Source organism: Neovison vison, chromosome 7 (genome assembly GCF_020171115.1).
Source record: "Neovison vison isolate M4711 chromosome 7, ASM_NN_V1, whole genome shotgun sequence".
NCBI classification, from domain to species: Eukaryota; Metazoa; Chordata; class Mammalia; order Carnivora; family Mustelidae; genus Neogale; species Neogale vison.
The window spans coordinates 59,892,351-59,947,305 of NC_058097.1; the positions used below are offsets into that span (position 1 = coordinate 59,892,351).

Sequence of the window (54,955 nt, forward strand, 5' to 3'; positions counted from 1 at the left end):
GTACACCAAGTGCCCTTTCTTCAGGTGGCCAGTGGACATGACCGACATCACTCCCATGAGATATGGTGAAGGTGAAGGGATCTGGGGAGGTGCAGTCAAGGCTCCCTGTCATTTGATGTTAATCAAAAGGAAATATAACAGTTAATTTTTTTTCCAATTTATTTATTTTCAGAAAAACAGTATTCATTTTTTTTTTCACCACACCCAGTGCTCCATGCAAGCCGTGCCCTCCATAATACCCACCACCTGGTACCCCAACCTCCCACCCCCCCGACACTTCAAACCCCTCAGATTGTTTTTCAGAGTCCATAGTCTCTCATGGTTCATCTCCCCTTCCAATTTACCCAAAAGCACATATCCTCCCCAATGTCCATAACCCTACCCCCCTTCTCCCAACCCCCCTCCCCCCAGCAACCCACAGTTTGTTTCGTGAGATTAAGAGTCACTTATGGTTTGTCTCCCTCCCTATCCCATCTTGTTTCATGGATTCTTCTCCTACCCACTTAAGCCCCCATGTTGCATCACCACTTCCTCATATCAGGGAGATCATATGATATTTGTCTTTCTCCGCTTGACTTATTTCGCTAAGCATGATACGCTCTAGTTCCATCCATGTTGTCGCAAATGGCAAGATTTCGTTTCTTTTGATGGCTGCATAGTATTCCATTGTGTATATATACCACATCTTCTTTATCCATTCATCTTATAACAGTTAATTTTATGTGTCCACCTGACTGAGCCACAGGAAGCCCAGGTATCTGGTTAAACTTGATTTCTGTGCGTTTCTGTGAAGGTGTTTCTGGAAGAGAGAAGCATTTGCATCAGTAGAATGAGTAAAGCCAATGGCCCTCCCCACCGTGGGTGGCCATCATCCAATCCCTGGGCTGGCTAGAACAAAAAGGTGCAGGAAGGCTCGATTCTCTCTCTACCTGACTGAGCAGGAAAGCTGATCTTTGCCTGCCGTCAGTGCTCCTGTTCTCAGGCCTTCAGACCCAACCCGGAATTCACACCATCGGCTCTCTGGTTCTTGGGCCTTGGAAATACACACTGGTTTTCCTGGCCTCCAGCATGCAGATAGCAGATCATGGGACCTCCCCCATAATTGCATGAGCCAACACCATATAGTAGATCTCTTTAAAATAAGTGTAAGATACATAATATCTCTGTCTGTCTCTTGATATAGAGGTAGAATAGACACCGATATAGATCCTATTGGTTCTGTTTCCCTGAAGAATGCTAATATAGAAAGGTTGTCCTGGGTGGGCCTGATATTATCAGGCGAGGTCTTTGAAACTGGGGCTAAAGGTGAGAGATGTGAAATGTCAGTTGATTCTGCCCTTGAAGCCACCTGCTTCCATGGGTTCTACAGATGAAAGGAAATGAGTTCTTCCACGTGAGCCTGGAAGAGGATCCCAACCTTGGACGAGACTGCAGCCCCAGCCTACACCTTGAACACAGCCTCATGAAGCCCTGACCAGAGGACCTAATAAGCTGTGACGCCTGGACTCCCTGACCAATGGGAACTGTGAGAAAATCCGAGTACATGATTTTAAGCCATGGTAATTGTGGTTCTTTGTGACACAACATAGATAACTAATATACTTCTTGTGTTCATTTGCTGGGGCTGCCCTTACGAGGTCCCACAGGCTGGGTGGCTCAACCAACAGAAATTTATTTTCTTATATTTGAGACTAGAAATCCAAGAGCAAGGTGTTGGAGGATTGGTTTCTTCTGAGGCCTGCCTCCACAGCTTGTCTTCTCCCTGTGTCTTCACATGGTCTTCCCTGTACCTGTCCATTTTCCAAATTTCCTCTTCTTATGAGGACACCAGGCATATTGGATTGGGCATAGACATATGATTGAGTTTAGCTTAACTAAATGGAGCCCTGCATTTCTGTGTCCACCTGACTGAGCCACGGGAAGGACTCTCTGCTCATCGGAGAGCCTGCTTCCCCCTCTCGCTCTCTGCCTGCTTCTCTGCCTACTTGTGATCTCTGTCAAATAAATAAAATATTTATTTTTTAAAAGATTTTATTTATTTGACACACAGATCACAAGTAGAGAGAGAGGCAGGCAGAGAGAGAGGGGGAAGCAGGCTCCCCACTGAGCAGAGAGCCCGATGCAGGGCTCCATCCCAGGACCCTGAGATCATGACCTGATCCGAAGGCAGAGGCTTTAACCCACTGAGCCACCCAGGCGCCCCCAAATAAAATATTTTTAAAAATAATAAAGACCTTATTTCTGAATAGATACATTTTGATGTATTTGGGTTAGGACGTCAGTGGGTGAGTCTGGGGAGACACAACTTAGCCACACCATGGTGTGAAACAAATATGACAGGGTTGGTTGGCCACTGAGTTCTTGGTTGGGAACACCAGGAAACTGCCACCTATAAATTTTCACAATAAATTTTAAGGCAAACAAAAGTCCCTCTGGGACTAGGTAGAGAGCTTGCCAATGAGCAGCATGGAGGCAGGGAGAGACAAGGGTTTTTTGTTTTTGTTTTTGTTTTTTTTTTAAGATTTTATTTATTTATTTGACAGGTCACAAGGAGGCAGAGAGGCAGGCAGAGAGAGAGGAGGAAGCAGGCTCCCCATTGAGCAGAGAGCCAGATGTGGGACTGATCCCAGGACCCCGAGACCATGACCTGAGCCGAAGGCAGAGGCTTAATCCACTGAGCCACCCAGGCGCCCCTGGGAGACAAGTTTTGTCTGGGCTCCTGGCCTGATCCTGACACCTCAGTACCCCCCGCCTCCAAATATTAGAGGGGGATTCAGGAGTGGGGTCCCCGCATTCCAGCTGCAGCGAGGCCTGGAAAGGAGGTTTGGGGCAGGGCCCTGAGGTCTAGGCAGAAGTCAGCTTCAAACCCTGCATAGCTCCTCCTCATTCTTGCCTTCATAAGCCAACTCCTACCTGGCCTACAGAACCCTGGGGCTTCTATCCACTTCTCTGACTTCACCTCTTCCTCTTGCTCCCTTTGCCTGTGAAGCTCCTGGCTGCCCTCTCTTCCACTCAGGCTGCAGGACAGTTGTCACCTTCTCAGACCTTCTCCCTCCCTCCCTCCCTCCCTCTTCCCCCCTTCCCCATCCAAGCTCCATCACCCCAGACTGGTCTTTTCTTGTTTGTTGTGTGGCGTCTCCCTCCCAGACTCCTCCAGGGACAGACTGTGCTTGTTCTGCTCACTGCAGGTTTTCAATCCATGTTGATTAAACAACTAAACGACCCCCTCCCCGGCTTACCCAGGACGACGCAGGAGGAGAGGGACCCGAAGGTGGGCCGCTCCCGCCCGGCATCGCAGCACTGCCCTGGGTGTGGGCGCCCCCTGGTAGAGCATCCCTAGGCCACAGCCGGAAGGGCGGACGGCCCTAGCTGTGGTCCGACTCCACCGGCGGAGGGACAGAGCTGGCCAGCAGATGCTGTCCTTGGGTCCTGGTGGCGTGGAGGCAGGCCAGGAAAGGTCACGCGGCTGTCCTTGAGCCTGAGCGCGGACCTCCAGAGGGTCTTCTCCCCCACGGCCCCTTAGCCAAGGGACCCTGTGCAGTCCCCTCTGGGCCTGAAAGTCACAGGACAGGAAAACTTCCAGGCTGTCCCACAACATCACATGCACGCCCAGGATGTGCACACACACGTGAACACACACACACGCGCGCGACTTGCCCAGGCCAAGGGACGGGGGCGCAGACTCTGAGAGACCCTGTAGAGACAGAGACAGTCAGAGAAGCTGAGAAGCACAGCCAAGCTGGGTGCTGCGGTCAGAGACAGTGAGGAGGAGAGGACAGGAGACACCCAAGGAGGGGGCTGGAGACCCTCAGAGTCACCCAAGGAGGACGCTCGGTGCCCGCTGCTGTCCCATCCCCAGCTGGGGCCGGCCTCTGTTACCGTCTCCCCCCAACTGGCCCTGCCCACAAGGGTGTCCTGTCAGGGCCTCTGGTGCCTTGAGTTCAAATCCCAGCTAGGCCACTTACTTGCAGCGTGAGCTTGGAGACGTCTGGGCGGCTCTGGAGGCGGGAAAATATGCGGGGGACGGCTTCTCGCCTGGAGCCTCCAGAAGGAACGGGGCACTTCAGCTCAGAAGACCCATCTTGGACCTCTGACCCCCAGAACTGCAGGAGAATAAATGTAGGTGGTTTTAAGGCACCAGGTTTGTAGTAAATCGTATCCCAAGGACACTCCCACCCACTTCCCCCAGCACAAACCTGCAACACAACCCCCCAGAGCAAACATGGAGATGCTGCTCTCCCGCCACAGCCCAGACCAGGGTCCCCCACTCTGGCCAACGCCCTCCCAGAAAACAAGAGAACCCCACTCCTGACGCCCCAGGAGCCAGCCTCTCCGCCTGCCATGTCCCAGCATATTCTCTGCTTCCCCCAAATACCAAGGGCCCCCTAGTCCCTCAGTAAAATGCCTTCAGGGAAACCACACCCATGTTTTCACTTCCCCTCCCATGGCAGCAGCCAGGCTGTGCCAGGAACAATCCCTCCTGTCACCCACCTAAGCAACCAGTTCAGCCAGCATGTGTGCCCCGCCCCATCCCTTGCTCACTCCTGCTCCAGCCAAAATGCAGGGTTTGGGGCTCAACCCCCAGACAGAAGCCAACCCTTCCTGCTGGCTGGAGGCCTGGGGCACAGGCGAGCCCCCTCTCAGAGCCAGTTTCTCCAGGATGCCTGGCCAGAGCCCGGGAAAGCACGGGATGGTGGTGGGGGGGGTTGTACAGCTGCAGGTGGGTGGGCAGATGTCCGTGGTCTGGTGCAGCTGGAGGCTCCCAACACCCTCCCAGGGAGCCGTGCCCCCTCCCTCCCAGCCTGCACCCAAGCCTCCTGCCGCCCCCTCCCCTCAATTCCCATTAAGAGTCCTCAACACTAATCGATGCGGTTGACTCAGCCCCTGGCCTCGCCTCCTAATGAGGCCTTTGTGCCTGTAATTGGCTATCTCCAGGTGCTTTTCTCTGCCCCCCCCACCATGCTGCCCTGTCCCATATCCCAGGTCCAACTATGTGCTAATTGGGTCTCTGGCGAGAGGCACGCATAAAGCCCCCCCCCCTTCCCTTCCTGTATCAGCCCCCACCCACGAGTTCCTCGAAGCTCAGCATCCAGCCTCCAGGAGGTAGGGATGGGGCTTAGGAAGGAGGACGGGTCCTAATTCCCTGGGCCTGAGCCTCCTCCAACCAGAGCCCTGCCTCCCCTCCAGAGTTGGCCTGCCCCTCCCAAAGGGCCACTCTCCTCCCCTGTCTGCTTCGCTCCCCAGCCCTGCGCTCCCAGCCCTGGCTGCTTCTCTCTCCTCTGAGTTAGGAGCTGCTTTCTGAGCAGCCGGAATATTGTGGAGAAGCAACGCTGTCGCCCAGCCATGCACCCCGGGGTGCCTGCAGTCCCTGCAGTCTCTGAACCCAGCCCCCGGGAACTGTGTGCCTTCGTGAGCGGGGCCACTACCCACATGCTGCGCACCCTGCACCCCCGGCGGACCCGGCCCCCCAAAAGGAGGCCCAACCACAGGAGGTTTCTGCACAACCAGATCTGCAGGTGAGGGGGGGTGGAAGAGAGGAGGTGGGCAGAGGGGGGGGCAGACCTCTCAGAGTGGGGGAGATGGGGCCCATACAGAACAGAGAGAAGGGGACCCCGGGAGGCAATCAACACTCAAGATGCATCTATTGAGCACTAACTGTATCCCGGGCCCACGAGATCCATCGTGCAAGGCAGACAGAAGCCCCTGCCTTCATAGAGCTTGGGCTCCAGCACGAAGGCAGCTGGTCAGGGACAGTGGATAAAGTAAGTGATACATGGATGGACCTCGAGAACATGATGCTGAGTGAAAGAAGCCCAACACGGAAGGCCATGTATCGCCTGATGCCATTCACGTGAAACGTCCAGAACAGGCAGGGCCGGAAAGTCAGGGAGTGGTGCTGGGGGAGGGCCTCGGGGCTGCTTTCTAGGGTGACAAAAGGTTCTGGAACAAATTAGAGGTGGTAGTTGCACATTGTGAAGATACGAAATGCCACTGAATTGCACACTTTAAAGTGGCCCGTTTTAAGTTCTGTGAATTTTACCTCCATTTTTAAAAATCATATGGCATGCTATGAAGTGGTAAGGGCTATGGATGGCATGCTGGGGGAGGACTGGCCTTTTAGGTAAAGTGGGTAAGGCTCTATGAAGAAGGTGACAACTGAGCCAAGACCTGAGTGAAGCCAGGGAACAAGATTGATGCCTGAGGGAAGAGCATTCCAAGCAAGAGACAGCCCTGTGCAAAGGCCCTGAAGCAGGAACATCCCTGGAATGTCTGAGAACAAGTGTGGCTGGAGCAGAGTGCAAGGGGGAGGGAAACAGAAAGAAGGAGTTCCCCATTTAGCACTATACCATTCAGTCTCTGGGCCTTTGCACATCTGTACCCTTTGTAGGGCAATATCCTTCCCTGTCTCTGGGAACGTAGAAGGGGACCTGAACTCCTTCAGGTCTGTGCTCATGCTTGTCCCTCTCACACTCCACCCAGCCCCATCCCACCTTGCCCTGTGCTCTCCCCTCCTGCTGTGACAGTAACCTGCTTAAGAGCACCTGCTGTGGGCCAGGTCTATGATACTAAGGGTTTGACATACAATACGTTACTTAACACTCCCAGTGAATCTGCTCAGTAGGTTGACTTTGTCCCTACATTACAGACAGGAGGCTCAGAGAGATTCTACAACTTATCCAAACTACATAGTTGAAGAATGGATTCAACCCAGCCACTCTGAGTCCAGAGCCCATGCTCTGTACCACTTTGCTGTCCTGCCTGGACTTGGGACTTGGGATGATGATGATGATGATCACATGACAATGACGATCATCACATGACAATAACAATGATGTGATTATGGTGATGACGATGATGATGGTGGTGATGGTGATGGTGATGATGGCGATGATGATGGCGGTGGTGATGGTGATGGTGGTAGTGACGGTGATAATGGTGATGGTGATGATGGAGGTGATGTTGGTGATGGTGATGATGGTGACAATGGTGGTGGTGATGGTGATGGTGGTGATGACGTTGGTGATGATGGTGGTAATGGTGGTGATGGTGACGGTGATGATGGTAATGGTGATAATGGTGGTGATGGTAATGATGGTGACGATGGTGACGGTGATGATGGTGATTATGGTGATGGTAATGATGGTGACGATGGTGATGGTGACAATGGTGATGGTGATGATGGTGATAATGGTGGTGCTTGTTCTAAGCACTTTAGTATAAACTTATCACACTCACTCACAATGAACATTAATCCCCCATAATAACCCTAGGAGGTAGATGCTATTATAATCCTCATTTTTCAGATGAGGAAACTGCACAGAGAGGTAAAGTGACTTGCCCAAGGACCTGCTTTTTTCAAAGCAGGCTTTTCTCCCCACCAGCCTAGGACCTTGCTCCGAGAGGCATTGGAATCCAATCTGAGTAAATAGGAGCCTGGTCCCACCTAACTCCCGCCTCCGCACTACAAGCCGCCTTCCTCCAGGATGCCCATCCCTGGCCACGCCCAGAATGGTCCCAGCCACCACCCTACACACCCATTATTGAAGAGGAAAACACGCATCTCTTCAAAGAGGGTCCAGCACTAGGTCCCAGGGGCTTCTCACTGCTCTTCAGCCCCTCATCAACCACTCCAGGACCTTCCCCATCTCCAACCCCATCTGGGTTCCCCGCCCACCTCCAGTCCGGACCCTGGATTGATGCCAGCCTCTCACCTCCCAGGTTGTCCATCTACTCTTCCCCATCAGCCTCCCTGCTCCCCCAGGACCAACTTATCCCCTGTAGCATCCCAGACATTCCCAGCCCCATGTCTGGCTCTGACACACACTCCCTGGAGACCCAGGCCACCCACGAGTTGTCTCATGGGCAGCCCAGGGAAGCTCTGCAGCATATCCCCCTGGGCACCCAGCCTCGACCGGAGAAAATCCAGGTCAGAGGCAAACCATCCTCGGCACCTTCCCACCCAGGTCCTCCTCCTCCCTCCAGATCCCCTCAGGCCCTGCTCCCTCAAGGGCCCCCTCCCACCCATGCATGTGGATCTTTGACTTTTTATTGTGAAGAACTTCCAACCTACAGAAAAGTCAAGACAGCGGTCTAACACAGCAGTTCTCAAAAAGTGGTCCCCAGACCTGCAGCGTCAGTCCCTCAGCACGGTGTGGGCGTGTGCCAGAGACACAGATCCGTGGACGCCACCCCAGGCCTGCAGAACCCAAACCTCGGGGGCCCAAGGGCCTGTGTTGCCAAAGCCCTCCAGAGGTTCCATTGTGCACTCAAGTTTGAGAACCGCTGATCTAAAGATCACTCACGTACCATCAATCAGACTTCACTGCCCATAACATCCTAGCCTATTCCCTTCCTCTATCTTCTTAAAATAGCTCAAACAAATCACAAATGTCATGACTCTTCAGCCCTAAATGTCATTTATACCAAGTCTGTTCAAGTCAACTCCTCCTCTCTCTCTTCCCACCCCCATCCTGTGCCATTTAACCTGACCTCCCATTTCTGAATATTTTCCCTGGGGACTCAGAGAAAAGCTTCTCCCTGGCATCAAAGAGAGTTCTGGAGTGGTAGCTCACACTTTTTTCTTGGCGTAAAATAGACGTAACATAAAATTCACCATTTTGAATGTCTTAGAGTGTACAGTTCATTAGTGTTTTGTATATTCATAATGTTTTGCAAGCAATTACCTCTATTGGGTTCCAGAACATTTTCATCCCCCGCAAGGAGATCCCATACCCATTGCTAGTCGTTCCCATGCCCCCTCCCCCAGGACCGACAACCACCAGTCCACTTCCTGTCTCCAGGGACTGGTCTGTTCTGGACATTTCAAGTCAACAGAAGCATACAAGGTTAGCTACCTGTTTAAATAAAACCTCTGCTGGAAGTTTAGCAACTACAAGAAATGCACACAGCACCAGCACAGAGCTTGACGAATTTCCCCAAAGGGAACCCACTAGTGTAAACAACACTTGGATCCAGGAACAGGGCCCTTCGTGCCGCCAGAGGTGCTCATGGGGTCTCCTTCCCATAAGCTGCCCTCGTGATTTCTCATGTTCTAAGGTACTGAGGGTTCAACCTCCAGCCTATGAATTTCAGGGAGACATAACTGAGCCCATCACGGTTTGTGAGTTCCGTCCACACAGTTCTTGACGGGAAGGAACGCTAAGGGGAGGCCAGTGCAGTGGCTCTTGTGGTCATCCAGATGGGAAAGTTCACCAAGTTCACCAGGGATTGGTGGAGATGCGGAGGTGGGCAGATTCAAGAGCTCTGTAGGGAGCAGAATCCACAGGGCGTGACTGTTACACATGCCCCCCAGCCCACGGCATGCCTTGTGTGGAAGACACTTTTTTTTTTTTTAAGATTTTTTTTAATTTATTTGACAGAGAGAAATCACAAGTAGGCAGAGAGGCAGGCAGAGAGAGAGAGGGGAGGAAGCAGGCTCCCCGTGGAGCAGAGAGCCCGATGCGGGGCTCGATCCCAGGACCCTGGGATCGTGACCTGAGCCGAAGGCAGAGGCTTTAACCCACTGAGCCACCCAGGTGCCCCTGGAAGACACTTTTTAAGGCACCCTTTCCTTCAGATGTTTTTTACTTTTATATGTTGGGATGTGGCCATAATAAGTCTAAATGTCAAAAATGTGCATTGTCCTGAACCAGAGGTGCCACCTTGTGCAGTACACAACCCCCACAGCTGTTCAGAGCTTCCCTGTGAACAGGGTTAGAAAAACTGAATCGTCAGACTCAAGAAAGTGAAACCAGGTAGCCTAGAGTAGAAAAATGGAGAGGAGGAGAAGGGAAAAACTGGTCCTGGGATGGCATATGGGGGCGGGGGGGATGCTTCATGGCTAGTAATGCTTTCTCCCTGCAGGCAGTTTGCCAAGATTGAAGCTGCCACCCAGGAGCTGGCCCTGTCTATCCTGTCCCAGGAGGCACCTCCACAGAGACCTCCGCCCCGAAGACCACCCCCACCGCCTCCGTCCCCCTTCCTGGGGGTGGCCTGTGCTGTGGCTCCCACCGAGGCACCCTATGCCAGCCCCAGCCTGAGCCTCGCGGCCCTGGACGCCTCCACCCTCGACCTCTTTGATGATATTGAACTCACCCCAGAGTGTCCCTCAGTGCCATCTGAGTTGTCCTGCTGCACTTGGGGCCAACCAGACCTGAGGCAGCCTTCACATTTCTATAATCCCCCACCCCCTCCCTCAAATGCCCTGGAGGGTGTGGACGGGCCCTGGGCTTCAGAGGGGGATTGGGTGGGCAGGTGGGAGGTGCCCTGTGCCTGCCATTCTCAGGGAATCCCTGAGGGCTGGGGGACCTGCTCCCCATAATATTCAACCACGACCCAACCCAGGCCCATCGCCCCCAGACAAATCAGAGGCCACCCTTACGATAGCTCAACAGCTGCCCCCAGGAGCCCCCTGCCCTGTCCACTCCCCTCCTGGCAACTCCTAGGAGCATGAGCCACCCCCAGACTCCTCCCACCTCAGACCACATCTTCTGCTCACCCAGGTCCCCCAACTCTGCCTCTGCCAGGGTGCCCCCTTACACTCTCCCTCCCCCACCTTCTCCCTTCTTTCTTTCCAGCCCCATCTCCGCAGTGTCTGCTGCTCCAGCCTCCTCACCTTGGCTCATTTCTGCCTAATGTCTGGTCTTGTCTCATTTATTCCCAAATATATACCGAGCACCCACCATGTGTCAGGCCCCATCTAGGTGCTGAGGATTCAGCAGTGAGTAAACAGACAAGATGTCTGCATCTAAGGGGGTGGGGCACGGGTACGGGTAGGGGGGAACTGACAACGAGGACATTTGTACATTTTTTTAATGCAAGATAAATTTCCGATTTCAAATTGGAATTAGTGCTGTGAAGAAAATAAAAGAGAAACTTGACTGAGTGGCTGATTGACATCAGGTGGTCAGGGAAAGCCTTGAATGACAAGAAGGGGTTTAAGCAAAGGTCTGGGGCTGCAGGCTGAGGAAACAGCATGTGCAAAGGCCCTGAGGTGGCTGGAGCAGTGTGAGCAGGGCAAGTGGTAAGAGATGAGGTCAGAGACGTTCACAAAGGCAAACAAGAATTGGGAGTAGTTTGGATTTTATTCCAAAGCTGATGGGAAAATTCTCTCCCCAACTCTTCCTCAGCCCTATTTCCAAGCACAGAGTCTAAATATTACAGACACCACGCAAAACAAACAAATAGCCAAACACCACCCTAGGAGGCAGGTGCCGTAGGGATGGAGAAACAGACTGAGCAGGGTTGGGAGGGCTTAAGTCCACTTTCCTGGAAAGTGCTCTGGTCTCTTGGTAAATTCCTGTCTCTAGCCACCCACAAGAGCCAGCGTTCGAACCCCAGGCCTGCCTCTGCCCAGGGTACGCTCCTCCCTCCCTGTTCCTCGGCCTCCCAGGTCTTGTAGGGACAATGCGGGTGGCCGCTACCCACCTGTCCAGCTGGAGTTCGCTCTCTCTGCACCGAACGGCGCTGTTCCGCCCCGGGCCCGCCACTCACGGCCTTTGCGGCTCCCCAATGGTCGGAGGCGCTGCCTTCCCGCCCCCTCCCTCAGGCGGGCCAGTCACGCTCTCAACGTTGCCAGCGTGCCCGGCACCGCCCCTCCACGGAGGGCGAAACAGCCTCGCCAGTAGATTGGCCGGCGCAGGGGCGGAACCGAGCTTGTCGAGAACCGACTGGGTGGCTCGACCTGGATGGGCGGGCGCGGGGGCGGGCCACGTGTGGCGACCTACGAAACGGTAACACAGCCTTGGAACCGGTCGAGAGGGGCTGAGCGGCGTTAGTCCGGTCTCGGAGAGGTGAGTCTCCCTCGGGCCTCTCCAGCGGAGGGCCGGGCCACCCTGGGGCCCGGCACCTTCCGGGTAAGGCCCCTGGCCCCGAGCGCTGCAGGGGGACCGATCTTCCCGCTTTGCAGGTGGGGAAACTGAGGCTTTGCCAGGCCTCCCCTTGGGAGGGGAGGACGCCTGCCCAGGCCCTGCCGAACTGGCTAGCCAGGGACTCGAGCCCTCCACGGGTCGTGCCCGCCCTGTCTGCATCCCTGGCCGAGGTTTGCATCATCGCCGTGGGTTGGGTGGCTTTGACCCCTGTTTGCAGGCTCAGACTGAGCGGGAAACTTGAGAAGGGTCACACAGCCAGGAAGTCCCTGCTGCAGGGCTGCCCAACCCCCCAGGCCACGTGGGGATCTAAGCGGCACCCCTTCTCTGCTGCTGCCCCTCCTCCTCCAGCCTTGGACTCCCTCCACCCAGAGCTTAGTTCTGTACCTTCTCACCACTCCCCCAGGGCACCCCCAGATCCGTCTCCAGCCCAGACCTCCCCATATGCCCACGCACACACACAGATTCCCCGCTCTCAATTTTCCATCTTCTTCCCCAAACCGGTTCCCCTCTCCAGGTCCCCAGTTAGTACCGGGACCTGCCACCCATGAGCCAGAAACCCGAAGATCTTCCTCCTTCCCCCTTACCCCACAGCCATTTGCACCTGACCCTGAATCCCTCTGTTCTCTCCTTGACCTAGACCCCAGGCCTCACCCTTGCCCACCTGGACTGCAGCCCTGGTTTTTCCTTCCTGGCCTCCTGCTCCAGTCCAGCCCCACAGAGGCCAGTGAGGCCTCCCTCGTTTTATCTGATATTTTGAAAACTTTTTTATGGAGGTATACTGCATATGCAGGAAAACCACACAAATTACAAATACCTAGCAAATACACTGGTGTAAACAGCATTTGAACCCAGCCAGAAGTAGAACATCCCCCACATCCCAGAAGCCCCCCCCTTGAACTCCCTTCTTCACTGCCACCCAAGGATAACCATTCATTCATAACTTTACCACCACAGACTGGTTTTGCTGGGTTCTCACCTTACCTGAAGATTATATTGTATTTTAGTTGTTACAGACCAGACAACCAATCACGTATTGTCCAAAATCCAAAAGGAACAGAACAGTGCAAATAAAATCTTCACACCCAGTGGACACCTGCTCCCCGGCCTGAAGTATGTGGTCAGTGTAGAGAGGAGGGCTCCATGGCTTTTCTGCCTGGATTGGGGCACAGATGTCCCGTGCTGCTTCATTGCACTGCTAACCTCTCTTGGACACTTCCACGCTGTTACTTAAAGAGCTTCCTTGGCGTTCTTCCCGGCTGTGGAGGATTCCGTAGTGTGCATGGGCCGTGACTTAGGCGGGCAGGACCCCAGCTGCAGATGTTTACATTGATTTCTTTTTTTTTTTTTTTTTTAAAGATTTTATTTATTTATTTGACAGAGAGAGATCACAGTACGCAGAGAGGTAGGCAGAGAGAGGGGAAGGGAAGCAGGCCCCCTGCCGAGCAGAGAGCCCGATGTGGGACTCGATCCCAGGACCCTGAGATCATGACCCGAGCCGAAGGCAGCGGTTTAACCCACTGAGCCACCCAGGCGCCCTTTTTTTTTTTTTTTTAAAGATTTTATTTATTTATTTGACAGAGAGAGATCACAGTAGGCAGAGAGGTAGGCAGAGAGAGGGGAAGGGTACATTGATTTCTCTTCCTTCGCTGAGGGGAAGAGTCCCATGATGTGTAACCTAGGTCTGGTGGTGAATAACCTGGTGTCATCTCCCATGTGTGTCTGTGGGACCAACACTCAGGAGCAAGTTTTCTGGGTCGCAGGGTTCAGATAACTCCAGTTTTGAGAAATGTGGCCCCACGTGCTTCCCTCAGGGTTGTCGCAGTCCACACCCCTCCATGCATGCTGGGGAGATCCTTCTTGCTCCAGAGAACCCTGATCTGACCTTGACCCTCCTGCCTCCTGAAGACTCAAGGGGGTGGAAGTGAGACTGAGCGCCGCAGTGGGAGGGAACCACGGGGAAAAGTCCTGGTGGGGCAACGCGACCTGGCCGAGGCTGGAGGGGTTCTTAGCGCCTTGCAGGACCAGGGTGTCACCTTTTAGTCCTGAGGACAGAAGCAGCCACGCTGGAGGGTGCGGGCTGAGACCGGGGAGCGGCAGAATGCACTTTGTGTTTTCCGAGTGTTTTCTCTCCCTGTCTCTGGCCGCTTCCTTGGAGAGAATTCTGCACTCCGCCAAGATAGATCAGGTTCCCTAGAAATCCCAGCACTGATCACGGGTGTAATTAGGTGATTAGCTCATTCAGTGTGATACTGTTTTTGTGGGAGATGCCGTGTTGTTTTGTTCTTAGAGAAAATTCACATAGCATAAAACTCTCTGTTGTAAGCATCCATGGGTTTTTATGTTTTAGATAGTTGCCCGTAGAAAACATTTTCTGTGGTAGATGTGTTTGAGAGAACCCCCATATACGCCTGTGTGTGCTCACCACCCTGCCTTCACACCTCCCCGGTGTTAACCCTTTGTACTTCCACTGGGCCAGTGGGGTCTCCTGTGTCCCAGATAAATTAAGGAGAGCAAACAAGTGAGAACGCAGAGGGGATGAGAGCTGTGCGCAGAAGCCTGGCCAGGGCCCCCTAGTTTTGCAGCAACTTGGGGACCCAAGGACTCAAGCCTCCTGGGGACATGACTGGCACATGCTGAGGCAGGGCCCCAGGTGCTAGAGAGGAGCCACTCTGACTGGGAGACTTGCTGTCCTCTACTCGTGCAAAACCTCAGACAAATCAGGGACCCCTCTGGGTCTCCGTGGACCACCCCCCCTAGAAGGGCTGCTGGGCAGACGGCTCCACCAGCCCTGCCCCTTCCTTCTCTCTCTCTCTCTCTCTCTGAAGTTCATGTAATGAAATTTACCATTTCCACCATTTTTAAGCGCAGCAGGAAGTGGCCGTTACAAACACTGATGACGCTGAGTAACTGTGGCCAGCACCTAGTTCCAGAATGTGTTCATCACTCCAGATGGAAACTGAACACCTTAGGGGGTCAGTCCTGGTCGCTCCCTGCCCCCAGCCCCTGGCAGCCACCAGTCTGCTTCCTGCCTCTGGGCTTGATCCCTGGGGACAGTTCATATACACGGGCTCGCACAGTGTGGGGCCTTCAGCGACTGGCCCCTCTCCCCAAGCACAGCGATTCCGAGGTTCATGCATGATGTCCCACAGAGCACCACTCCATTCCTTTCTATGGGGGGATAACATTCCTCTGAGAGGGGACCCCCGCCTTCCTGTCTAGGACCTATAGGGGTTGTGCAGCCTGGGCATTGGACATTGGGGTAAACTGAGTTTCAGAGGCTGAGTGGGAGGAGTCCAACCTGAAGGAACTCGGGAACCAGGCTCTTTTGTCCTCAGGAATCAAATCAGCTCGGTGTTAGCTGCTGTGGGCCCTTGGATGGGTCCTTCAGGCTTCAGTTTCTCCCCTGAGTGCTGGGCGAGGATTGCAGTTGGAGCCTGCAATGTGGCAGGAGAAGGGGTGACCTTGAGGAAGGAGAAGGCTTCCCAGGGCCCTGGGATAGTGAGGCTGGAAGCACCAGGGTGGTCAAGGTCAGAGAAGGTTTTTCGGAATGTGATCTCCCGGCTGAGTAGGACACACTAAGAAAGAAATGGATTCTGGGCACCGGGAACCGCAGCTACAGTGGCCTGCAGGTGGGAGGACAATGGTTTCCAAAGCCCTGTGTGGGACCCTCAAGGGTCTATGTACATGGACGCTGGGTGTGCAGAGAAGCCCCTGGCCCATCTGACCCTGCCGCCTCAGCTCCTCTGCCCATCCCCAGGACATGGCAGCTGTGGGGCCCAACCTGGGCCGAGTCCTCCCCGGATCATCCATCCTATTCCTGTGCGACATGCAGGAGAAGTTCCGCCATGTTGCATACTTCCCCCAGATTGTCTCTGTGGCTGCCCGCATGCTCAAGGTACAGCCCCTTCTCCCTCAGACCAGGAGTCCAGGCCCCCAGGGCCTCCTCCCTCAGGCTAGGAGTCCAGGCCCCCTGCCTCTCCTCTCTCAGATCGAGGAGTCCAGGCACACAGCCTCCTCCTCCCTTAGACCCAGGAGTCCAGACCCCCAATCCCCTCCTCCCTCAGACCCCAGAGTCTGACCCCACAGACCCCTCCCTCAGGCTCAGGCCTTTGTCCCTTTTTCTGGCACAGGTGGCCAGGCTCCTGGAGGTGCCTGCTGTACTGACAGAGCAGTATCCAACAGGCCTGGGCCCCACGGTGCCTGAGCTGGGGGCTGGAGGCCTGCGGCCAGTGGCCAAAACTTGCTTCAGCATGGTCCCCGCAGTGCAGCAGGAGCTGGACAACCGGCCCCAGCTGCGTTCTGTGCTCCTCTGTGGCATCGAGGCACACGCCTGCATCCTGGTGAGACCCCTCTTCCCACTAACTGCATCTTCCCTGGCCCAGAACCCTCCATCCTGGCAGGACCCCATCCCTACAAGACCTGGGACCTTCATCCGTACTCAGGACCCCTCTCTGCCTGATGCGCCCATCCTGCCCTGATCGGACCTTCCCTAATCCCTGTTCTTGCCTGTGCCCCCAGAACACAGCCTTGGACCTCCTGGACCGCGGGCTGCAGGTCCACGTGGTGGTGGACGCTTGCTCCTCTCGCAAGTGAGCGGATCCTGCTGGGGGTGGCACACATGGGGTACAGATGGGGTGCCCAGGAAGAGCCGGGGAGTGGGGTCCCTCCTTAGTGTGCCAGGGATCCAGGTGGCCCAGCCGAGGTACCAACAGCCCTTCTGCCCCTCCCAGCCAGGTGGACAGGCTGGTGGCACTGGCCCGGATGCGGCAGAGTGGGGCCTTCCTCTCCACCAGCGAAGGGCTGATTCTGCAGCTCGTGGGTGACGCTGCCCACCCCCGGTTTAAGGAGGTACTGGCCCCGCACCCCGACCTCCCGCACCTCCCTTTCCAGCACCCACCACCTATCAGTTGACAGAATACATCTGGGAACACGGCAGGCGGCCGCCTCCAGGCGAGCAAAGTTCTACGTTCCTTGAGGGAAGCTGTCCGGGGGGCCAGGAGGACAGGAGAGCAAGAAAGCAAGCGAGGGGACTGGGAGGGCTAGGGTGCAAAAGAAAGGGGCTGCACGGGGTGGAGTGGGAGGCCTCCCAGGAAGAGAGGTACAGGAGGCAGACAGGCACGAAGAGTCTGGCAGAGGTGCTGCCGATGGGAGCCCTGTGACCCTCTTCTCTGTCCATTCCTCCAGCCCCTGCAGCCGCCACGGCTGGCCCTGAGGGTGGCAGGAGGTGCCCAGCCCCCCAAGGTCTGCCCTTTCCCTCCTCCTAGTTCAGTTCTGTTGAGCATTTGTCAAGCACCTACTATGGGCCAGCCTCTGTGGCAGGTCCTGGGGCGACAGCCAAAGCCTGTCTGTCGTCAGTTACACATTGTGGCCGGAAGCTAGAAGGGCATGTTCAGAATGTGTGAGGAATAAGATGGGGGCTGGCCGCAGGGAGGTCCTTCCCTGGGGTGGCCTTGAAGCAGAGACCTGAAGTCGGACAAGCAGCCAGTCATCCAAAGTGTGTTCCTGGCAGAAGGAACAGCTAGGGCAGAGGCCTGGAGGTGGAGCTGAACTTGGCCTTATTCAGGGAACCAAGCAGGACATGGTGAGCATGGGAGGAGGGGAGGCAGAGAAGAGCCCAAGCCCTCTCTTCTCACAGATTTGAGGGTTTTGCCCAAGGGAGCCGGCCATGGTCAGATCTGCAGTTTGGTTCTGGGTGGCCCATGGATGTGGGAGGGTGGCAGGAAGGAGGGAGACCAGAGTGGGGGTAGTGGGGGTGCATTTGAGCTGACTTTTCTGGAGGCAAGCACCATGGGGCCTGCTGGTGGGTGCAGTGTGGGGCTTTGGGGGAAGGCAGCCCTAGAGAGGGGGCTGAGCATCTGTGCCCCTGTGGTCAACAGATTGGGGGAAGACCATTGCCAGTTTGAGAGGTCAGGTGGGCACCCACCTCTAAGAGGCAGTTGGATCAATGAGTCCGGAGTTGAGGGGCAAGGCATGGTCTGGATTTGGAGGTTGAGAGGGATGGGAGAGGTGAGATTACTTAAGCAGGATCTGGTATAGACAAGAAGCTCCAGGACAGGGCCTTGGTGCAAGCCAGCAAAGCAGACCAAGATGGCGGATGATCAGGCACTCACCCAGGCAGCCATGGTGGAGGGGCGCCCAAGGAGAAGTTTCGAGAAGAGGGAGTGGTTGGCTTGGCCAGTTGCTGCCAAGGGGGCAAGGCATATGAAATGGAGATGTGCCATTCCACATCGGTCACAGAGATGGGAACTCTTGACGCCTCCTGAACCCTCCTCTTCCCCCTACAGATCCAGAAGATCATCAAGGAACCTGCCCAGGACAGTGGGCTGCTAGGCGTCTTCCAAGGCCCCAACCCCCTCTTCCGCTGAACTCCTCACCCCAAGACCACCCTTCTGTCAACGGGACCTCAGTGGAATCGCTTCGCCCCCATCCTTGGCTCCCAAGAGTGGTGCATTCCACCGGGAGTACCAGCCCCTCGGGAGGGGAGGTGGAGCGCTACCTTGCCATTGGTCCAAAGCGCCCGGAAATGCAAATAAGACTCCTGGAAGCTGGGTTGCGGTTGGCTGAGCTGAGCTGGGGGCGGGGCTAGGCCCCGGGCCACTTCACGGGGTGGGGAGGGGCGGGGGAGGGAGTGTCACAGGCTGTGGAACCCGGACTTGCAGAATAAACACTGATGTGGCTGTGGACCGAACCATTCGTGGACTTGGGGGGTGTCCCGGGGGCGAGTAGGGGCCGCGGGTAGGGGGAAGAGGGGTCCCAGCAGGTGGGGAGGGGGAGGTGCCTCTTCGCTCCCAGCCGGTGCCAGGCGAAGGCAGGCTGGCCACGGCTGCATCTGCACGGGAGCCGGCGCGCATCTGCACCGACGGGAGCTGCCGGCCGGGTCGCACACCCCACACGCCGCCGGCCGCCCCCCACCAGCGCGCGCACACGCCCAGCCGCTTGGCTCGCAGACACGCGCTCGCTCTGCCTCCCCGGCCGGCCCCCATCGCCGTCGCCACCCCCGACGCCCCAAGGGTCCCGAATCCGGAAAGTGAGGTGAGAGCAACCGCACCCCGGTGCGGAGGGGGAAACTGAGGCACTAGGGACAAGGGGACGGGAGGAAGAAGAGACCGGCATGTGCATGGATGGATGGATGGATGGCCGGGAAGGACAGACGGCTTCACCTGAGTGCTTCCTGCTCCCCTAAGACGCAAGAGCCTGGGATCCACATGGGGGCTCTCAGAATTCTGCAGCCGCACGGAGACCAGGGGCCCCGGGCTCTACGGAGCCCCCAGGCAAGGCCCCTCGGCCCCTTGAGGTTTGCAGTCCTTGCTCCCCACCCCTCCAACCTTGGAGACCTGAAAAGGCAACCTCTGAATCCCCCATAGACCCAGGCGTCAGAACTCCCAACTAGCCCGCCCCCCACTGGGGTATCTGAGTCCCCCCACCCACCCCCGCCAATTCTGGGATCCCAGACCCCTCCCAGAAGTCCGGGTCCCCGGAGCCCGGCGTCAGAGCACCCAGCAACCCCTCTCCCCAGGAACCTAGGAGTCCCATCCTCCCCCCTCCTCCAGGAGCCCCCGGGACAAGCATTGGCGCCCCCGGCCCCCGCCTTCCGGATCCAGGTGTCCCCCCTCCTCACCCCCCAGCCTGATGCTTCGCGTCTCGGAGGCCGCGCTCGCGTCGCCATGGCAACGGGAGTCTATTTTGCGCTGGGAACACACAGCTCCCGCTGCAGCGCCCCCCCACCCCGCCCCTCCAACCCCGGCCTGAGTGAGAGTAGGGGGACCAGGGAGGAAGACTGGGGTCCGGGGTGGGGGGCACAGAGATACTCAGAGGGTCAGAGATCTGTAGATAGCAAACCTGGGAAAGAGACATACAGAGACAGAGACAGAGAGGCAAAGAGATACGGCTGTGGGGGTTGGGCGTGGGGGGAGACACAGAGACAGGATGTAAAGAGACAGAGACAGACGGGGCAAAGGGAAGAAGGGACACAGAAAACTGAGACTCAGAGAACGGGACAGCGCGTGGGGTCTGGGGAGGTGGACAGAGACTCAGGGACGCAGAGAAGCGATGAGATATGTAGAGACACAGGCTCGGAAGACTGTGACCCAGGGCAGATCCCGTTAGAGATGCGAGGGGCCTGCAGGCGGGTGGGAGGCGGGGTCCAGGAGGAGGGGTGGGCAGGGAGATGCAGAGACACCCAGAGTCAGAGAGGCACAGAACACAGGAAGACCTGGGGATGGGGCGGGGGCGCAGGAACCAAGGCTGGGTGAGCCTCTGGATGCATCTGGTGGAGGGTCCTCATCCCTGAGTCCCTGCTGCCTGGGTGCCCAGTACTGGGATCCCTGCTGTCCATCTGGACCCCTCCCCTTCTCCCTCTGTTCTGCTGCAGCGGCTGGTGAACCCAAATCCTCTCCTCCTCTGGCCTGCTTTCCACATCCCTACCTCAAACTGACCCCTCGACCCCAGATATGCCTCGGATCCCCTCCCTTTGCACGCCACTCAGACCCTGCATGTGTCCAGACCCTCTCTCTATCTCTCAATGCCCACCGCGTACTCAGCCCCCCTCTACCGCCACTTGCAAACCCCTCCAGCCCCCAGTTTCCCGAGGCCAGGTCTCTCTCTGGGTCTTACTCTTCTGTGGGTTTTTGTCCTCCCCCATTCTCTCTCTCCTCTCTCTTTCTCATTCTCTCTTGGCTTCTCAATCTCTGCCACTTCCCAAGTGTCTGTGCCCCTCCTGTGAGTATCTGTCTCCCCCCAGCCTGCTTGCCTTCTGGGTCTCTGCCCCCTGTCTCTGTCCCCCTCTCCCTGGGTCTCTCTCCTCCTTTATCTGCCTCTCCCCCCACCAACCTCCCAAGACTCTCTCCCTGTCCCTGTCCCTATCCCCCATCCTCTCCATCTCTCATTCTCTGCAGCCACACATCTCAAGAGGGAGGCTAGTCACCTGGCCCCACCCAGCCCCGGCCCCCATCCCCAGCTGGCAGGATGTGGAGTGTGGGGCACAGGACTATGCAGGCACTGTGAGGTCTCCAGGAGCCCAGGGACCGAGCAGGGCCTGCTCTGGAAATCCTTCTCGAGTCCGCTCCCCTGACCTCTGTCCACATCTCAGGTCCTAGGCTAGCGCTGGGGTCCATAGCCCTGGCCCTTGGCTGCTGGGGATGCATGCTGCAGGAAGGAAGGACATTGGGGTGAAGGGCCCCTTTCCTCTCCAGCTATGGGGGAGTAGAGTGCCTGTAGGGGGGCTGCGGGAAGGCTGTGTCTGTGGGGGGGGGGTGTCACATGTATGCTTCCGGACCCCACCGCTGGGTGAGGGTGTGCTGGCCCCTGTGTGCACCCGCAAGCCTGCCTGACGGTGGGCTGGCATGTGTCTGGTTGTGTGTCCGCGTAGAGGTGACTTGGGCAGGTCCCTCGATGTATTCCGGAGTTGTGTGTGGTCCCCATGTGTTGCAGTGTCTGAGATTGTCTGGGTCTTGTATACTGTGGGTGGAAATGCCCAGAAGTGCACAGCCGTGTGTCCACGTGGAGCAGTGTGCATGTGTTGGGAGGAGGCTACAGGTGCACCCACCAGGATGACATTGGGTGTCCTTGTGTGTTGTGTCTACACACCATGCGGCTGTCCACTGTTGTTGTGTGTATACAATGCTGTGTGTGTCTATGTGTTGTTTTGTGTGAGGCAAGTAAAAATGGGTCCCCCTGTGTCCTTGTGTCCAGACAGGTCACTGTGTCCCCGGATGTGTGTCCTCCTCCCTCCAGGAGGTGTAAGGCAGGGACAGGAGGCCACGACTCCCCCCACTGTAGATGTGCTGTGTGTACTGTGTCTGGGTGCATCACTGGGTCTGAGGGGATGGATGCCACAGCCCCCATTCCCCAGAGTTGTCAGTGGTGTGGAGTTGTGTCTTCCTGGGCATGTGCGTGCACGTGCAGTTGGAGGGGACAATGGGACTCTGTTAGCAGGGGGAAGAACTGTGTCCATGGAGCTCAGTTGGAGGCTTGGCACGGAATGGGGACTGAGTGGGCAAACTGCTAGCCCATACAGCGCCTTTATGCCAATGACACAAAGGTACCCCCTGGCCCAACATAGCTTCCCTGCATCTGTGGTTTGGCAGGCAGATGGCAACCTTGTGTGAATTCTAAAGGGTGCCCCTTACCCCAGATGGATGCAGTCCCACCAGTACGCCTTAAGGAGGAGAGCCTGGCTGGATTCCAGTCTCTCAACCAGATCTCCTTGCGCAGTGCCCAACCTGCCCAACTGTATGTGGCAGCCTACAGTGAATGAAGAAATCCACATCACTGCATGCATGTGGATTCACTGATGAAAGGTGTGTGTCTGTATGCATGTCAACCCACATTTCTCTGCATGGGATAAAGGTTCTACAGGTGGCAGTGCCCTGAGACCCGAGTTTAGAGCCCAGCTCCAATGCTTGGGTGCTGTAGGCCTTGGGCAAATGATGGGACCTCTTGGAACCTCAGTATTTCATCTGAAGTGTGTGTGTATGAGAGAGCGAGAAATACAAAGAGGGAGAGAGAGCAGTCCCACCTCTCACACTTCCTTTCAATATTCAGCCATGCACTAAATGTTTACGGAACACCTCCTGAGTCCGGCACAAGTGCTGGGTACTGTGGGCACTACGGGAAACCAGCAGACGAAACAGTCCACCATTGCAGGGCTGATGATCTAGTGGGAGAGACAGACAATAAGTCCCAACACATATAACTTGGGAAGTAGAGATGCGAGCTATGATAAGACAGAAAGCAGGCATGGGGACCAGAGCGGCTGGAAGTCCTGTTTTATTTTTTTTTAATTTTCAGCTTGCATTTCTTTTTTTTTTTTTTAAGATTTTATTTATTTATTTATTTGACAGAGAGAGATACAGCGAGAGAGGGTACACAAGCAGGGGGAGTGGGAGAGGGAGAAGCAGGCTTTCCACCAAGTGGAGAGCACAATGAGGGGCTTGATGCGGGGCTCGATCCCAGGACTCACGACCTGAGCCGAAGGCAGATACTTAACGACTGAACCACCCAGGCGCCCCTGCTTTAGACAGGACAGGGAAGGCTCAGTGAGATGACCTGTGAGGGACACCTGAAGGAAGGAGGGGGGCATAGACTGGTATGTGCAGCAAAGGGAGGGCCCAAGTGAAAGGTGCCACAGGTGCAGTCAGGAAGAAGGGACTCCCTTGGGCTTGGGAAAGGCATGAAGGGACAGGAAAGGGAGAAGGCTTCCCATGTTATCGCAGGCGTGGCAGGAAGGCAGTGGGCAGTTTCAGCAGGGGAGGGCTTGATGTCATCTAACCTATGTTGGTGTTTTTTTGTTTCCTAAAATTGTGGTAAAATACACCTAACTTAAAATGTACCATTTAAGCTATTTTTAAACTGTTTTAAGGGTACAGTTCAATGATGCTTAGGACATTCATCATCACTGTCTCACGCAGAATATCTTCATCCCCCCACCCCCAGCCCCAGGCAGCCACTAATCATCCGCTGTCTGGCTTTATGGCTTTTCCTGCTGTGGACATTTGAGATACACAGGATCACACATTATGTGACCTCTTGCGTCTGGCTTCCTTCCCCTGATGTTTAGAGGCTCACCCATGAGGCAGTATACCAGTGCTCCTTTAAGGCTGAGTAACGTTTCGTTCTCTGGACAGACCACATTGGCTTATCTGTTCCTCCCTTGAAGGCCATCTGGGTGGCCTTTGGCGTTATTACTAACCGTGTTGCTATGAACGTTCGCGCAGAAGTTTTTGTGTGAACGCACGTTTCCAGTTCTTAGGAGTGGAATTGCCGGGTCATGTGATAACTGTTTGACTTTTGAGGAACCACCAGACGGCTGTCCGCAGTGTGGGCTAAGCCGCTTCTAAGATGCCTATGAAACACCTGGAGTGAGGGGTTCTAGCCCAGAGTGCCGCGGAGGGGCAGAGCCGGAGCTAAAGGGAGAGTTGAGGCCCCAAGCGGGAGGGGAGCCAGCTGCGGCGTGGGGAGCCTCAGCTCCCAAAACCCTCTCTCCACGCCAGCCCCTGCGACTTGTTGGGGTAATGGTGTGGTCCCCAGACACAGAGGCGCTCAATGGAAAGGAGCACGTGACAGTACTACCCCGTGACGCTTACTGGATTAGTCCTACCCGCCCTCCCATCCCCTTGCACCGCTTTCCTGCAGCCGTGACTTCTTCAGGATTTCTTTTCTTTTTTTTTTTTTTTAAGATTTTATTTATTTATTTGACAGACAGAGATCACAAGTAGGCAGAGAGGCAGGCAGAGAGAGAGATAGAGGGAAGCAGGCTCCCTGCTGAGCAGAGAGCCCGATGCGGGACCCGATCCCAGGACCCTGAGATCATGACCTGAGCCGAAGGCAGCGGCTTAACCCACTGAGCCACCCAGGCGCCCCCAGGATTTCTTAATACTCTTCACCGCAGTGTCCCCCGCACCCCACACGGGCTTCTGTCTGTGTACTGGTCCTCTCCCGCCGCTGGGCCCTGAGCCCCGTAGAGGCGGGGACCCCGTGGGTCAGTCACCGCGGTCTCCTCAGGGCTCAGTCCCCTCGGGGCTCAGTCCGCGCTGCGGGCGTCCTCTGTGCGGGGGCGGGTGGGGGCAGACCCGCTCCGCCTCCCTGTTCCGTCCTACGTACTGCTCTGTGCCCGCAGCCGCGATTGCAAACACCGGCTCGCCCGCCTACACAGTCCGCCTGGCAACAGACCCCGCTGCTCCGGGCTCCCTCCACAGGTTAACCCCGCTCATCCTCATAACCGCCCTCTGAGAACCATCCTTACCCCCATTTTACGCATGGGGAAACTGAGGCACGGGAATTTTGGGTAAGAGCCTTGCAGTGTCAGGCAGCTGGCACACGGTGGCGTTCTGCCACCCTGCCTCTCCCGCTGTGGCTGAGACGCTTCGGGCCTGCAACTGGGAGAACGTCTGTGTGTGCTTGTGTCGGTGTGCGCATGTGTACGTGTGTCTCTACGTGAGCCTCTGTGTGCGTGTCTCTGTGTGAGAGAGACACAGAGACAGGGCAGATGAGGGAGGAAGGAAGAGGCAGAGAGACAGACGCTTGAGACCCCTGGATTACCCGACCTAAATGGAAGAGAAATCAGCCTTTGGGGCGGCTGAGGACCGCCCGGGTCTAAGCCAGTCACTCTCAGTTGGGCTCAGTTATGGCCCCAGGGGGACATTTGGCAATGTCCGGGGGCATCTTTCGCTGTCCGCATGTGGAGAATGCGAATTCTCCTGGCACCTTGTGGCCGCACCCCCTAGGTCCACGGGCCTGGTCAATAAACTCAGATTCTCAACTCCGATCTCTCTCTCTCCCCTTACCCACCCCTCCCTCTCTCCTTCCGCATTTCCCCTGCTCCTCCCATCTGGCCCACTGCACATCTGTCTGCATTCCCACCCCCACCCGCACCCGCACCGACCCACCCCACCGCCCTCGCCGCTCCTCCTCCCCCAATCTCCCACGGCTGCCGCTCTCTCCGCCCCCTCCGCCCTCGCCCTCCCTCCTTCACTCCCCTGCATGCTTGCTTCTCCCCTCATCACATCTTGCTTCTGGTGTTCGTCCGTCTTTATTTCCGCTCACCCCTCTGCTATCTTTGACGACCTCCCCAATCTCTGCTCCTGCCCTCATCGCTCACTGTGATCCTTTCCCCGTCTGCGCGTTACCACTTTCATCCTCCCCGGCCGCGTCTGGGCATACATATCTCCATCCCCCCCACCGATGCCCTCCACCGCCCTGTGGGGCTACTCACCTTGGGCCCATGCATCGCCCGCTCCGTCCATCCATCATTTCCTAATGCTTGTCTTCCTCCATCCTTCCACCTTCGGCCCGCCTGCCTCACCTTGTCCGGCCACCCATTTCCCACATCTTGCACCCCCGGCCGTCTCTCTCGCGCCCCGGCTCCCGCCTTGCTTCGCTCCACAGCCTGGCGGCCCCATGCCGTCCATCCTGCTCCTCGGGACCCTCCTGCTCCTGGCCTCGACCGCCCGCCAGGCCGGGGCGCGCCCGTCCAACGCCACAAGCGCCGAGCCGCCGGGCCCGCTGCCCGCCCTGCTGGCGCACCTGCGGCGCCTAACCGGGGCGCTGACCGGCGGCGGGGGCACTGCGGGCCCGGGCGCCAACAGCACCAGGACCAGCCCTGCGAGCGGGACAGGCGCGGCGGCGCGGGCGCCCCCTCCCGCCGAACTCTGCCATGGATATTACGACGTCATGGGCCAGTACGACGCCACCTTCAACTGCAGCACGGGCTCCTACCGCTTCTGCTGCGGCACCTGCCACTACCGCTTCTGCTGCGAGCATCGCCACATGCGCCTGGCGCAGGCCTCCTGCTCCAACTACGACACGCCTCGCTGGGCCACCACGCCGCCGCCGCTGGCCGGGGGCGTCGGGGGTGCTGGGGGTGCGGGAGGGGGGCCCGGTCCCGGCCAGGCCGGGTGGCTGGAAGGGGGCCGGGCGGGAGGCGCAGCGGGGCGCGGGGGCGAGGGCCCCGGGGGCAGCACGGCCTACGTGGTGTGCGGGGTCATCAGCTTCGCCCTGGCTGTGGGCGTCGGCGCCAAAGTCGCCTTCAGCAAGGCGTCCCGTGCGCCCAGGGCGCATCGGGAGATCAACGTGCCCAGGTATGTGAGCGCTGAGGTCTCCTGGGGTCTGGGGGCGGGGCCTAGGCGGTGAGAGGTGGAGCCACCTGGCGAGGGCGTGGCTACAGGTGTGCGGGCCTATTCAGAGACCAAGGAGGCCACCGGGAGCCTGGGAGCCGCCGCTGGAGCCTAGGGAGATGAGCGGGCACTAAGAATAGATGCGACAGAACGCACCTAGCTGCTGAGTGACAGGTTAGGCTCAGGCCTTCATTCATCCAACAGATTATTTTTTGAGGACTTTCTGTGGGTCAGGAGCTGGGGATACAGCAGTGATCAAGACAAGGTCCCCACTCTGCTGGGTGAACGCGACTTCCAACCCCGGGTCTGCTGCCTGCGAGCTGTGCGACCCTGGGCCTGTCCCTCCGTTTGCTTGTACAATGGGCCTAAGAACTGTTCCCATCCATTCAGGCTGTAGCGAGGATTAATTGATTCATGTCGAGTCCTGGCACATGGCAAGCCCTCAGTAACTGTTGGCTGCCATTATCATTAAACGTTAGTGGCGGACAGAGTAAGCAAGCAACCACATATGCAATATAATTTTAGGTGTTGATAACCGTTTTGAAGAAAAGAAAGCCGCATGACAGGTAGAGAGTGGGCCCGAGGATGTTGCTTTATGCGAAGTGGTCAGGAAAGGCCCTGGAGCAGAGGCGTGAAGGGAAGGAGCAAATCCTCCAGGGATCTGTGGGAAAGGCCTTCCCGGTGGACGGAACAGCGCGTGCCAGGGCCTGGTGGGAGTACTTGCAGGACAGGGAAGGGGCCCATGAAGCCAGAGCAGAGGGCACGGAGCAGGTTTATTCGGAGAGTGGTGGGGGAGCTTCTCGGGGGCCCTGAGTTCCGCGACGTGAAGCCATCTGGTCATTGCAAGAGTCCCCGGGCTGCGTGTGTGCGGCCGGACTGCAGGGGACAAGGGTGGGAGCGGGAGACCAGTCAGGACACTAGCAATGAGCCGGGTGAGAGCAGGTACCGGGAGCAGCACCGGCGGTGAGAAGTGGTCCGCTGGGGATTTATTTTAGAGGCCGAATCTGCAGGATTGCTGAGGGGCATGAAAGGAAGAACACGGGAGTCCGGGATGATTGTATTGTTTTGGGTCGTATAACTGTACGACTGGGGCGCACTTTACCGCCATGGGACGACTGTAAAGGAACAGGAGTGAGGTCCCAGGCTCAGGGGAGAAGGGGGCCGGGGGGGGGGCAGGGTGTGGGAAGCACCACAGAGGGGTTGGGTCCAAATGAATTGAGGCAGGGGCTCCTTCAAGCAAGAAACGCGGTCGGAGGAGCATTTGGGGCGGGCGGCGCTCAGACTGACATTAGCGACGGGTGCGGCTACAGGCGAGGAGCCCGGCCCGACTGACTCCGGCAGAGGGCAGAACGGGGAGAGATGAGAAGCCTGGGCGCTCCCACTGCCTGCTCCACCCCCGTCCCCAGGCCGCTGCTAACCGTCGCTCTGCCCCTCTAGGGCTCTGGTGGACATTTTGAGGCATCAGGCGGGGCCCGGGACCCGACCGGATCGGGCACGAAGCAGCTCCTTGACCCCAGGGGTCGGAGGCCCCGACAGCATTCCCCCAAGGACGCCCAAGAACCTCTACAACACCGTGAAGCCCTCCAATCTCGGTGAGTGGAACCTGGGAGTCCGGGCTGCTACAGCTGCCTCTGGCCGCGCCCACCAGTCCTGTAGCCCCGCCCTCCACGGCTTCTCCCGCGGCCCAGGCCCCGCCTCCAGCACTGTAGCCCCACCCTCCCCGATAGCCCCGCCTCCCGCGGCCCAGGCCGGTCCCCAGTCCCATCCACGGGCCTCTGCCATCTCAGAACCATCATGAGTGGGTGTCATGGACGCCGCAGAGATTTAAATTTCGACATTCACAGCCCCTGCACTTGAGAAAGTCCGTGTCTGAGCTCCCAACAGCCAAAGTCACAAAGTTCCTAACAATCGCATTAGAATGTGTCCTGAACCAGACAACCTGGGTTTGAATCCTAACTCTGCCACTGCTGACCTGGGGCAAACCCATTGCACCTGTCTGGGCCTCAGCGTCCTCACCCATAAAACCAGGAGGGCGACAGCACTCACCTCACAGGGTTATTGTGAAGGTCAAAGGAACTATTGACTGAAGGCTGAGAGCAATGCCTCCCACAGAAAAAGCGCCATATAGATATGAGCAGCTGTTAGTGTTACTCTTATATTTTATGATAAGCTCATCAGTGGAGAAGTCCAGGGAGCTGTAGCGGGTTAGAGGAGGAGGAAGACTTCCCTCAGGCAATGCTGTTTGAGTAGTGGCCTGGAGGGTGAGGGGGTTACTTGGGTCAATGGAGTTCTGGGCCACTGCAGCAGAGTTTGCTGGGTCAGGAAGAGGGTGTCGGGAAGGACCTGAGCACCAGGCTGGGCTGAAGAGCTCTGCCTTTGTCCTGATGGCAGTGGGAAGCCACCGTGGAGCTTTGAGCAGTGAGTGGAAGAATGATTTTTCTGGAATCCATGTGAAAGGGAAGAGATGAGAGGAAGAGGCTGGATGGTACTCCAGGCTGTACAGTTCAAGGCCTGAACTGGGGTCAGAAATGGAGGGGAAGAGGTGGGTTTGAATAGTAGTAAAAAGGAGAAGACATTTGAGGTGGATCTGGAGGTATGAGTAGGAGTTCTTCAGGCTAAGAAGGAGAGGAAGGAATTCAAGGCAGAGAAAATATCAACAGCATGTGCAAAGACCCAGTGACAGGACTGAGCTAGGCTCCTTCAGGCAAGGCATCAGCTGAGACAAATCTAAGCCAAGTAATTCCTGGCTTCAATTTTTTTTAAAAATTTTATTTATTTATTTCACAGAGAAAGAGAGAGCACAAGCAGGGGGAGAGGCAGAGGAGGAGGGAGAAGCAGGCTCCTGCAGAGCAGGGAAAGCCTGATATGGGACTCAATCCCAGGACTCTGGAATCATGACCTGAGCTGAAGGCAGTGGCTTAACCCACTGAGCCACCCAGGTGCCCCTCCTGGCTTCAGTTTTGTCCTGTGGGTGAGAGACAGACATGGAAAGAGTTTGCAACAGCAGCTGTGGTTGTTGGGAGTACAACCTTGGGGGGCTGATCTTGAAGATGGGGTTGGTTAGATGGCCGGAAGGCTGATTTGATGATCCAGGAGGGAAAGGCAGGTCAGAGCAGAGATTCAGGGGGTGGGAGGGAATCAGAGCCAGGGACTGAGTGGACATGAGTGGAAATCCTTCCACAAGACCAGGACAGCAGTGTCAGCGGGGGGCAGGTGACAGCAGTGACACCACTTCCCTTCTTGGTCCCCACAGATAATCTACACCACAATTACCTGCACCTCAACGTCAACAGCCCCAAGCACCATGCCGCCACGATGGGTACGGACAGGGGCTGGGCTGTGGGGAGGACAAGGCTCCTTTCCTCCCCTGCCTTAAATTGAGCCTGAGCTGCGGGCCCACAGCAGAGCAGGCGTGAGACCCTGTGAGCCTTGACCTCCCAGTCTAGCCAGGTAACCAAGCTAGCCTTGGTTTCCCATTTGGGACACCAGAAGTGGTCATGTCTCTCCCACCTGGGTTGGTGGGATGATGCACGGAGTGGACTGCCGCTCCTGCCTCGGGCCAGGCCCATAGCACTTGCTGAGCAGGTGCTGGTTGCCTCTCTTCCTGTGCCCTGACCTGCTTCCCCAGCTATGAGCCTGTCTCCTGCGGCGGGGCAATGAGTACAGGGCTGGACTGCTGGGGTTCTGAGGGGCTGGAATCCCTGGTTTCCACTCCCTAAGGGGCTGGGGGCTGGAACTAAGGGGTCTGAGGGAGGAGGGGCTGGACTGACCCTGGCCACGCCCCTCTGCCCCAGACTGGCGCGCTGCTCCGCCACCCAGCCCCTCCTTGCACTACTCCACACTCTCCTGCTCACGGTCCTTCCACAACCTCTCGCATCTGCCCCCGTCCTACGAGGCCGCTGTGAAATCCGAACTCAACCGCTACTCCTCCCTCAAGAGACTGGGTGAGTGCCAGGAAGGGGAAGGGCACAGGCAATGGGTCAGGGTGAAGAGCCAGGGCCTGGGTTCAGAATGGTGGAGAGTGGCCCAAATGACGCTGAAGGTGTTTTTTAAAAATGCAGATTCATGCCCTCCTAAGAGCTACTGTGTTCATCAGGACCTGTACTTAACAATTAACAGAAACACAACTTAAGCCAAAAAAAAAAGACTACATTAGCTGGATAATGGAAAGTCTCTATGAGCTTTAGGTATGGCTATATCCAGGAATTCAAAAGCTGTCTCCGGGATTCTATTTCTCTCAGCTATGCTAAATGATGGGCTGGCTTCATTTTCAGACAGATTCTTCCTTAGCGGTGGCAAAGACTGACGTGAGGAATTTCAGGGTGTCATTCTGCCAGCAGAAAAGCATTCTTCCCAATGATTCGAGCAAAAATCCCAGGTCTGGAGTGTACTGGCCCAACCTGGGTCACATGCTTGTCCCTGAACCAATCACTGTGACTCCGGACATTTTTGGTCAGTGGGAGTGGCCTTCAAACATTTTAAACTGAGAGCCCCATTAAGAAATACTTTTTATGCTATGACCCATGAGACACATATATCTATGCATATTTTTTAGTTACAGGAAAAATTTGAAATTTGTTATTATGAACTTTTTCAAACATACCCAGCATTAGAGGAAATTGTAAAATGAATCCCCATGTTCCCATCACTCAGCTTAAAATGAGCAAAATTTCGTTAATCTATACTCCCTCTACCCCAGTTTTTGGTGGATTATTTCATTTTTTTTTTACTTTTTTTAACGACTTTTATTTTTTTAAAAGATTTGTTTATTTAGAGAGAGAGAAAGAAAGAGAGGGAGAGTGGGGAGGAGCAGAGGGAGAGGGAGAGAGAATCTTAAGCTGAATCCAAGCTCAGTGTGGAGTCCATGCGGGCAGGGCTCAGTCCCACAGCCCTAGATCAGGATCTGAGTGGAAACCAACAGTCGGACGCTCAACCTCTGTGCCCCTCCTGCACCCCTTTGCTGAATTATTTTAAAACAAACCGTAGGTACTGTCACTGCATCCATTAATATGTCAGTAACACAAACATACCTGAAATAAAAAATTTATGAATGGGTACTCACCCTTTTTCCCCTATTATGTAGATGCTTTTTTTTTTTTAAAGATTTTATCTATTTCTTTGACAGAGAGAGTGAGTGAGATCACAAGCAGAGGGTGCAGCAGAGGGAGAGGGAGAACAGACAGCCCCATGCAGGGCTCTATCCCACGACGCTGGGATCATGACCTGAGCCGAAGGCAGACGCTTAACCGAATGAGCCCCCCAGGCGCCCCTGGATACCTTCTTTTTTATATAATTTAAAAAATCTTTTTCCCCACCACGCTCCTTAATTTTTTAATTGATTTTTTTTTAAGTGATATCTGTGCCCCATATAGGGCTCAAACTCAGGACCAGGAGATGAAGACTGGGAGGCTTTACCAACCGAGTCAGCCAGGCGCCCCTGTGTGGATGCATTCTGATAATTTTTAAATTCTATTTCATTTTCAAAATACCAGTCACCATCCACAAAACTGACATCATAATCCACGAAGAGGTGACATCTCCAAGTTTTGGGAGATGGAGTGAGAAACGAAGTCCCTCCATTTACCGGCACACCATCCTGTGCGGGGCCTAGGAATCTGCATTCTGGCCACACAGGCAGCCTGATTGTTCTGACTGATTACAATGTGGGACTCACCCACCTGTGCCCAGGCTAATAATGACCAGGGCCCTCGTGGGGGTGGGACATACCGAAGCCAGGGGACAGGGGAGCTTCTGGGCTGGCTGAAGACTCACCCCTCTGGCTTCTCCCCCCTCCCCCAGCCGAGAAGGATCTGGACGAGGCCTACCTGAAGCGCCGGCCCCTGACAGAGATGCCCCGCGGGACGCTGCCCCTGCACGCGCTGCGGCGACCCGGCACTGGGGGCGGCTACCGCATGGACGCCTGGGGCGGCCCGGAGGAGCTGGGCCTGGCGCCTGCGCCCAACCCGCGCCGAGTCATGTCCCAGGAGCACCTGCTGGGCGACGGAGGCCGCTCGCGCTACGAATTCACCCTGCCGCGCGCGCGCCTGGTGTCGCAGGAGCATCTGCTCCTGTCGTCCCCCGAGGCCCTGCGCCAGAGCCGGGAGCACCTGCTGTCACCACCGCGAAGCCCAGCGCTGCCCCCAGAGCCCGGCGCCCGCGCCGGCCTGGCCGCGTCCCACTCCAACCTGCTGCTGGGCCCGGGAGGGCCGCCCACGCCGCTGCACGGGCTGCCCCCACCACCCGGCCTGCACGCGCACCACCACCACGGCCTGCACGGCTCCCCGCAGCCCGCCTGGATGTCGGACGCCGGCGGGGGAGGGGGCACGCTGGCGCGCAGGCCGCCCTTCCAGCGCCAGGGCACCCTGGAGCAGCTGCAGTTCATCCCGGGCCACCACCTACCGCAGCACCTGCGCACCGCCAGCAAGAACGAGGTGACGGTCTGAGGCCAGGCCCCGGGGCTGGCGGGCTGCGGCCTCGCAGGCCCCCACCCCAGCCGGGATCCCCCAACACACTCGAGGGGCCTGGGACCCGGGAGCAGCCCGTGCGCGGGACGGGGTGGGGGTGGGGGGCTGCCTCCGAGGACGTTGCTTTGGATGAACTCCTCACCAGAGATGAAACCTTCTGGGATGTCATGGTAGATCCCTCCTCCTATGTCACTGTTTGAGGCAAGGCCTCTTTCCCATGACGTTATCACAGAGGAAGAGCCCTGCCCGTGAGGTCATCACTAGTGAAAATGTCTGTGTTCTGTGATGTCATCACAGGGACAACACCTTCTTCCCATGAATCCATCACAGAGGAACAGGCCCACCCCTGAGGTCATCGCTAGAGGCCATGTCTCTGTTCCATGAAGTCATCACAGACTTTCTCCCTGTGATGTCACAGCAGAGACAATGCCTTGTCCTATGACATCATCCGTAGAAACAAAGATTCCTTCCTGTGAATGTCACTGCAGAGACACATCTCACCCTGATGATGTCATCTCTGGCACCGAGAGGCCTCTTTTGACATCATCAACACCAGAAAAATATTTCCTTCCAGAGAAGATGTCTCTGTCTATGATGCTGTCACTACAGACAAAGCCATCTTCCTAGGACACATCACAGGGGAGAGGCCTTGCCAACTGTGTCCTCCCTACAAGTAAGACCTTTCCAGGACACTGTCACAGGGACTCTGCCTCCTTCCTGTGACACCATCTTCAGAGAAGGTGCCTTGCCCTATGACATGATCAGAAGGACTGTGCCTCTTCCTGTAATGTCATCACCAGGGAGGACAGCCCACTTTTGGGACACCTCCAGGATGAGGGCCCTTCTGCGATCTCACCTCTGGACTCTGCCTATTCTGGGGTCATGCTCTAAGATGCCTCCATGCCAGGTCATGAGAAGGCAGGGCAGGCCCTGGATCCATGGCAACCCTGGGGTCACCCAAGAAGGTGCCCTGACCTGAGGAGTTGTTTGAGGGATTGTCTCACTGGGGAGGCAACCCCAGCTGCAGAAGTCTCCACTGAGATGATGATCTGACTGTAGGTTGTTGGCAGCCGGCCCCCACTGAGGCTCCGTCCCAACGCTGTGATGTCATCACCAGAGACACTGCCTGCTCTGGAGGGCCGTCACTTGTGATGGTGTTACCAGAGTTTCTGCCTTGTCCTGCCATGACTTAACGTGGTCACTCCTTTCCCTGACACCAGGGACACTAATTGCAGGGTCTCCAGCAGACTCTCCCTCTAAAGGGTGGTTGGGCCTCAGAACCCACCCTGCTCGGTGATGGCTTCTCCCGTGTGACTCCTGGAGGACAGGACTCCCAGACTGGCTTCTGCTCCCAAGGAGGCCACTCTAGCCCACCAGTCTCCCAGAGTCCTGGGACACATAGTGGCCCAAAGCCCTTGTCACTTCTTTCTGCCATGACTAGAGATATCATCACATCTGTCAACAAGCTCCTGGCTTCCTATTGGGGGTGAGGTGGGATGGGGTTGGTTGGGGTGTACCCACTATTGATTTTGCTGATGATATCAGTACCGTAAGACTTCCACCACTCATGATGGCATTGTACCTGGGGTCAAATGCTAACCATGCCTGATGATGACATCACTTCCCAGGATTCCCTATGACCTATAGTGTCTTCATCTCCCAGGATCTACAACCATTGTATCATCATCTCCTAAGATCTACCATGACATATTAGGTCATTACCTTCCAGAATCCTCTATGGCTGATGGTAACATCCTCTACCAGAATCCACGAGTACTGATGATGCCACCATTTCCCACAGTCCCCCATAATTGTGGTGTCATCACCTCCCAGGATCCACCTCAACCATGATGTCATCACCTCCCAGGATCCACTTCAATCATGGTGTCATCATCTCCCAGGATCCACCTCAACCATGGTGTCATCACCTCCCAGGATCCACTTCGCCCATGATGTCATCACCTCCCAGGATCCACTTCAACCATGATTTCCCAGGATCCACTTCAACCATGGTGTCATCACCTGCCAGGATCCACTTCGTCCATGATGTCATCACCTCCCAGGAACCATGAGAACGAATGGAGTCATCATCTCCCAGGATCCACTTCAACCATGGTGTCATCATCTCCCAGGATCCACCATAACCATAGCATCATCATCTCCTAGGATCCATGACATCAAAATATGTCATTTACTGGGATTCACTTCAACCATGCATCACCATCTTCCAGGATCCATCATTTTGAGGGTCAAGTACTAAAATGGCTGTATTTTAATTGTTTTCTGGGGTCCCATAGCACCTATAACTGTTCCTTTAAGGGGAACTAGCACAATACACCCATTTTTCCATTCCTTCAAAAATGGAATGGGTGGGGTCCCCTCTGATAACATCAACCTTAGCCAGCCCCTTCTTAATGATGTCACTGCCTCCCTCCTGACTTGAGCTGATGCCTGCATCAACCCCACCACAGACCTGGTCTTGGGCAGACCCCATCACCCCCTGGTGAGGGCATCCAGGCCCCTCCTGATAACTCAAAGCCCTTCACCCAACCATCTGATCGGTGACAGGGTCAACACAGAAAGCTTTTGTCATCACGGGGGGAGTGGGGAATGGGCCTCATAGTCCTCAGGTGACATCCCTGCCCCTGTTACCTGGACCCCCACACAAAACAGCACTCCACTGGCTTGGGCCAAAATCTCCTCAGAGACCCCATGGGCTGGGTGGACAGCTACTGACCTCCCTGGGGCCTTCACTTATGTCTTCTGCTGGCCTGGTCTTAGAGCAGGCACATCTGGAGGGCCATGGCCACTGCCAAGGCCATGGGGTGGAGAGGTGCTCTGCATCATCTCAAGATGGTGAGGAAGCAGCAGTCTCTCCTTAATTCCCCCTCACACACCAGGGAGCCTCCAGGGGTTTTGGGGATTTCTCAACACCCAATGCACAATTTGCCCCAATTCTTTGTATATAGCCATGTTGCAGGGGGCGGCCATTCCCCCACTCTTAAAAGGGCTACATACCCCCTCCCCAGCCCCCAAGGCAAGGTGAGGGGGCTTCTTCTCCCTCCTCTGGGCCGTCCCCCTCCCTCTTCTGTCTCCCCCAAATATTGGCACCTCAGCTCGTTCCTTCTCATCAGAAGCCTGGGGCAGATAACTGGCCCTCAGCTCCTAGCACCCAGGGGAACTGGGGAGCAACTCCAATCTACCTGGGCCCCCATGTCCATGCTTCTAGCTGCTCCTGTGGGTTCCCTCAGTCCCATCCAGGGCCTCCCTGTGCCCAACGCCCCTCAGGCAGACTGTGACATCCCCCAGAAATGAGCCAGCTTGAGCGCCTGTCCCCTTTCACACCCCCAGCCCTCTGTTCCCCACCCCCACTGAGCACTCAGCTTCCCCCCCGCCGCCCCTGGAACCCCTGGAATATAGGGGCTTGGGGTCTTTCAGCTTTTGTACACCGCCCCCCCCCAGACTTGCTGTCTCCTGGCCTGGAGTCCAGGTATCTTGTTCCCTTCCCTCCACTCACTGCCACAGGCTGCCTGACCTTGGGGTCTTGACCTCTGATCTCAAATAAGCCATAGTGGGGAGAGGTCTCCAGCAGGTGAGGAAGTGGGCTTGTCCTGCCTGATCCCCCTCCATGCCTCCAGCGCTGGGACCTCGCCTGCTGCGTCTTCCGGCCCCAGACAAGCGTGCATGAGCACACTCACACACACACACACAAACCCTTTCTGGGGAGGGGCGGGGAAGGGGTGCCGAGAGAAGATAAACAGTTCTGGACCAGAAGACTCTCCACAGCTTCTTTATCCCTCCCTTTCTCTGCTCAACACCAGAATCTTCCCCAGAGTCCCTTGGTGAGGACAGCAGGCCAAGTGGCAACTTGGTATTTTTTTGGAATAAACAGATGTTTCCTGAGCCAGGGTCTCCAGGTTTACTGTGGGGAAGAGATGGGTTTCCACCTCCATGTTTATCACCGGGGAGTCCCCTGTGTGGCTGAGGAGGGGGCAGACATCTAGGAGGTGGTCAGGGCTGCCCCAGAGTGTGACTCCAAGCCCGGAGTCAGGGGTGGAGCACAGTGCCTTTACGCCCTGGGCACCTTCCTAACCAAGCCTCTTCCCTCAGGGCATTCCAGCATGGTTTGTGCCTCCTTCTGGGTGAGTTCCCTGGCAGAGGCTCATTGAAGTGGGATGCTCTGGTCATTTGCTGGGGCTGCTGTAACAAGCAGCGGAAGCGTTGGCAACGAGCCACCTGCTGGTTCCCTGAGAGGTTGGCGGGGGGGCTGGTACCGGGGCTTGCCCCCAGTTTCTGAGGCTTGGCTGGCACTGGCTGGGACCCCACCACATGCACAGCACCTTCCCTCTGTGTACAAATTCTCCATTTGGTGAGGACACCAGTCCCCACCCTCAGTGACTTCTACACTCAATCATCTGCAAAGACCCTATTCCCAAGTAAGGTCACATTCACAGGTCCCGGAGGTGAGCATTTCCACAGCTCTTTGAGGAGACACGATTCAAACCAGAAAGTGCGTGTGGCATGGCACCTTCATTCAAACACCAGCTCTTATGAGAACCAGGGAGCATTTTCCCCAGTGCACTAAGATATTAACATAGTGATGATAAGAGTTGCCTGCCCCAATCTTAGTGTCTTGACTGTGAACCACAGTGGGGAGAAGAGGTGCCTCCAAGGCTTGGCCTTCCTATGAACTTTAGGACACCCCTCACCTGGGGGCATCCAAGTGTTTGCTGAGTATTGTAGGCTCTGTTGCACAGAAGGTCTCATTTTCACATCTCTCTGGGTGTGGGTTGTGAGCTGTGCATTTCAGTATTGACTTTATCACTAAGAAAACCCCTTCCTGGGGTGCTTGGCTGGCTCCATCAGTGGAGAATGTGATTCCTAATTTCACGGTTGTGAGTTCAAGCCCCACATTGGGTGTAGAGATTACTTAAAAATAAACTCTTGGGGCGCCTGGGTGGCTCACTGGGTTAGGGCCTCTGCCTTCGGCTCGGGTCATGATCCCAGGGGCCTGGGATCAAGCCCCATATGGAGCTCTCTGCTCAGCAAGGAACCTGCTTCCCTTCCTCTCTCTCTGCCTGCCTCTCTGCCTACTTGTGATCTCTGTCTATCAAATAAATAAATAAAATCTTTAAAAAAATACTCTTTAAAAGAAAATAAAGGAAACCCCTTCCTCTCTGGTGCATTTAAGTGTTTCCCCAAATTTTAGATTTTATTCTATCAGTCAGGATTCTCCAGAAAACAGAACCAATAGGATGTGTGTGTGTGTAGATTCATTTTAAAGAACATCTTGTGATTGTGGGAGGGCTGGCAAATCCAAAGTCTGTAAGGTTGGTTGAGAGGCTGAAAATTCAGGCAGGTTTTCTCTATTACAGCCTTGAGACAAAATTCCTTCTTTTCTGAGCTCCATCAGGTTTTAGTCTTAAGGCCTTCAACTGATTGGATGAGGCCCACCCATCTGATCTAGAATAATCTCCCTTACCTGAAGTCAATGGATAAAAATAATCACATCTGCAAGGAGCTCCTGGGTAGATCAGTCAGTTAAGCATCAGACTCTTAAAAAAAAAAAAAAGATTTTATTTATTTGAGAGAGCACAAGCAGGGGGAAGGAGCAGAGGGAGAGGAAAAAGCAGACTTCCCACTGAGGAAGGCTCAATCCCACGATCCCAGGATCAAGACCTGAGCAGAAGGCTGATGCTTAACCAACTGAGCCACCCAGGTGACCCAAACATCAGACTCTTGATTTCAGCTTAAGTCATGATGTCATGGGTCTTGAGATCAAGCCTAGCATCAGGCTCTGTACTCAGTGGGGAGTCAGCTTGAGATTCTCTCCCACTGCCCCTGTCCCCAACTCCCTCTTGATCTCTCAGATCTTCTTAAAAAAAAAAAAAAAATCACACCTATGAAATACCTCCCGGCAAGATCTGGACTAGTGTTTGACCCAACAAGTGGGCACATGAAATCTAACCACCATCCTCCACCATGTGCAGGGAGGTGTTTGCTTGTAGGAGGAAAAAGGGGGATCTGTGTCTGAGAAAGCCTCATCCTAAGTGCTAAGCATTAGGCACTGGCCAGATTTCCCCCACTCAGGCACACCTGCTTGGCTACAGGGAGTGGGGCAAGGGGGCTCTGAACATCACTGTTGTGCTCACTTGGAAAGCGCCCCCCCCTCGTGGGGAATTTAGGCAACATTGGCGTGGTCTCAGCAATCACCTCTTCCACCGGTGTCTTCATCGGGGCAGACGGGGCTGAGCAGAGAGGACAGGCAACTGTGCCATGCACCCGACCAGCGGTTTGCTGAGCACTCAGAGACTCTCCTCCTAGGGACACAGGACGGCCCTGCGTCCTCGAGATCAGATGAGCCCTTGTGACTCTCATGACATGGGAGCAGAAGTACTTTCCCAGGGAGAAGCTTGAGAGCCAGCAGCAGACGGATGCCTGTGTCCTTCCATTTCGCCCACCATGGGCCCAGGCGAGGCTTGGGCCTGACACGAGCTCCGTCTTCAGTAGCACAGTCTTGGTGAGCACGGCCCCAGTGGCTCCTCGACCTGACCGGCCAGGTTTGCGGCATCTCAGTTCCACACCAGATGTGGTGTGTGTGTGGATACCACCCCCTGCTTCTTTTACGTTTTTGAAATAATTTCAAACTTGCAGAACGGAGACAAGAATACATCCACGAACGCTGTATACCCTTCGCCCGTTCACCAACGGTTAACTTTTCCACACACTGCTTCAGGATTTTCTTTCCCGACAAACACCCCCCGCCTTTTTTCCCTCTGGAGGCATCTGAGAGTAAGCAAGCTGCCTACGTCCTACCCCTTCACCCCAAAAAGGATGTTTCTGAAGAACAAGGACATTCTCTCACATGTCCACGGGATGATTAAAACCAAGCACTTCAGGCTGACAAAGTCCACGTTCAAGTTTCACCGACGGTCCCCATAATGTCCTTTGGGAGCTGGTTCTTTTCAGTCCCTGTTATATGGGGACGCAGCACTGCACCTGCTTATGTCTCCTGAACAGTCCCTCTGTCCTCTTCATGACAGTGATGCTAGCAGAGGACCACGGTAAACAGAAGTACCCCGGCCGAGGATCCGGTGACACTGCTGGGCCTTTGGGCTCCACTTGGTGCCTCCACAGCGCCTGTCCTGCCCAGATCAGTTCCTGCTGTGCTGTTCGTCAACAGATAATGTTCGACTCTGACGGTTCCTCTGGCATTTGCTAGCATTTGCGTGTGACCTCCCGCCACCTCGCCGCGGATACAGTCCCTTCATCAGACTGTGAGACGCGCCAGGGATTCCAACAGCAAATTTACCAGCGTTTCCAACCGTGGCAGAGTTTTCCACATCTTAGGGACACGCAGACGTGGCTATAGGACAGACATACGACAGTCCCTGCCCAGACACGCTCAGGCTTTTCCCATTTTTCACTGCTATTAACAATACCCTAAAGGTCATCTATCACACACCACTTGCTGCATTCGCGTCTTTCTCCCTGCGGTGCGCTCCCAGGAGATGAATGGCGGAGTTAGGTTTCGAAGATCTGTGGTTTGGGGTTGCCTGGGTGGCTCAGTTGGGGAAGCGCCCACTCTTGGCTGCAGCTCAGGTCATGGTCTCAGGGTCTGGAGATCGAGCTCCACGTCAGGCGCCATGCTCAGCAGAGGGTCTGCTTGGAATTCTCTTCCCCTCTCCTTCTGCCCCTACCTGCTCTCAAACCAAGTAAATAAACGAAACCTGAACAATGAACTAAATGAAGATTTGCTACTTCAGGGCCAGGCTGCGCCCTGGAATGCCGTCTACGCCCATCCTCGCCAGAACCAATCTGCTGAATATGGGAGGGCGTCAGAGGGATTGGTTTTCCAGGCATCAAAGGAAGCCCCTAGCGCCGGAAAGCACGTTTGTTCCAGCGTGAAGTCAGCCCTGCTGTCTAGGGTCTGTGGAGTGGGCCCAGAGCCCGCAGTGTGCCCTGGCCAGTGTGTCCATCACTGGGGGGTACTGGTCCCCTGCAGGGCGTGTTCACCTGTGCAGGACAGCCACCCCCACCCAAGTGAGCGCCGCCTTCTTCTCCTGGGACACAAAGGAACTGGCTTCTTCATCAGTCACCGTAGGCCTGCGGACACTGAGCTGAGACCACAAGGCCACCAAGGGCAGAGGCCAAACAGCCTCCGACAGGAAGATGGAAGCGCTTGCAAACGAAAACGACGGCGGAGATAAAGCCACAGCGTCTGCCGTGAAGGCATGGACTGCGAAGCCTGCTGACACCCAGGCTCATGCCTGTGTCAGGGCATTGTGCCTCTGCCTGGAACTGTTTACTCCAGATTCCCACAAAACATGCTCCCTCGCTTCCTTTTGATCTTTGGTCAAATGCCTTCTTCTACGTGGAAGTCTCCCCTGCCCAGCCTGCCTAAAATTCCCTCCCCCGGTGTTCCGGATACTCCTTGCCCTGTTCTAATTTGTCCGGTGATGAGTATCACTGCATCCTCCCAAGTTGTCTTGCAAACGAGCCTCCGATCTCCCGTCTTGGTGCTGAATCAAGTCTGCATCTGGGGCAAACCAGGATAGCTGACCACGTGGCTCTTGTCCTTATGGCTTCGCTGTCTCTGCCATGCTGGTGAGTGCCCCAGAAAGGCACCGCTTGGTTTCCTGTCTTGGTCACTGCTCCATCCCAAGACCGTGTAACAGCACCAAGCAGAGGTGCTGGCTCACAGAGTTCAGCCTGCATTGTCTAGTGCCCCAAACCCTGCCTGTTCCACTTCTTCCACAGCTCTTGCTCCCTTCCATGCACCCCAAGTCTTACTTATTTGTGGACTGTTTTACGTCTGCCTGTCCCTGCTGCGGGACAAAGAGTTACCCTAAGCAGCCAGGATGGTGCGCAGCACAGAGCAGGCACTCCGCAAATACCTACTGAACGAATGAACACCTCTGATCCATCAGGCACTCTGCTAGGGGCCTGGGAGAGTCCCTGCTGTCCTGGGGCTGGTCTGCTCAGAGGGGACCCTGATAAACATGCAAGTGATCAAGAAATGACAAATTCTGGACCCAGATCAAAAAGGGCACATGAGGGGCGCCTGGGCGGCTCAGTTGGTTAAGCAACTGCCTTTGGCTTGGGTCATGATCCCGGAGTCCTGAGATTGAGTCTCATATCGGGCTCCCAGCTCCATGGGGAGTCTGCTTCTCCCTCTGACCTCCCCTCTCATGCTCTCTCTCAAATAAATAAAATCTTTAAAAAGGGGGGGGCACATGAACAAGCGTGGGAGCGGAGGGGAGGGACAAGTGAGCCGAGGCCATGAGGACAGAGAAGACAAGGGACCTGGACCCACACCCACGTGTCCTCCTGTGAGACCACACTCTGGGGACCCACAGAAAGGCAGCCCAGGGGCCCAGGGCCAGGGGTTTAGTCAAAGCATACGGGGGGCAGAAGACCCTGGCAAAGTTTTCAGCAGGTAAGTTGCCTGTCGGGAGTAAAACTCCAGACGTCCGTAAACAGCCACCTACCCGAGGGGCCACTGGGGCACCACCCACCTCTGTAAACCAAGCGGGACTGGAACATAGCCCCCACCCCTGGCCTTGGTCTGTGCACTGGCGAGGCCCCCGGGGCTGCAGCAGCACCGAGTCCTAGGTTAGGTCGCTGACCCCCATTTTAAGGTGACTGTTCAGGGCACAGGCGGCCCTTCCCGCGCCCCCACACCAGGTCTGGCTGACCGGCACAGACGCCCATCCCCTCTCCTAACCCCCAGGGGCACACACCTCCGGCTGCGCCAGCATCTCCGCCGCTCTGCTCTTGCCCAGACTGAAGGAAAGAACACCCTGCCTCCCTCGGCCTGGACTTGGGACCTCCCTGCCTCTCCCCCGGGCGTCCTCCACCGCCAAGCTCACTGACCCAGCCTTGCCAGCTGCCTGACCGGGACGAGGTACCTGCTGTCCCTCTCTGCACGCTCTCCCCACAGCTCCAGGTCCCCACCGCCCCTTTCCGCCCCCGGCCAAGGCACCCTTCTTCCGTCGACAGCAATCCTGCTGTCTGGCCTGGCTGCCCCTTCTGCTCTGCTCAGCCCGCAAGCGCCCGCGTGCGCAGCCGCAGCGCCGCAGTCCCGAGCCCGGTCTCCCCGCGGTCCGCACACGGGCTGCTGCAAGCACCGGGCGCGACCGCCACCAGGCACCCCGAGGGCGCAGACGGGCCACAGGCGTGCGCCGCACGGTGAGCGCCGCCATCCTCAGCGCCGTCGTTTGCAAGCGCTCTCGTGGCAGGGCCTGGCCTGCCCCCTCGGCCTTGTCCCTGCTGGGGTGTGGGGGCTGGGGCGGGGGCTGCGTGAGGCAGCCGAGCTCCCTTCCCTTCCTTCAATGTCTGCGCACTCCCCTGGGCGGAGTCCCCTGCACCCGCGAACTGCAGGCCTGCAGGGTGGAGGCCGGGGCCCGTCGCACACAGGGCCGTGCCTCGACCTCCCTCCCGCGCATCGCCAGGGAGCCCAGCGTCCACCTTCCACGTGGGGAGAGAGAAGCCCCATGGCGTGACCGACGCCGAGACAGGCTGCCAGGCCACAGGCGGCCAAGCCCTCAGGGCGTGCGGCCTGCCTCTTCGCCCCCCGCGACGCTCGACATGGGTCACGGGGCTCTGCCCGCACAAAATGGCGCCTCACATAAAAATGCAGCCGACTCCCGGCGCCCACCCCCACCGCAGGCTGGGGAGCGGGCGCAGGGGCCGCGTCCACCGTCTTTGCATATACAAAACCGACGAATTTCGTTGGCTGCGAGGGGCTAAGCCCGCACTAGGCAAGCCCCCATTGGTTCCACTCCATTCGTCCCCGCCCCCTGACACCGCCTTCTCTGCCAAGGGCTGGCGCCCAGGAGCCTCGTGACGCCAATCTACGATGGCGCCTTCCTATTGGCCAGTCATCCTTCCATCATCCGTTTAAACCCCCCCGAGTCCCGCCCATCCTGGCCCCGCCCCGGCTCCGCGGCCGACCGTTAGTCGCGTGCGCGAGTTCCTGGGCGTCGGGGCACGCGCGCGTACGTCGGGCAGAGGCGGCGTCTCGTTCAAACGGGCCAATTAGCGGTCGCGTTACCCCTCGCGTCTTTTACCTCTCTCCCCTCCCTTCTCAGCGCCTCCACTCTCCAGCGACCCCATTACGACCCTCGCCTGTCCCCATTGGCCAACCCGCCGCGCGCCCCCGTCCCCAACTTCTCCGGCTTCTTCCCGCAGCTTACGGGAAGAGAGCGAGCGCCTCGAACGCCGAGGACCGTGCGCGGTGACGTCACGGGTCAAGGCGCGGCGCTCCGGAGCCGCGGGGGGGGTGTGGCCTACGGGTGGCTATAAAAGGGCGGCAGTGCGCGCGCGACCGGCTCAGTGCGGCCGGGCACTCGGGGCGGGAGGGGGTCTAGGCGCGCTGCGCGGCGGCCGTCGGAGGCAGCGGGGCGTGGAGCGGGGCCGCCGGGGCCTCTCCAGGGCCGCAGCGGCAGCAGTTGGGCCCCCCGCCCCAGCCGGTGGCCCGGAGAGCGCAGGAAGGGGGCCGGGGGGACCCGCCCCCGGCCGGCCACAGTCATGGTGAGCGCGGAGGCCAGGCTTGGGAGGGGCGGCAGAGGGGCCCCACTAGAGGAGGAGGCGGGGTCTCAGGAGCCTCTCGCGGACGGCCGGGCGGAGTGGGGGGCCCGCCTGGAGTCCCGGGCCTGGAATGGGCTGACGGGCCTTCCTGGAGGCGGGGCAGGAGCGGAGCCTGGGCAGCCCGCAGGTTCTCCGGAGGGGAAGGCCCGACTGAGTCCCGGAGAGGGCTCAGGGGCTTTGTGGCTCGCCCGTGGGTGATCCGGAACCAAGGACGCTCCGCCTCCGTCTTTAGCTCCGAGCTGGGGTTTCGAAGAGGGTTTCACCAAGGTTAGGTAGGGATGGGGGGACCAGGGTAGGCCTCGGGCGTACCCGGAACTATGGGGGACCATGCTGGACTATGAGCGAGCTTTGGATGCTTCTGGCGAAGGTGGACCCATCCACAAGCCCCTCGAAAATCGCCCCCATGTCTAGTGGAAGGTCAGCTTGGGATGGCCGTCTGAAGCCTACCGGGTGGGGGATCTGGGACGGCAGGTCAACACCAGGGTGGCCACTGCATCCTTAGATCCTGCAGGAGGCCCCGACTCTGCCAGCTACTCACCCTCTTCTCTGTGTCCAGAACTCCAATGTGGAGAACCTGCCCCCCCACATCATTCGCCTGGTGTATAAGGAGGTGACAACGCTGACTGCTGACCCGCCTGATGGCATCAAGGTCTTTCCCAATGAGGAAGACCTCACTGACCTGCAGGTCACCATCGAGGGCCCTGGTGAGTGTGGGATTGAGAGGAGGAGGAGTGTGCTTGTAGCGTTCTCACCTTCAGTACAAGACAAACAGCTTACGGTTTCATCTATACGTGGAAACAGAAATGCAAACGAACACCAAAAAGCAGAACTGGTACAAGAACAGGAAGCCCCTGTTAAGAGTTGGGCCCTGCCAGGTGCTGGGGACTGCACAAGACACCTCTTGGGGCTCATGGTTTGTAGGCAGGACTCCATAAATAAAAAATCATTGGGGATATTTTTCCAGCAGGTAGTGAGAAAACCCTGATCCCTGAGAGAGCATTTAAGGGGTGCCTTACCAGGTTCATCAGATGGGTTCTCTGAAGGGTGGGCCCAATGACCATAGACCGACTCCTTGCTATTGTGCCTGGGGTTCCCAGGACAGGGAACCAGCCAGACCCAGTGTCACAGGAGGGAACAGTAATAACCGAGTGATCACATGTGTAGTGATGTAGTGAGCTGTTTCTACAAAGTAAGCTGAGAAGGTCCCACGAGCGGGTGGTGGAGCAGCTGGTCGGGAGTGGGACAGTGGTGAGGGTGTCTGTGCTCCCTGATAGGCCGAGTCCTGAGGCAGGCACCCTGGATACTTGGTAGAAGCAGGAAGAAGACCGAGGAAGCTTTTAGGGCTTGTAGGATTTTGGAAGGAGTTTGGAAAGGAAGCCATTGGTGGGTTTCAAGCAGATGTGAAGGCTGCAGTGTTCAGCTGATGGGGAAAGGGTGGCCAGGAGACCACAGACCACTGGAGTTGGGTGAGAGGTGAAGTGGCTTGGCCGGACTAGAAGGTGAGGTCAAATTCAGGAGGGGACCAGGAGGTTAGCTGCCCAAGCTACCACAGAGGGATCTGGTGACCCAGGCATGAGGAACAACGGTGGGTCCAGAACCACTCCCGCTTTTTCTGTGACATGAGCAAGTTGGGGGATGAGAACCATTCACTGATTGGGCAGATGGAAAGACTGGAGGTGACAGAACAGTCCCTTCATCTCTCTGCTGGCTTTCCTACCAAGTAGATGGTTTTCCAGAAAGACAAGTGCTTGCGGGAAGCGTCTGCCCTTCTTGGGAAGGGTGTGTGATTGAGACACTTGAGAGACAGGCATCCGGGGTTGCCCTTGGGTCTGCTGGGAACCTGGCCCCATCCCCCCGTCAGGGATGCCTCGGTGTTGTGGGGGAGGTGGTGGGACACTGGCCTCGGAGCCAGCCCCGGAGACTAGGCGGTGCCAGAGAGTCCGAGCTTCCCGATCAAGCCCCCTCTCCATCACTCCAGAGGGGACCCCTTATGCCGGAGGCCTGTTCCGTATGAAACTCCTGCTGGGGAAGGACTTTCCTGCCTCCCCACCCAAGGGCTACTTCCTGACCAAGATTTTCCACCCCAACGTGGGCGCCAACGGTGAGATCTGTGTCAACGTGCTCAAGAGGGACTGGACGGCTGAGCTGGGCATCCGGCACGTGCTGCTGGTGAGTTCTGGGGTGGCCCAGGTGCCTCCCTCCCGGACGTCCCACTGATGTCTGAGCCATGGTACACGGTGTCTGTTTGAAAATCAACCCTGAAGGAGTTGGGATCTTCCGTGTAAAACTCCAGGTCCAGCTGGAAAATTCTGGAAGCATCGGCAGTGTTTGAGCCAGGATACCTAAGTGCAGCTGTCCAGGCAGCGTAGTGCATGGGGCGTGTCTGCTGTAGGGCCATCTGTGGGCCTGTGTCTTAGACGCTTTCCTGATGGGACAAGTCAGTATGCAGTTACGGGGCTGGTTTCCCTCCTGAGCAGAGTTAGCAGTATCGTCAAATCCAGCGTTCTCAGGTGTGCAGTCCGTTAGTTGTTGTCACCACTGTGGTTCTTGAGTATTTTAATGAGCTACCTGTTGTCCGCCAGCAGCGATGTGCCCCGCGGGGGCGTTTTGTCTTGTCATTGTCATATCTAGTGGGGCAGAGCAGGGGTCTGCCTGAAGGCCCCCATAGCACCCTGTCGGCTGAGCCAGCAGGACACATCCGTGGTCCCCACAGGCCGCTAAAGCAGTTAGGTCCCCTGCCGGCTCCACCAGAAGAGCAGGGACTCTTGATCTTGGGGGCATGAGTTCAAACCCCATGTTGGGCATAGAACTTACTTTAAAAAAAAAAAAAAAAAAAGAAAGAAAGGAATTTTTTAATGGAATTGCTGACAAGCCCTGGGGCAGATGGTAGGGGGATGAGGAAACATGGAGTTTCCTTCAGGGCACGGGGGGAAGATGGAGTTCCAAAGTAAACATCCTCCTCCTCTCCCGGGAGTGTCAGCCACGGCTGCCAGGGACCCTGGAAATGAGCTCACAGAGTGACTGTGTCCCCAGTGATCCCGAGGAGCTGCAGTGTGGGGTCTGGGCTTAGCTGTGCGGGAGCGGTAGGGTCAGGGATCCCTGATGAGCGTCAGTGATGGGTGCCAGACCAGGTGCACTGTGTGTCTCAGCAGCCAGGGAGCAGCTCTTACGGGCCTCGTTTGCAGGCCAGAAGGGTCTTGTCGCCTGATGGAGGCCTGGCATGTGTTGGGCATTGCAGGCTCCCTGTCACTGTGCCTGAACGTGGAGGTAGGACAGACACCACAGTGGGGGGGCCGCCGCTGGTCCAGCCAGACCCAACTCAGGCCTGCAGGGCTGCCCACTACACCTGCACAGAGTCTGTGCACTTTCGGCTTCAGCTCGCCCCTCGTTAAAGGGGCTCAAGAAGGCGTGTTGGGCTGGTTCCCACCCTGCACCTCCCTCTGGGTGCTCCTCAAGTACCTGTCCCACCATGGGCCTGTGCAGGTGACACTGAGCAAAGGTGAGGACACCGGTGTGAGCAGGGCCAGAGTCTGCTTGGGGGGTGGTGTTGAGAGCAGGGAACAGGCAGCGGCTGAACTCTGGAGGCTTGGGGGCCCATGGGTGGCCTAGCCCTGACCTTGGCCTTCTCCCCACAGACCATCAAGTGCCTGCTGATCCACCCAAACCCGGAGTCCGCCCTCAACGAGGAGGCGGGCCGCCTGCTCTTGGAGAACTACGAGGAGTACGCTGCCCGCGCCCGCCTGCTCACGGAGATCCACGGGGGCGCCGGCGGGCCCAGCAGCGGGAGCACCGAGGCTGGCAGGGCCCTGGCCAGTGGGGGTGCCGCCCCCTCCACTGACCCCATGGCCCCCGGGGGCCCAGGAGGGGCCGATGGTCCCATGGCCAAGAAGCATGCTGGTGAGCGGGATAGGAAGCTGGCGGCCAAGAAGAAGACGGACAAGAAACGGGCCCTGCGGCGACTGTAGTGGGTTTTTCTCCCAGCTCTACCCCCTCCCCAGACCCCAACCCCCAACCTGTCTCTAAGTTATTTAAATTATGGCTGGGGTGGGGGAGGGTGTGGGGCAATGGGACCTGGATTTGTTTTTCTAAATAAAGTTGGAAAAGCAGCTGCTCTGCCTCACAGACACCCCAGGACCACTGCCTCTGCCACACTGGTCCCCTGGGCCTCGAAGTGCGTGTGCAGGGCTGCCGTGGGGCGTGCCGAGGGAGGAGGGAGCCCCATGTCCCTGCTGAGAGCCTGGGAGCTGGGCCTGTACTCCATCACACTTGCCCTTGTTCTTTCCTGAAGTAGGTGTGTGGCTTGGCAGGGTTCCTGCCTGGGACAGCCAGGTGACCAGTGTGGGCCCAGCTCAGGGTGACAGAGCACGTTCCACATGTACTTGTGCATCCTGCATCCCCCTCTGCTGCTCTGCAGCCTGGGCAGGCCTTGCTGGCTGCTCCTGGCTTCCTAAGTGACGGCCCCTTCCAGTCTGCGTCCCTAGCTCTTCAGGCTGACGGGTTTCAGGCCCTCTGGCTGTGGGAGGCTGAGGCTGTCCTCCACTCTTGGAAGGTTCCTGGGTTATTCCCCTTGGGCCCCTATCCCCGCCCCTCTCAGCCTCAGGTGTCCACTTAAGGGCCGGGTCCTTGGGAGGTTCAGTGGATTGGGTGAGGCCGCCGGGGTGCTCCTGTTTAAACCCAAGTGACCTAATCACAGAAACCAATCTGTCACGGGGACAGGTTCTGTTCCTGCCCCCCCGACCCACACACACACACTCTCCAGGGGAGGGTCAGGAGATAGGTGGCAAGTTAGCTTCGTGGACACAGCGGGCTGCCGTTGCTGTCCCATCCCGCTTGACTGCAGGCTGGTGGCTCCTGTTCGTCGCAGACATCTGTCAGGGCCAGAGGTGAAGGCTGTAAAGCCAGAGCAGCAGAGTGGGGAGGAACAGAGCAGGTCTTGGCAGAAATCAATGAAGGCACAGAGGCTTTAAATTGGCTCAGGGAAAACCTGTCTGCGTGAAGACTCGAATGTGAGCTATCACGGTTACTTCCTTAGTAATAATAGACAAAAAGTGGAAACCACCCAAATGCTCGAGAGGTGAGGAGTAAAGAAACAGTTCCTAGCAGGGAACACCACTCAGCAGAATGTTAACACCAAAAATACTGCAGTGAAGCCATCTACACCATCTGCCAGATACCCGATGCCCCACAGATGAAGCCTCACACCAGGCACCAGGGGCTGAAAGCAGGGCCTCGGCCGCCAGGGATTGGGGAAGACCTGGGGAGCGTTTTGGGGTGAGAAGCATACTCCAGATCTAGCATACTCTTGGTCAAATGGCTGCATGAATTTGTCAAAGCTCCAACTTTAAAGTCTGTTTCTCTAGAGAAGGGAAGAGAAGTCAGGGGGACAGAAGATACTTGCAAGACACAGAACCAAAACAGACTAATCACAGTATATAAAGAGTCCTTACAAATCAATAGGAAAAGAACACAAGAGTTGGCAAAAGCCCTTTCAACACTTCGCAGAAGAGGAAATCCGCAGGACTGCCAAGCACGAAAAGACACTCCTCACAAGCAGTGGAGAAAACAGTGTAAGCCGGAGCCATTCCCCGGCATCCTTGTACATATGGCGCAGGCTTTCACCATTTGTCCTAATCACAGGCAGTGTACACGTGGTCATACATTCAGGAAACAATGCCCAGAACAAGAAAATGGAACTACTGTTGCTTCTAGCAGCAGGAAGAAATGACAGATGTCACAATCACTCAAACCAGCAAGTCATGCAAGATTCCCCCAATTCGGATGCCTTCGAGCACGATTCCAAAGCAGGCAAAAATAAGTAAAATAAGTCATACAGCTGAACAGGTAAATAGGTGGTAGAACTGTACAAGCAAGATTGTTTCCGTAAAGCTGGGGATTCTGGTGACCTTAAGCCCATGAGGAACCCAGGAGGGCTTCTGAGGACTTGGTAGGTCTGTCTCTTGGGTGGAGCTTGCTTTATAATTATTTTCTGTATATATACTGTATTTTTCCATATATATACATATATTTATTTATTGGATAAAGAAGATGTGGTATATATATATATATATATATATATAACGGAATACTATGCAGCCATCAAAAACCCCCCAAATCTTGCCATTTGCAACGATGTGGATGGAACTGGAGGGTATCATGCTAAGTGAAAGAAGTCAATCGGAGAAAGACAATTATCATATAATCTCTCTGATAAGAGGAATTTGAGAAACAAGCCAGAGAATCATAGGGGAAGGGAGGGAAAAATGAAATAAGACGAAACCAGAGAGGGAGACAAACCATAAGAGACTCAATCTCAGGAAACAAACTGAGGGTTGCTGGAGTGGAGGTGGGTGGGAGGGATGGGGTGGCTGGGTGATGGACACTGGGGAGGGTATGTGCTATGTTGTTTAAGACTGATGAATCATAGACTTGTACCCCAAAACAAGTAATACTATGTGTTAATTTTTTAAAAGATTATTTATTTGTTTATTTGAGAGAGCGAGGGAGCACAGGCAGGGGAAAGGAGCAGAGGGAGGGGGAGAAGCAGACTTCCTGCTGAGCACAGAGCCAGGACTCCAGGATGATGACTTGAGCCGAAGGCAGATGCTTAACCAACTGAGTCACCCAGGCACCCCCTTTTTTTTTTTTTTAAGATTTTATTTATTTATTTGAGAGAGAGACAGTGAGAGAGAGCATGAGCGAGGAGAAGGTCAGAGAGAGAAGCAGACTCCCTGTGGAGCTGGGAGCCTGATGCGGGACTCGATCCCGGGACTCCAGGAACATGACCTGAGCCAAAGGCAGTCGTCCAACCAACTGAGCCACCCAGGCGACCCTCCAGGCACCCCTTTTTAACGATTTTTATTTTTAAGTGACCTCTATACCCAGCACAAGGTTTGAACTCAATCCTGAGATCAAGACTTGCACGCTCCACCAAGCCAGCCAGCCAGGCACCCCTGTATTGCAGATTTTTTAAAACCTGAAGAAACTCATTATGTGTGAGTACGGGCTGGTCTCTAAACTAGAGTAAGTTAACAAAAAGCAGCATGCAAACAGCGCATACGACATGCTACCATTTCTGTTAATTTTAAAAATACATTTATTTTATTTGAGAGAAAGTGTGAGTAGGAGGAGGGCCAGAGGGAGAAAGAGAGAATCCCCAAGCAGAATCCCCACTGAGTGTGGAGCCCCATGGGGGCGCACAGCCCCACAATTCGTGAGACCATGTCCTGAGCCCAAACCAAAAGTTGGATGCTTAACTGACTGAACCACCCAGGTGCCCCTTGTTAATTTTTTTTATTTTTGTTTATATTTTTAAATATTTTATTTATCTGGGGCACCTGGGTTGCTCCGTTGTTAAGCGTCTGCCTTGGGCTCAGGTCATGGTCTCAGGGTTCCACATCGGGCTCCTTGCTCAGTTGGGATTTCTGCTTCTCCCTCTCCCTCCTCTCTTGCTTGTGTTTCCTCTCTCACTGTCTCTCTCTGTCAAATAAATAATAAACAAAATCTTAAAAAAGATTTTATTTGTCAGAGAGAGAGAGAGAGATGGCACAAGTTGGGGGAGGCATCCCAAAATTTTTGTTTAAAATAGGATACCAGGGGCACCTGGGTGGCTCAGTGGGTTAAGCCTCTGCCTTCAGCTCAGGTCATGATCCCGGGATCCTGAGATCGAGCCCCGAATCAGGCTCTCTTCTTAGGAGTCTGCTTCCCCGTCTCTTGTGCTTCTCCCTCCCCCTCTGCCTGCTTCTCTGCCTACTTGTGATTTCTCTCTCTCTGTCAAATAAATAAAATATTTTTAAAAAATAAAATAGGATATATGTTGGGCCCCTGGGTGCCTCAGTTGACTAAGTGGCTGCCTTCTGCTCAGGTCATGATCCCAAGGTCCTGGGATCAAGCCCCACATCTGGCTCCCTGCTAGGTGGAAAGCCTGCTTCTCCCTCTCCCTCTGCCTGCCACTTTGCCTACTTGTGTTCTCTCTCTATCTCTCTGTCAAATAAATAAATATGTCTTTAAAAAAATAAAAAAAAATAGGATATGCGTTGGGAAGCTTGGATGACTCAGTCCGTTAAGTATCTGCCTTCCGCTCAGGTCATGATTCTAGGGTCCTGCGATCAAGCCCCGCATCAGGCTCCTTGCTCAGCCAGGAGACTGCTTCTCCCTCTCTTGATCCCCCTGCTTGTGCACGCTCTCTCACTCCCTCTCTCTCTGACAAATAAATAAAACATAAAATAAAATAGGATATGTGTTACTTGCTGGCATGTGATTTTAATGCTTCTGGAAGAGCACACTGGAACCAGGAATACTAATTGCCTCAAAGAAGGAGAGCGTAGGATACCTCGTGAATGTAACTCTTTCAAAAAGCAAATTCTTAATATTTTTTTAGGTAAAAGTTTCTACAAAGGGAAGGACCTCGGTGGTTCAGTATGTTAAGCATCTGCCTTTGGCGCAGGTCACAACCTTGGGGTCCTGGGATCAAGCCCTGCGTTGGGCTCCCTGCACAGCAGGAAGCTTGCTCTCCCTCTCCTTCTGCCCCTTCCCCTGCTTGCTCTCTCTCTTGCTCTATCTCAAATAAATAAACAAAATCTTAAAAAAAAAGAAAAAGGGCACCTGGGTGGCTCAGTGGGTTAAAGCCTCTGCTTTCAGCTCAGGTCATGATCCCAGGGTCCTGGGATCGAGCCCTGCATCGGGCTCTCTGCTCTGAAGGGAGCCTGCTTCCTCCTCTCTCTGCCTGCCTCTCTGCCTACTTGTGATCTTTGTCTGTAGAATAAATAAACAAATTTTTAAAAAAAAAAGTAAAAAAAAATTCTTAAAAAAAAAGTTTTGGGGTGCCGGGTGGCACAGTGGGTTAAGCCTCTGCCTTCGGCTCAGGTCATGATCTCAGGGTCTCAGGCTCGATCTCAGGATGGAGCCCCGCATCAGACTCTCTGCTCAACAGGGATCTCTCTGCCAAATAAATAAATAAAATCTTTAAAAAAAAAAAAAAGTTTCTACAAAGAAACGGCTCCCTCTCGTTCCTGTCTCCCCAAGACCTGGTTCCCTTCACCACGGACAAACACTGTTACCAGGTTCATGTATATTTTTCCAAAGAAGTTCTACACGAGCGCAAGCAAATTTAAATATGCATTCTATTAAGCCCACTCCCTTTTATTTTCGCACGGCACACAGTGTCTTGTACGCAGCTTGCTGCTCCTTGCTTTTTCTTTAAGGTTTTCTTTAAGATTTTACCTGTTGTGGGGGTAGTGTGCAGAGGGTGAGAGAGAATCCCAAGCAGAAGTCCACACCAAGCGCGAATCTGGATGCAGGGCTCAGTCTCACCACCCCAAGACCTGAGCCGAAATTGCGCCAGATGCTAAACCGACTGAAACAACGGAGCCCCGCGGGCACCCCCGCTCCTTGCAGGTCGGTTGTCCCGGAAGTCTTGGAAGTCTGCGCACAGCAGTACCTCCCTGCTCTTCGCCGCTGAGCACCCCATCATACACACGTGCCCCAATTTCTATAGCAGGTCCTGTTGGCATTGACCAACAATGCTGCAATGAATAACCTTTAGACGTGGGCCATGTGGCCCACAAGGGAACAGATCTTTAGAGCAAATCTCAGCAGTGACGGTACTGTGCCAAAGGGTACATTTGTCTGTCGTTTGTACAGATGTTGCTGAACTGGTCCCCGTGGTGCGGTCGGTGCTGTCATTGTACAGATGTTGCTGAACTGGTCCCCGTGTGGTCTGTGCGGTCGGAGCTGTCAGCAATGCTCCCATCCTCTCATGCCCGCACCAGCACTAAGAACTTTACCTAACGTGGGGATTTTCCTACTCTGAGAGTCATAAACTGTCTCAGAATTTTATTGGAGAGGCAGGGAGAGAGTGAGCAAGTGAGAGTGCAGGAGCAGGGGGAGGGAGAAGCAGGCTCCCTGCTGAGCAAGGAGCCCATCCATACCAGGCTTGATTCCAGGACCCTGGGATCATGACCGGAGCCAAAGGTGACACTTAACCCACTGAGCCACTCGGGCACCCCATTTTAGAATTTTTTTAATAGACCCTTTTTTTTTTTTTTTAAAGAATAGTTCTGGATTTCTGAGACACTTATGAAGACCATACAATGTTCCCCATTCCCCATCGCCGCCTCTCTCCCATTAATACTGCACTAACGTAGCTGCAGAACAAACCCGCTGGCTCTGCTGGGGGAGAGCCCAGGGCCAGGGATGAACACACAGGAGGGGCTGACTCAGCGGGCTGCTTGAACCCCATATTTATGAAAAGTTTCCAAAAAAGATAAAACAGGTTGCAGAACTGGGGGCTGGGATCGTGAGGCCCTTCTCCTCCTAGATACTCTCCATTTACACATCTCCAAACCTCATACACATGCCATTCTCCAAACGGAAGACTTACACACACACACAGGCCAGGGCCGCACACACGAGCTCAGAG

General features: G+C 55.9%; 5 protein-coding genes and 1 pseudogene across 5 annotated transcripts; 5 read left to right on the forward strand and 1 right to left on the reverse strand.

Moving 5' to 3' along the window:
- Positions 1–669: 669 nt before the first annotated feature.
- On the reverse strand, positions 670–12,051 carry LOC122913410. The gene is made up of 5 exons (XM_044260153.1): positions 11,849–12,051; positions 11,428–11,539; positions 3,966–4,103; positions 3,240–3,553; positions 670–799 (listed from the first exon to the last, which is right to left on the reverse strand). The coding sequence occupies exons 1-5, from the start codon at positions 12,049–12,051 to the stop codon at positions 763–765; spliced, it is 804 nt and encodes a 267-aa protein (XP_044116088.1). The 3' UTR covers positions 670–762.
- C7H19orf85 (chromosome 7 C19orf85 homolog) lies at positions 5,238–10,746 on the forward strand. Its single transcript, XM_044260581.1, has 2 exons — positions 5,238–5,516; positions 9,865–10,746. The coding sequence occupies exons 1-2, from the start codon at positions 5,344–5,346 to the stop codon at positions 10,319–10,321; spliced, it is 630 nt and encodes a 209-aa protein (XP_044116516.1). The 5' UTR covers positions 5,238–5,343; the 3' UTR covers positions 10,322–10,746.
- Positions 11,669–18,558, forward strand: ISOC2 (isochorismatase domain containing 2). The gene is made up of 6 exons (XM_044257601.1): positions 11,669–11,792; positions 15,628–15,765; positions 16,001–16,210; positions 16,389–16,459; positions 16,601–16,718; positions 18,155–18,558. Exons 2-6 carry the CDS (start codon positions 15,631–15,633, stop codon positions 18,233–18,235), a joined length of 615 nt encoding a protein of 204 aa, XP_044113536.1. The 5' UTR covers positions 11,669–11,792; positions 15,628–15,630; the 3' UTR covers positions 18,236–18,558.
- Positions 18,559–18,779: 221 nt separating this feature from the next.
- On the forward strand, positions 18,780–32,932 carry SHISA7 (shisa family member 7). The gene is made up of 6 exons (XM_044257602.1): positions 18,780–18,902; positions 25,755–26,446; positions 27,920–28,074; positions 29,736–29,801; positions 30,277–30,426; positions 32,282–32,932. The coding sequence occupies exons 2-6, from the start codon at positions 25,767–25,769 to the stop codon at positions 32,923–32,925; spliced, it is 1,695 nt and encodes a 564-aa protein (XP_044113537.1). The 5' UTR covers positions 18,780–18,902; positions 25,755–25,766; the 3' UTR covers positions 32,926–32,932.
- Positions 32,933–33,231: 299 nt separating this feature from the next.
- On the forward strand, positions 33,232–33,860 carry LOC122912175 (annotated as a pseudogene).
- A 10,404-nt stretch (positions 33,861–44,264) lies between these two features.
- Positions 44,265–48,672, forward strand: UBE2S (ubiquitin conjugating enzyme E2 S). The gene is made up of 4 exons (XM_044257604.1): positions 44,265–44,481; positions 45,095–45,242; positions 46,517–46,707; positions 48,174–48,672. The coding sequence occupies exons 1-4, from the start codon at positions 44,479–44,481 to the stop codon at positions 48,501–48,503; spliced, it is 672 nt and encodes a 223-aa protein (XP_044113539.1). The 5' UTR covers positions 44,265–44,478; the 3' UTR covers positions 48,504–48,672.
- The last annotated feature ends 6,283 nt before the right edge of the window (positions 48,673–54,955 follow it).

Bases quoted from the DNA above. Each gene is read 5' to 3' on its own strand.
- C7H19orf85 (XM_044260581.1), top strand. From the start codon at position 5,344: ATGCACCCCGGGGTGCCTGCAGTCCCTGCAGTCTCTGAACCCAGCCCC. The intron at 5,517-9,864 runs GTGAGGGGGGGT...TTCTCCCTGCAG, and splicing joins CTGCACAACCAGATCTGCAG to GCAGTTTGCCAAGATTGAAG.
- LOC122913410 (XM_044260153.1), bottom strand. From the start codon at position 12,051: ATGATGCAAACCTCGGCCAGGGATGCAGACAGGGCGGGCACGACCCGT. The intron at 11,540-11,848 runs GTGCCGGGCCCC...CGCCTGAGGGAG, and splicing joins CCAGGGGCCTTACCCGGAAG to GGGGCGGGAAGGCAGCGCCT. The intron at 800-3,239 runs GTAAGCCGGGGA...TCTCTCTTCCAG, and splicing joins CTCCTCCTGCGTCGTCCTGG to AAACACCTTCACAGAAACGC.
- ISOC2 (XM_044257601.1), top strand. From the start codon at position 15,631: ATGGCAGCTGTGGGGCCCAACCTGGGCCGAGTCCTCCCCGGATCATCC. The intron at 15,766-16,000 runs GTACAGCCCCTT...TTTCTGGCACAG, and splicing joins TGGCTGCCCGCATGCTCAAG to GTGGCCAGGCTCCTGGAGGT. The intron at 16,460-16,600 runs GTGAGCGGATCC...TGCCCCTCCCAG, and splicing joins GACGCTTGCTCCTCTCGCAA to CCAGGTGGACAGGCTGGTGG.
- SHISA7 (XM_044257602.1), top strand. From the start codon at position 25,767: ATGCCGTCCATCCTGCTCCTCGGGACCCTCCTGCTCCTGGCCTCGACC. The intron at 26,447-27,919 runs GTATGTGAGCGC...CTGCCCCTCTAG, and splicing joins CGGGAGATCAACGTGCCCAG to GGCTCTGGTGGACATTTTGA. The intron at 30,427-32,281 runs GTGAGTGCCAGG...CCCCTCCCCCAG, and splicing joins CTCCTCCCTCAAGAGACTGG to CCGAGAAGGATCTGGACGAG.
- UBE2S (XM_044257604.1), top strand. The intron at 45,243-46,516 runs GTGAGTGTGGGA...CCATCACTCCAG, and splicing joins GGTCACCATCGAGGGCCCTG to AGGGGACCCCTTATGCCGGA. The intron at 46,708-48,173 runs GTGAGTTCTGGG...TTCTCCCCACAG, and splicing joins GCATCCGGCACGTGCTGCTG to ACCATCAAGTGCCTGCTGAT.